The sequence below is a fragment of the Bufo gargarizans genome, chromosome 4 (genome assembly GCF_014858855.1).
Source record: "Bufo gargarizans isolate SCDJY-AF-19 chromosome 4, ASM1485885v1, whole genome shotgun sequence".
Taxonomy (NCBI): Eukaryota; Metazoa; Chordata; class Amphibia; order Anura; family Bufonidae; genus Bufo; species Bufo gargarizans.
In genome coordinates, this window is record NC_058083.1 from 95056017 (window position 1) to 95128105 (window position 72089).

General features: G+C 44.0%; 1 protein-coding gene across 1 annotated transcript; it reads left to right on the top strand.

Annotated features, from left to right (window-relative positions):
* The first annotated feature begins 17127 nt into the window (after nt 1–17127).
* Nucleotides 17128–28430, top strand: AMOTL2 (angiomotin like 2). The gene is made up of 10 exons (XM_044289426.1): nt 17128–17306; nt 18824–19611; nt 20588–20741; nt 21580–21724; nt 22204–22296; nt 24286–24581; nt 24681–24976; nt 25098–25276; nt 25385–25537; nt 27143–28430. Exons 2-10 carry the CDS (start codon nt 18923–18925, stop codon nt 27199–27201), a joined length of 2064 nt encoding a protein of 687 aa, XP_044145361.1. The 5' UTR covers nt 17128–17306; nt 18824–18922; the 3' UTR covers nt 27202–28430.
* The last annotated feature ends 43659 nt before the right edge of the window (nt 28431–72089 follow it).

A 72089-nucleotide genomic window follows, 5' to 3' on the forward strand; every position in this document is an offset into this window, starting at 1 on the left:
CCACATGTGGCATAAATGCAGATTATCTGCAGCGGAATGGTGTGTGGAAGATCTGCAGCATTTAAGAGTCCCGGTAAATTCGAAGACATTTCAAGAACCTCGTCTACGTGCTGCAGAAAGAACCTTCACAGCCTGTCAGTTTATGTTACAGATTTTGACTACAAATTCCCCCCTTCAAAGTGAAAAGGGTGAACTTAGGGGTGAATCCGCAGCAGAATCTGCTGTGGAATCGCAGAAAAAACATCCCCCCACGTGGCCGTATCCTAAGGGACCTCTTACCAACTGTCAGGCAGTAAACGAGTGCCAATCTATGTTACATAATTTGGTTGGTGCTCGCCTTTTACACAGTTCGATACAAAGTGAAAGAGGGACAAATGATCTTTATTAGGACCGTTCATCCCCCATTCGCTGTTCACATTGCCGGCAGCACATCCACTGTATACACAGAGCGGTATGTTGCCCGGAATTTGGGTTCCGCATCAAAGACTGAAAGAGCATAGGAAGGATTGTTCCCAATAACTAGCCCGATCCTCAACCGCTGTAAAAGGGCCTTTATACTTGGTGTGAACTTAGACCAAACAGAAGCGCCAGATTTACTACAGTGGCTCACGCTGTGTGATGGATTTGGCCCTTGCATAACGTTATAGACTTTTCTATTACTCATCCCAACTCTTGTATGACTTAGGCCGAATGCACGGCGTCATAGCAACCAATGACGCCGTGCGCTCCTGCTCTGAATAGGAATCCAGCCCGGTATACCACAGACCACTCTCGGCCGCGTAACACGGCTGTGTGCATTCGGCCTTAGGGTCATGAACACGCAAAAATCATGGCTGACGTCCGTGTGACATCCGTATTGTATAATTTTTTTTGTGGGTCCATTTTAACAGTCTTGAGAAAGGCTCTAGTGTTTGAGCCGAAACGTCGCGTCCACGTGGGTGAATAAACGTTTTTCATTTTTTCATATTTTGAGTGTGCTTCCTGTTTGCATTTTTTGATTATTATTTGGGCATTGGTCTTGTCCCATTGAGCTTGCACCTCCACTTGCTTTTTATCAACTAGTGCTGCCATATTTCTCTTATATCCATTGTAACATTGCCTTTCATTGTTCGCAAAACGGACAAGAATAGGACAGGTTCTATCTTTCTTGCGCAACGGCCATGTAGACATACGGAAACTGAATTACATTGGAGTCATTTGCTTTTTTTGCAAAAGTGAATGGTTCCGCTAGGGGCCGCAAAAAAAAAAAAAACATCATGGACACGTAAAGCAAATCGGTTCGTGTGCATGAGCCCTTACTTTAAACCATTAAATTGCACCTAAAAACTGCCACACACCAGTAATAAGTGCTACTAGTGCAAATTAGTACTCCACCTACCCACAACAACTGTCGAGTCACACACAGTTATTCTTTTGGGTTAAAAAAAATTATAAATGTTTGAAAAGCTCTGTGCGTAAAAAAACGGCACAAACAATGCCAAAAAACTTGTGCACCGACCTTAGTAAACGGTGGCCACAAATGTGACATTTTGTTTGGACTTGTAAAAAACAAAAATGCCATAAATGACTTTTTGGCAAGTTTTTTGGCCTCTTTATTTATTAATATTCAATTAATATATAAAAAGGAATAACTCAGGTAATGAGAGCAGGGCAGTGGCATAGTGATTACTGTCTATCCAACACATTGCAACACCCCACCGGCCGGTGGTACAGGTATGGAGGGGTGCGGAGGCTGGAGTTGTTGATGACCTTTATTCACACTCAGCAGGTTTCTTGCAAGAAATGTATTTCTGTGACTGCCCCGTTCATCTGAATAGGGATTGCAGAAAACCATGTGCTCCCATCATGGATCAAAGTAGTGCATGTCTCCACTGATTTGTGAGTAAACACATCAACGGATAGCGTGCAGTCCAGCAAACACGTACGTGATTCACAGATGTGTGAAAGGGGCCTAAGAGGTTGCGTTATGGCTGAGATGTTTGAAGCTATGGCTCCCAGTGATATAATAGGCAACTACAACAGTTTATACTGTGCATGCAACTACATTCACTGGCATTTAGTCCCTGCAATATGCAGATGTTGCAAAATGGGTTTGTGTGTAGACCCAATGTGACGCCTGATAATTGCCCCATGTGGCGCCAATCATCCAACAAATGAACCAGCCCTGGACATCTTTTATGTGGTGACAACAATCCTGTTTTGTCAGCAGCCCGTCGCTCTGCGCATTATCCCCAGCCATGATCGCTGCAATTAAATGCAGCAAATGAGCGGGCAATGATCGGGAATGACCCTCTGACTGCTGTCCGCTCTATCGGCCATTATAAAAGCCAAAAAAATCCTACACTGTCCAGGCCAATCAGACAAGGGCATGAAGAGACTCTACGGCACACTGAGCTTTCCTGTCAATATAACTAGAACCTGTGCCCGATACTGTTCGTAGGAGCTGTACGAGTGGCATGGTAACTGTGCCACCAGGTGTGTGGTATAGTCTCTCCATGCCCAATGTCAGATCAGGCAGGAGATTAGGAGCAGGGGCGTAACTACCATAGCGGCAGACCATGCGACTGCTATGGGGGCCAAGACAAGAGGGGGCCCAGTTGGGATTATCTCCTCTTCTACTGGGGGTGAAAACTTGGTCAGGACTCTACCCTCGGTAAAGGAACAATTTTAGCAAATGAGACGGTGGAAAAAATGGCCCAAGGGTCATTGAAAGGGGTTTAGGCAGAAACCCTTCAGTCCTGTGTGGGGGGGCCTGGTTAGATCCTTGCTATGGGGCCCTTACTTCTCTATGTACGCCACTGATAGGGAAGTAGACTTTAAAGGGCTTTTCCCACAAGCAACTCTTACGGTGAGCGTTCTTGGAGTGCAACAAATACCCGTGTCTACTGTATCATCTACTTTTCTTTCTTTTTATGCTTATAACGCCATATTTTAAATGTCACTGGACCCCGTAACTTACATGCACTGATGGAGCAAATCTGTCTGCTCGTCAGTGGAGTTTACATGCAGTGATCTCCTCCACAGTACGGAGACAAGCTTTGGCTCGTCTGCAGAGAGACGCACGGTTTCTGGGCCGCAGATCACTGTTCACACGGCACAATCTGCTGCCCCGAAATGATGATTTAATAATGTGCTGCATGAAGGATCATTTGACCCGATGAACGAGCATTGTGATCATTCATCGAGTGATCGGCAGCACATTCACACAGGCAGACAATCAGGAATGCGAGCCTGCAGTAACATCCGTTCCCGACATTGCGCAGTCTAAATCTGCCTTAAGTATTTATAATCAGCAGAAAAAATTCCAGCAACAGGAATCTGTAAGTGATTTAAAACTTCAACTTCATTCATCCATTAAAAGCCCTGGAGACAGGGATTAAGGAGACAAAAATATGGTCATATTGTCCGAAACGTGTCAGCCTGACCTGTCTGCATGTATGCTGGGCTCACTCGCTGTTTAATGGACGAATAACGGAGAAGTTTTAAATCACCCACACAACCCTGTCGCTGGAATCTGTCTGGTGAATGTACTTCAGGACTGCTCTGGACTGTTCCGTGCTGCAATGTGCTGCGAGACAGACGCTCTGCACAGTATATTCTTACTGAGTGTTTATAATGGTATGTAACAGTGTCGGACTGGGGTGCCTAGGGCCCACCAGTAAAGTTTATTTTGGGGGCCCACTGTACAGATATATTCAAATATAATAAATAATCTAACAAGTTTTTATATGAATAAAGGCTGGTGGAGGTGCTGTACAGTAAAGGGATTCTGTCACCTCTTTTTACCCTATAGAGATGCGGACATGTACGGCTAGATCGCCGCTAGCATGTCCGCAATATACCTGTCCCATAGCTCTGTGAGTGGTTTTATTGGGTGTAAAAAATGATTTTATATATATGTAAATCAGCCTGGTAAGGAGCCCAAGGGGCTGCACTAACCGTTCTGGAGCCCAGCCACGTCCCCCTGTGAAGGAGCCCAGAACCGCCTGTATCCACGAATCTCCTCCTTCCTCAGGGACGTGGCTGGGCTCCAGAAGGGTTAGTGCAGCCCCTTGGGCTCCTTACCAGGCTGATTTACATATATATAAAATAATTTTTTACACCACTCAGAGATATGGGACAGGTATATTGCGGACATGCTAGCGGCGATCTAGCCGTGCATGTCCGCATCTCTATAGGGTAAAAAGAGGTGACAGAATCCCTCTAAATATATGTATGTAGTGCAGTAAGTATACTGTGTTATGAGCCACTTGTGCAGGGGGTGGGAGACTAGGGGCCCACTGGGGGATTCACCTGTACCCCTGTGGGCCAGTCCAAGCCTGGTACGTAATGATGCATGAGGATCATGGACAGGCAGTCATTGTTCAAAGGGAATCTGTCACCCTGATTTTGGACTATAATCTACAGTAATAGATCAGCAATAGAGTCAAGATCGCTATTTTTTTATTTCCCTACCTTCCCATTCCCCCGCTGTCATCGCTCAGAGTTGCATTGAAATACATTGTCAGGACTGCCGTGCATGCGCACACGAGTCCTCTTCATTATGTTAGCACAGCAGTCCTGACAATGTATTTCTGTGCAGCTTTGAGTGATGACAGCGGGGGAATAGAGGGCAGTAGGAAAATAAAAAATTGTGATCTAGACTCCTATCTGCAGTACTACACATGTATTATTGTAGATTTTATATATATATATTCTATTTTTATACATACATTTTTTAAGCACATTCAAGGTATATTTGAGGTTTTAGTTTGTGTTTGAGGTTAGTTTTTGGACTGATGTTGCTATATGCTCCTAGTTCAGTAAAAGTACATCGGGAAGATATGTCCCAAAAGTGATCAGCTCTGAAACCCAGGCTAAATTTTCAGTCCAAATCTGTAGTCAAAAAGTCGCAAAATGTTTTCACAAGTGACACCAAAGAGATGCGAAGCTCTAACTTGTGACTTTTTGAAGCCAGAATTCTAGCATGAAGGGCTTGATAAATTTCCCCATTGTCTTTTTTTTCCAGCATACAGCACGTTCCAATGGATCTGTATTGGTACTGTTTTTAGTCCACAGAAGTGAATAAAACAGCAAAAAAAGTTAACCCTTTAACAAAAAATGGAACCAGTATAGATGAAAATAGGCAAAATAGGCAAATAGCAAAATATGGAACAAAAAAAGGGAACAAATTGTAAAAAAAAAAAAATGTTGAGTATCTGTATTTGTATATATAGCGAAAATTGAGGCACACAGATTTAAAGTGTTGCAATCAAACTTTTATATTTTTAAGTTTTGCAGTAGTTTCATCCAATAGCCTAATATTTATCCTTGATACAAACAGAGTATTTTGACCAGACGTTTCGGTCATTTTAGACCTTCATCCGTGGTCACATTTTTTATCTGTTCTGGTGGGGAGATTCGGTCATCCGAGCCCTGATGACCGAATCTCCCCACCAGAACAGATAAAAAATGTGATCACTGATGATGGTCTGAAATGACCGAAACGTCTGGTCAAAATACTCTGTTTGTACCAAGGATAAATATTGGGCTATTGGATGAAACTACTGCAAAACTTAAAAATATAAAAGTTTGATTGCAACACTTTAAATCTGTGTGCCTCAATTTTTGCTATATGTACATTGGCTGTTCCCAGCCCTTGATTGGCGCCAGAGTCTACTGAATTGATCCAGATGTCAGATGAAAATGGTATGGCCGCATTTACAGTTACTAAACCACTTAGCTCCTATCATTTAGTGTAATCTGGATTTCCTTTGTGCGCACTTTAACCCCAGACTGGTAGACAATAAGTCCCTCTTGCCTCCGAATAACAGGTGACAGATCTTCTTTAATTAGACCCTCCTTAAGCCGAACACACGTCTTGAGATGAGGTCACAAATAATGACAGCATCCAACACCCACCTTACTGTAAATGGGCACTATGGACACAGAAGGTCCCCAGCAGAATGAATGGGACACTGTTCAGGCTGACATCTGTTATCCCAGTTGAGGAGCATCTGTAAGACTCCTGTGAGGACAGTGTCAGGCTGCTAAAGCCATTACTGGAAACAAGAACATTACTGATACCATCTCAGACTGGTTAAAACTGAACAAGGCCATAAACTGGGCTTCTGAGGGGCTCGTGGGGCTTTAATGTCCATGTGTATGAATCCCTGTAAAACGATGTAGGCTACAAATATGTGATTAGTCAGCGCTATGCTCTCACCCAACGGTCCAGCTCATGCCCTGGCCCTGCACCTAAATACCCTGGTCATAGCAAAGTGGCTCATTGAAAGCCAGGGTCCCATAGTCCCCCAACTACACCCCTGAACTAAATCTAGGTGTACAAGACACAATGTGGTGAAGATTTGATCCGATGATGATGATGATGGTGATGATGGATGCTTTATGTGCATGCTAAATGTGAATAATACCTTTAATGCAGGCATGCTCAACCTGCGGCCCTCCAGCTGTTGCAAAACTACAACTCCCATCATTCCCAGACAGCCTACAGAAGGGCATGGTGGGAGTTGTAGTTTTACAACAGCTGGAGGGCCGCAGGTTGAGCATCCCTGCTTTAATGCATCCAGATATTGGGAGGTCATTTTTTAATGTGCTGCTGACAGAAAGAGACACCTGTTTAAAGGGGCTGTCAAAGCTACAGATATTGGTGACCTATCCTCAGGAGGGGTCATCAATATCAGATCAGTGAGGGCCCAACACCCAGCACTCTTGCATATCAACTGTTTTGGGCAGCCGTGGTGTCGGAAATTATACAGTATTAGGCTACTTTCACACTAGCGTTTTTACTGGATCCGGCAGGGTTCAGCAAAAACGCTTCCGTTACTGATAATATAACCGCCTGCATCCGTTATGAACGGATCCGGTTGTATTATCTTTAACATTGCCAAGACGGATCCGTCATGAACTCCGTTGAAAGTCAATGGAGGACGGATCTGTTTTCTATTGTGGCAGAGAAAATGGATCCGTCCCCACTGACTTGCATTGGGGTAATGCCGGATCCGTCTCGCATCCGCATCCCCGGACGGAAAGTAAAATACAATATGATGCGGTTTGCTCTCCGGTCTGGAAACGAAACTAAATGGAACGCAATGCATTTTGGAGCAATCTGTTCTGTTCAGTTCAGTTCAGTTTTGTCCCCATTGACAATGAATGGGGACAAAACTGAAGCATTTTTTTTCCGGTATTCCCCTATGACGGATCTCAATACCGGAAAACTTAAACGCTAGTGTGAAAGTAGCCTAAGGGGTGGAAGCAGACAGCTCCGTACAATGTAACAGTGTGATTTCCTCCAGGTCCAAAGACTATAGTTTCCAAAACACCTACAGATCTGTGGGGGTGTTGTGTGTCAGACCCCTACCTATCTGATATTGACGACCAATCCTCAGGATAGGTCATCAATATCTGTAGCCCAGACAACCCCTTTACTACAACGGTCACTGATGGGGCCTGACTAATGACAACAGTTTTTTAGGCATAGCCCATTATCAGGAAGGTTCACCATTACACCCTGAGACATGTCTGAAGATCTAATTGTTGGTCTCCCACATATGACTAGAACACAGGGGCCACAGCATTCTTCTTAGGGTACTTTCACACTTGCGTTTTTCTTTTCCGGCATACAGTTCCATCCTAGGGGCTCAATACCGGAAAAAAACTGATCAGTTTTATCCCCATGCATTCTGAATGGAGAGCAATCAGTTCAGGATGCATCAGTTCAGTTCCACTTACGTTTTTTGGACGGAGAAAATACCGCAGCATGCTGCATTTTTCTCTCCGGCCCAAAATCCTGAACACTTGCCGGAATGCCGGTTCCGGCATTAATTTCCTTTGAAATGTATTAGTGCCGGATCCAGCCTTAAAATTGCCGCATTGACGGATCCGTTCTTCCAGTCCGCAGACCTTTAAATCTGTGGATTTTTTTTTTTATACCGGATCCATTTTTCAGGATGACACCGGAGAGACGGATCCGGTATTTCAATGCATTTGTCAGACGGATCCGTGCCGGAATCCTCTGCCACAAGTGTGAAAGTACCCTTAAGCCGGCCATTCACATTAAATATATGTCGGCCAAACCCGCTGACCATCTAACTTGTATAGGGGCTTTCCGATTCTCAATGGCAGATGTCGGGGAGTTAAGGATCAAACACTCTGATTTGAAACTGTCTAATATTTTTTGGGGGGGGGATATGTTGTTGCCGAAGAAGTCTGGGAGTGGCCTCCTCCCTTTTCCACGTTCAAGACACATGCATGTTCGGCTCTGTGTATGGAGGGGTCAGAAGTGATATCTGTTAGCGTGACCAGTCAGCGTGACCAGTCAGCATTTTCATTTGACTGGTCATGCTGCAAGATTCAAGCTGCAAGAGGGCTTTGGACTGATGCACAGAAAATTCGCAAATGTGATACATTATGACCAAAAATGGCTGCTATGGCTTTGTTCACATCAGCGTTCAGCCTTTTTGTTCTCCTACTCCGTTATAGGGGCAGGAAAAACGGAAAGGACGGATTCGGCACATAACTGGGCCGAACGGAGCCTACGGAGGTCCGTTAGGTTTACGCTCAGACAGGGGTCAAGTCCTGGGAAAAAAAGTGTGGGAACTCACCCAAGATCCACTGCAACCCCCCCCCCCCCCTCCAAAAAATAAAAAAGCGCAGAAAATCTAGCATGCTGTAATTTGTGTCGCTGCGGACTAAAAAATAAATTAAAAAAATAGCACTTTTAGAAAAGTTTGTCCTGGGATTCGATCTCATGACCTCTACCTAGTGTACTGATACCTAGTGTACAACCATACACATGACAGCTGCCCCAACACACCCAGCCCTGCTACATCCATACACAGTGGGCAGCTGTCATGTGTATGGTTGTACACTAGGTATCAGTACACTAGGTATAAGTAGAAGTCTTAATATTTTTTTTTTTAAACAGCTACCTTCCCAGGACAAACTTTTCTAAAAGACATTCTAAATGATCTCGTAGTGAAGGAGATGATGTCATTAGGGGGCGGGGCGCCATGAGAGGAGTCGCAGGCAGCGGCACCGCACAGACAGCTTCCTCTCAACTGAAGCCGCCCCTCCTCCCTTAACCTGCCCTGCACAGTGCGCTCCGTCTCCCCCTGTGAATCTGATTCAGCCGTGTTCTCCTGGCTTGAGGCTGAAAGGGAACGGCGTTCCTGCCATGAAAAAAGTGCAAAAGTAGTGCATGCAGGATTTTTATCTCCGCTTCAAAAATCTTCCTCTGAGCGGAAACCTAACGGACCCCATTATGGTCTATGGGGTTCGTAGGCTCCGTTCGGCTCAGTTATGTGCCGAATCCGTCCTTTCCGTTTTTCCTGCCCCTATAACGGAGTAGGAGAACGGAAAGGCTGAACGCTGATGTGAACGAAGCCTATGCAACACTGAGATGGAACAGCCTGGGCAGAAAACTGGACATTGCTAAAAGTGGGAATGGTGCTCAGTTGGTTATCATTATGGAACCTTACCAAGACCTACCTTAGGTTGACTGGAGCCTTGTGCGCTACTTTCTCTTCATGCCCTTGGGTTTTTCCATACAGTTCCCAAATAAATCAGTCATACAGTACTGTAAAGTGACCAAACAACAAATGTAGTTGAAGCCAGTGCAGCTACCCTATCGTACCTTGCCCGTAGTGACGCCCCCTTCGGCAGTGGCAGGTATTGAGCCGTATATCAGGGCACAGATTGCACATCCCTAAGACCAGTTCTGCTCCTTAATTCAGTGCAATCGAAATACTAGAAAAAAGGGAGTACAAGACGTTTCAACAAATTTTCATGTTTAATCTATATTTTCCAATGTAACTGTAATAATTATTTGGGAGATTAAAGCATGCTGCATTGTGCTGGGCATCTAGACAATTGTATGGACATCTGTGAACTTTACGTTTTAGTCCAGTTTATTACTGTGCAACCAACTGTGGACTCACTCAGGAGAAGTCATGTATTCCCACCAAAATAACGTGGGCACCTGCTGAAGACCTTAGGAAGAGACAGTGGCCCAAGTGTATTATCTGGTGACAGGTGGAAGTGTTCGGAGCACTTGAAAGCACTGCTGTCACTGAATGGACAATAGGCAATAAATGTGGGAGCAGGAGAAGGCTACACGCCATATAACTGTCACCGGTGGGTTATGTCATGGGGATTTGTAGGAGAGGCTGGACAGATGAAGCAGGTTCAATACTATGTAGGGTCACAGACACTGATCTCTATATTAACACATGAAGGACAGAGGCAAATTTTCACCAATCGGCTTCTTACAAACTAAGGCCACTTGCACACAACCATGTCTATAGTTCGGTCAGGAAACCATAGATCTGCACAATGCAGATAATATAGATTCCTTCTGTGTGCACTCCCATCAATTGAAATGGCTAGTTTCATTCACGATATGGACCAGAATAGGACATGTTCTGTAATATGCACAACGGCCACATGGATCCACAAAAATATGAATGTGTGCATGGTCCCATAGAAGTGAATGGGTCAGTGTGCTATCCAAAATGCAGATAGCACACGGATTTAAATAAATGGTTGTGCGCATGAGGCCTTATGGTCCCAACATGACCCAGCAATGCTCCACAATAAGAGTGGTCATACACGAGATACCCATCAGCTGAACGCTAGGGCCAGCACCTATCTTTCTGCCCCCCTCTATACACATACATACTCAACTCAACCTAGCGTGTATGTGTCCTGAACAGGGAGTCAAGTTGTTGCCAAGCACCTCTGGCAGCATTTTTTCTCCTAAGAACCAAAGGATTAGGTATGTTGAAATCCTAGAGGGATGGTATGCAAACCAGATGTTCTGTGGATCCTACTGAAATTGGTGGGTTCAGCTGATATATATCTAATGTGCATGGCCACCATCTTCTCTACTTTCACCCACTGCTGAACATACAATATACATCCTGATGCAATCAGCTAATCACTGGTACCACAGTAGGGTGTAACTGGTGTAGTGGAATATGTAGAAGAGTGGTGGCCACAGAGCACCAGTAATGGAAGCGCATTGAGGGAGTAGCCAGACATTTGTGTTCATCTCTGTAGTGCAGGCTACAGCAGAAAATTAGCTTGTGTCATCCCTCTTCAGGAAAGTATTGAATGAGTTATTATTTGATCATGTGCCTGGTGGTTTATATCATGTAGTGGATAAAATTGAAAGGGTTTTCTAGGTGTTTGATATTGACCACCTATCCAATATCAGATCGGAGGGGGTCCTACTACTGGCATGCCCACGATCAGCTGTTTGAGGAGGCCCTGGCACTCTGTTGAGCACTGCAACCTCCTTGCAGCTTACCAAGCACAGAGCTGTTCATTGTATAGAGGCTGTGCTTGATATTGCTGCCCAGGCCTATGCACTGAGCCTAGGCCATGTGACGAATGAACGTGATGTCACCTGCCTATGAAGAGTCTACAACACCCACCAGAATGCTGTGGTCTTTTCAAACAGCTGACTGGGGGTGCTGGTAGTTGGACTCCTGCCCATCTGATATTGATGACCTATCCTGATGATAAGCCATCAATATGAAAATCTCTGACAATTCCTTTAACACCTTTCCATAGAGTTATGGTCTCCCTTTACAATATTCTCAACTTACAGTGGTGGCCATGGAGCAAATTATGGCTGTTGTCCCATATCTTAATAGAATGAAGTGACACTGGATATCAACTGTTATCATTGAGCAGACTGCATCTAGGCCTTATAATTGATGAACATGATGTCACTGGTCACCAGAGCATCACAGTTATACATCAAGAATGGAAACCACACTTTCTAGCTTCTCTCATTTATGCCCATAAAGGGGGTCATAAGAAAACAACATCGAGAATTACATGGTTTACATAAATTGCAACAAGAAGTTACTAAATGCAGTTCCAAAGCTGACCATACTCTTCAGATAGCTGGGTGAAGGCTCATTCAATTGACAGCAATTCCTCCTGACCCCCACCTTCCCTTGTCTCCTCTGAGAACAAAGAATCGGGCACAGCGAGAGCATCAGACCCTATGCTTCTTTCTCCCAACACCCTCATACATATTAGAGGATCCTGTGAAATACAGAGAGCTTGGTCGGCATAAATCTAATGTGTATGGCCAGCTTAGAAAGATAATTCTGTAATACATCTCTTCTGTAACAGAGCAGATATAGAATTCTATAGCTGGCCATAGACCTGAGATGACTGACAGGAAGCAGAGTTGTCCCCTCTCCAGTCCCCTATTAACATGGGGTTTCTGATTCTATCTTCCACTGCCCTGGTCATACGTATGGCACCTTATTCCAGAATATCTCTGCTGACATGAGCTGCCTCCTTGTTTAAGAACATCAAAAATCTTGCTAGGACAGCTGGTAGACATCTTTTATGTGAAATATGTGTAGAATGCTTGTGGTGTGTGTGTGTATATATATATATATATATATATATATATTATCTATTCTAGATGTATTATGTGTTATGTCTTTCCTGCAGGGCATGGTATGTCTACACAGACTGTGATATATATGTAATCTGCTCTTGCAGTACCCCGGCCGTCTTGTATGCGACTAAGGCATTCCATGAGTAACAATAGGAATAACGTAACAAATGTAATCCATTGTTGGATGTTGGATAGGAAACATTCTAAAGGATATTTAGGTTTGTTAGTTATTACTTTTATTCGTGTTTCTTTCTGGTTTGCTCTATTTCTGTACTTTTCTATATGTAGTAGAGATCACCTAGCCCTGCATTAAATATCCTTGCAAATGCAGAGGGACTTTTGGGACCCAGCACCCAGGGCACATGCCCCCTCAGCCCTGCCCTACTAAGGGTGAAAGGCCAGAGTAATGAACCAATGACTGGTCGCTACCCTCTGGACACACTTCACAGGTTAAGGCATCTTTTACACAACCGTGTGTCCCCCGGATACAGAGGGTCCGCAATACACGCAACACCGGCTGTGTGCATTCTGCATCATGGAGATGCGATGCAAATCCGGAGATGCGGTGCAGAACGGAACCCTACGGAAGCACTACGGAGTGCTTCCGTGGGGTTCCGTTCCGTGCTTCCATTGAATGGAGGAATGGCGGAACCCAATTAAGAGATCCGCATGCAGCTGGCCCACTCTCTTCCTAACCGCATGCAGCTGGCTGGTCGGTGCCTGCGCATTGCGAATCACAATTTGGGACACACATTCGTGTGAAAGAGGCCTAAGTGATATAATGGGACGAATACAATATTCTATCTTCCAGCCCCCAGAATTAAAGGGAACCTGTCACCTCAAAAACGCATATAAAACCGCCAGCATTCCCTCATAGTAGCCCCCAGTCTGTTTATAATCATATGTTTGATCCGTTAATCTGATGCTCCATAGGTTCAAAAACCGATGTTTTAAGCGCCATCACCGCTATCTTGCCGGTCAGCTTGAAGTCAAGGGGGCAGCGGCTTCCTTGCTTTAAGTCAAGGTAAGCACGTCCCCTAACCGTCCCCTCTTTTGTTAGATTGATAGCCTGCAGTGCGGCCGAGATAGCATAAGTCTAGCGCATGCGCAGTGCGCTCCTTGGTTAAGCGCAATCCTGTCTCCGGCTGCCACTGTTAGCCGGGTTTCAGCGGCGCACCGTGGGTGCGCAAGACTTGTGTGATCCCGGCCGCACTGCAGGCTGTCAATCTAACAAAAGAGAGGACGGTTAGGGGGCATGCTTACCTTGACTTGAAGCATGGAAGCCGCTGCCCCCTTGACTTCAAGCTGACCGGCAAGATAGCGGTGATGGCGCTTAAAACATCGTTTTTTGAACCTATGGAGCATCAGACTACCGGATCAAACACATGATTATTAACAGACTGGGGGCTACTATGAGGAAATGCTGGCGGTTTTATATGTGTTTTTGAGGTGACAAGTTCCCTTTAATGGCTAAAGGTTAATGGCCGCAGATTTGACAGTATGACTTCTACATCTATTGTAATCTATTCTAGATATAAGAGCATCACCAGAGAAACCACTCCTGTAATCTGACAAAATATAAAACTTTTAGTAAAATCTGTATCTTATCCAATTTAAATTCATACAGTATTTTTAGATATTGGGGCATTATGTGCACATTAAAGGGGTTTTCCAGGACGGATATTGATGACCGATCCTTATCAGATACGTGGGGTCCAGCATCCTGCATCCTCAGCTGGTACCTACAGCGGCGGCTTCAGGAGGTGCACATGGGGTCATTTATCATACTGGTGTAAAGTAGAACAGGCTTAGTTACCCATAGCAACCAATCAGATTCCACCTTTCATTTTCCAAAGGAGCTGTAAAAAATGAAACGTGGAATCTGATTGGCTGCCATGGGCAACTAAGCCAGTTCTACTTTACACCAGTTTGATAAATCACCCCAACAGTGTATGATGCCGGATCACCACAGCTCTGTACCCTCTGTATGATGCCAGTCGGCTCTGTACCCTCTGTATGATGCTGGACGGTTCTGTAAATTGTGTATGATGCCAGTCGGCTCTGTACAGTGTGTATGATGTCGGACAGCTCTGTACCCTCTGTATGATGCCGGACAGCTTTGTACACTGTGTATGATGCCAGTCCGCTCTGTACACTGTGTATGATGTCGGACAGCTCTGTACCCTCTGTATGATGTCGGATGGCTCTGTACAGTGTGTATGATGTCGGACAGCTCTATACCCTCTGTATGATGCCGGACAGCTTTGTACACTGTGTATGATGCCAGTCGGCTCTGTACACTGTGTATGATGTCGGACAGATCTTTACCCTCTGTATGATGTCGGATGGCTCTGTACCCTCTGTATGATGCCGGACAGCTTTGTACACTGTGTATGATGCTGGTCGGCTCTGTACCCTCAGTATGATGCCAGTCGACTCTGTACACTTACACTGTGTATGATGCTGGTCGGCTCTGTACCCTCAGTATGATGCCGGATCACTGCAGCTCTGTACACTGTATGATACCGGTCGGCTCTGTACACTCAGTATGATGCCAGTCGGCTCTGTACACTGTGCATGAGGCCGGATGGCTCTGTACACTCTGTATGAATGCCAGTCGGCTCTGTACACTGTGCATGAGGCCGGATGGCTCTGTACACTCTGTATGATGCCAGTCGGCTCTGTACACTTTGTATGATGCCAGTCGGCTCTGTACCCTCAGTATGATGCCAGTCGGCTCTGTACACTGTGTATGATGTCGGACAGCTCCGTACCCTCTGTATGATGCCGGACAGCTTTGTACACTGTATATGATACCGGACGGCTCTGTAGACTCTGTATGATGCCAGTCGGCTCTGTAGACTCTGTATGAAGCCAGTCGGCTCTGTAGACTCTGCATGATGCCAGTCGGCTCTGTGCACTCTGTATGATGCCAGTCGGCTCTGTGCACTCTGTATGATGCCAGTCGGCTCTGTGCACTCTGTAATGGCCAGTCGGCTCTGTACACTCTGTATGATGCCAGTCGGCTCTGTGCACTCTGTATGATGCCAGTCGGCTCTGTGCACTCTGTATGATGCCAGTCGGCTCTGTGCACTCTGTAATGGCCAGTCGGCTCTGTACACTCTGTATGATGCCAGTCAGCTCTGTACACTCTTAATGATGCCAGTCGGCTCTGTACACTCTGTATGATGCCAGTCGGCTCTGTACACTCTGTAGTGGCCAGTCGGCTCTGTACACTCTGTATGATGCCAGTTGGCTCTGTACACTCTGTATGATGCCAGTCGGCTCTGTGCACTCTGTATGATGCCAGTCGGCTCTGTGCACTCTGTATGATGCCAGTCGGCTCTGTGCACTCTGTATGATGCCAGTCGGCTCTGTGCACCCTGTATGATGCCAGTCTGCTCTGTACACTCTGTATGATGCCAGTCGGCTCTGTACACTCTGTATGAGGCCAGTCGGCTCTGTACACTCTGTATGATGCCAGTCGGCTCTGTACACTCTGTATGATGCCAGTCGGCTCTGTGCACTCTGTAGTGGCCAGTCGGCTCTGTACACTCTGTATGATGCCAGTCAGCTCTGTACACGCTGAATGATGCCAGTCGGCTCTGTGCACTCTGTATGATGCCAGTCAGCTCTGTACACGCTGAATGATGCCAGTCGGCTCTGTGCACTCTGTATGATGCCAGTCAGCTCTGTACACTCTGAATGATGCCAGTCGGCTCTGTGCACTCTGTATGATGCCAGTCAGCTCTGTGCACTCTGTAGTGGCCAGTCTCGGGCACTGCAGCGTTTTTTCTCCTACTCAAATACATGGTAGTTGAGCTGCAGTACTGGAGAACGGCCACTACACAGTGTATGGGGGTGGGTTTCAGACCCCTACTGATCAGATATTGATGACATCCTATGGATAAGTCATCAATATCTGAATCCTGAAAGCCCCTTTAAAGTGACCATAGATATATATTATTATAAATGTATAGCGGGTCACTTTTCCCCATAGGCAGAAATCAAGGGAAAGAAAATCAGGCACGTTGAACTTTATCATGCACTATTCTTAGTTCTCATAGGAAATAAGCCGCTACCAAAAGTGTCTGGCAATGGTTTATTCCCCTATCTTAAAGGGGGATTCCGGTTTTAACAAGTTATCACCTATCCAAAGGATAGGGGATAACTATCAGCTCTGTGGGGTCTTACTGCTGGGATCCCCACCGATCACAAGAATGAGGGCTCTGTACCCTGTAGAGTCCCCCTGAAATGGATGGTGCAGCTGACACTTGTTATAACAGGAATACCTCTATAATTGAAACGCATGGCTCAGCCCAGCTATTGAAGATGAGTGGGCAAGTTTACACCACAGCAACTACTTTTTATAAACTCTAAATGCATTATTATTAGCAGAGGGAGTAATGTTGTATTATTATCACACATGGCATATGGATAGGATGCATTTCTTGGTTGTGAAGTGTCCTACCAGTCATTCAAGACATCATCTTCCTCTTTGTTCTTCTCCCCTTCCAGCACTGTTCTATACACAATCCAGCAGGGGATTACACTGCCCCTAGTGGAACATATGGGCTAGTGCAGCTCCTGGAGAGAGTGAGGGCGGAGAGCACAGTCCCATGAGAGGGAGGGAGGGAGGAGGGGCAGGAGAAAGGTTATGTGTGGTTAGAGCTGTTATCCCAGGGGGAGCCTGAAACTCTCACATTCCTGGCATAGCACAGCTATTGAGGTAGTACAGTCAGTGTGTTAGGAAGAGAGTCAGTCTGCTCTGAGCTCTCAGGCTGTGAACAGCCTGCTCCCAGCACTGAAAGGATAGCCACTTACACCTAGGACATTGGCACATGCTGGCACCCACACTGCTGCACACCTTGGGGATGATCTGGTGAGAACCCACAGTTTTTTCTTTCATGGTATAGGGACTATCTAATGAACACTTTGAGTTTTAGAAATAATTTAGTTGCAATATAATCATTTTTGTCAATTTGCCTATTTTTTTTATTTTTTTATTACAAAGTTGATTTTAGTCAGTATTTGTTTCTATGTGTTTGTTTTCTTTGAGGTTTTTATCTAGCATGATTTAAGGAAACTACAAGTAAAAGATGGTTTCATTGAACATATGTTAACTTGTACTTATGTGGATAGGAGTTTGCAGTTGTATGTGTATTGAGATATAATGTATCTGTGTTAAGATTTATTCTGTATTATTTACAAAGCACCTACTTAATGTTATAAAGTGTCAGACATATGGCTCTGGTTGGCTTCTAGATGTGTGCCACCTTAGACAAAATATTAATAGGACCAGGCTTTTGTTGGTCCGCTCAACATGTTTGCTCGAGTTGAGCTGTAGAAATATGTTCTCCTTCTATCTTGTTAACTATTTTTATTCTTATGATAATACGGGTCTAGTGGCGTGGTATGCTTTGTTTGTAGTGAATCTGTTAGGTGTAAACAATGGCACATTCTTTCATGGGGTGAGAAGGAAAGAAATGCAGGTGTTTGGTCACCCCTAGCAATGCCTGAGGAATGCATGGGGTATTTTTTTTGTTATTGTTCTTATTTTGAGTACAAGCTTTTGTATGTCTGTGGCAGGGCTTCAATGCACGAAGAATGTCAATTGCAACACAAAGGGATTGGTGATGTCACGTTGCAGGTATTTGTGAGGTTGTTATATCTCCTACGCTGTGGACAGCTTTGGCCATTAAGATAGCAGGAAATCCACAGGTCTGTGGTCATTAAACTCATCATCTAAGCATGTTGTGGACAGCAATGTGCAGAATGTTGACTATAGTCTTTTTTTTAACCCATTGTCACGTATTAAAACAGTTCTAGCTAAATAGGTGACTACCTGGAACTTCTCGGACATTGAGTTAATTTAGAAAATGTGTCCTTTAGAGTCCGTAGATGTAATTATGGTTTGTTGTTCAACTTCAACTAGGATCTCTGGTATTTCAGAGGAAGGCTCCAAAACAGAAGCTGCAGGGGGGCATACCAGAGAAATACTGGACCTTATCTCCTTAGAAAAAAAAGGAGGAGGGAGAAATTCCAATCATTAATACGGCCCCTGCCTGAAACAAAAAAACAGGTCAAAAGTCTTACCTCTCTAGGTTACTGTGAAACAGCGGGTGTAAGGGACAAGAGCATGTAGAAAGGTATTTGCAATTAACCATAACAGGTACCATCAAGGTTAATCCTTTGCAGCTCAATGCTAATTAGGGTTTCTCAGCCTCCAGCAACTTCTATACTGTCCATTGACATGCACATATTTTGTAAATAGTTTCCACAGAAACAAATATTAGAAAATTGTAGACTCATATAAAGAGATGATACAGTAGAAGAACGCAAGATGATTGGATATTGTAAATAAGAATCTATTATAATATGTTGTTTTTCCATTCACAGGCTGCTATCACCAATACCTTAGATCAGCAGAGGATTCAGGGAAAGGATTATCCAGTATTTTTATTTCCTGTGGGATTTATTTTTATCCTTTGAGCAAGAATGAGAATGGCAGAGGATTCGTCTGGAACGGTTCTACACCGTCTAATTCAAGAGCAACTGAGATATGGCAATCTTAGTGAGAATCGCACATTGTTGGCCATCCAACAACAGGCTTTGAGGGGAGGTGGGGGCAATGGAAGCCCTAGGTCGTCCCTTGAAAGCCTTGAACAAGAAGAGATGCAGGGCAGCCCTTCCACAAGGCAGGAACCTCAAGGGCAGGAGTACCACTGTGACCATTTCTACTTGGAGAACCCTATGTATAAAGCTTACGAATTCCAACATAAAGGTGAGGAGCTCCCAACCTATGAACAAGCCAAAGCTGCCCTTTCTCAATATTATGCAGCTCAGAATGTCCAGAATGTTGAACATGTTCCTCAAAGGCAAGACCAGTCCCTCATGGAGCTGAAACATGGCCATGTAAGGTCTCTCAGCGAGAGGTTGCTGCAGATGTCTCTTGAACGCAATGGCGCCAAGTCTCAAAACTTCATGAGCTCCTCACACAGCTTCCCTCAACTTTCTAAACAGTATCAGCTTTCAGTAGCTCGTGGACAACAAGATGTAGGAGTGCACTACAGAAATGCTCCACCCGAGTATCCTACTTACAGCCAACCTGACCAGATCAGTGGGTATGCAACTGAACAAAGGCAATATTCTGGAAATCTCCCATTATACCATCAGCCTGATGTCAGGTAACCACATTTTCTTGAACCATATACTTTACAGCCTAACATGGTCCATGGTCTCTTCTATAAGAGGACCTATAAACCAGACTTCAAACAGTTGATAATCTCAATTGGGCCTGTGTATGTAGATGTATTGATCTGCACAGACAGACCAACATTGTATTAAAAGCTGCTTCAAAGGAGGATATAAAAATCTCTTTAAACTTTAGTCTTTGGCATTTAAAAGAGGTCCCTGACAATAAACACTGAGCTGGTGGGCTGCGACAATTCTGCATTGTTCACACAGGAAGAGATAAGCAAAGGCAGGAAGCGGCTCCATATGCCAGAGATGCAGATAATAGTGAAAGAATATTTTCAGCCTCATAGTAAAAGAATTTTCTCCCTTGTTAGTTCTTGTAACCCCTTTGGCAGCAGAAGTCATCAGTCCCATTACCGGAAATACCATCCCCATTGTGATAGCCATTATGAATCCCTAAAGTTCCAGTAAAAGAATAGTAAAAAGGAAGATGTATTATTCTGGCCCAAGGCACGGCTCCTACTTCTAATGCCTTCCTTCCAGACATTGGTATTCAGGCTAGTTCTGGAATGGCATTTTGATTATAGGTGGCAGAGGTAGGATAAGTAAGATGGATAATGTAGAAAATTCTCCAGGCCTCAGCTGGAATCTTCAGCCTAGTTAATTTTAGATATCGATGCATTCATGTTAGATAGGGACTGAGTCGCTGGGAAAGATGTTGCTTTGTGTAGGTTGTACAAGACCGTACAGGCCCCTTGTACAAGCTCATGCTAATCTCTCCATGATGTTATAAAAACTGATTCCAATATGAGGTGAAGTCATTTGGTTATTTTGGGACAGGAAGGAAGCGCTATCAATCGACATTAGCATTTGGAACTGATTTACATCGTAAAACAAGTAAAGATCTGTAGCTAATCTAATATGTACAGGTGTACATGACTTAATGCTCTTGTTTCTTCCTTGCAGGACCATGCCAGATCCCAACGTACAATATGGCCATATGGCATCCTTTAATGCAGCCGGTAGTCACATGGCTCGCATGGACGCTTTGCTGCGAGAAAACGAAAAGTTGCGCAGGGAACTTGAGACTTACAGCGAAAAAGCAGTCAGAATCCAGAAGGTATGCACATCAGACGTAGCGTCCTGTAACTGGTGTTATGATTGTAGGCACACGTTAGAAGCATGTTGTGTATCCACCTAGCAGCTGTCTTTCCTGTCTAGTGCACCAGCCCCTAGATTTTGGAAAACCCATTAGCATCCATATATAATTCCCATCAACAAACAGGTTATTGTAGAGGTTCTCCAGCTGGTCATGGAGGGTGGGGTGTTTATCCCTCTTGGTTTCATTTTGTCAGCCCTTTCACTTTTTCTGACCCATCCCCCCCTCCTCCATAGTCTCCCCTATAACAGCTGCGAGGACTCTTTGCACAATGAGGCAGCTATGAGCCATTTGTTAAAGGCACACGTAGAGCTGAAGGCCGCTGACAGTTGCCTGGGTTTTGTGTTCTGCTTGAGCTGACCTGATGTGGCATAAATGAGCCATTGTGTGCGGATGAAAAGGTGCCTGTGTTAGGAAGGCCTCAGCTGTAAGGAATAGGGAGGGGGGTGCCAGCCCCTTAGCAAATGTGTAATCCAGACAGGCAGGTGGCATAAAGTCTACAGACATAATCAGTGTTTAAATAAGGAGCGCTATGGTCTAGTCTGGGCCCTATTCAGTTTAGAAACAGATTGTAATGAGATCACTACTGGATAACGGGAGCCCTGTGCAGATTTGTAAAATTTAGGCTAAACCGCCAGACTTTTATTAAAAAAAACTATTCAAGTTAGGATTATTATTTAGATTGCATAATACTATACTATATTACTGGCTATCATATAATGATATAATAAATAATGTGTGTGTGATATGGCGTCTTCAATACGCATTACAGTCTATTAATCTCTCTCTTATTTCATAGCTGGAGACAGAAATTCAGAGAATCTCCGAAGCCTATGATAGCCTGATGAAAGCATCCTCTAAGAGGGAATCACTTGAGACCGCCATGAGGACCAAGATGGAAGGAGAGATGAGACGCATGCAAGACTTTAACCGTGACCTGAGAGGTGAGGGACAAAGAAAATAAAGAAAAGGCCTCCCTTTCCACATTAACATACTGTGCCATGTGCTATCAATCATCATTAGCTCCTCACAGTGGATATTAGTGTTAAGTGAGTGGACTCTCTTAAGACCATCCAGTCCTTGAAAAGCCATGTACGGAGACAAGTCTGGACAATAGAGGCGTAGGAAAGACAATGAGGTCTCCTGACAAAGCTCATTAACCTACATATCCTATCAACATTGTGCTCATTAGTATGTCTTGAAATGCATATTGTAAAAGAAAAGGTTGTGGAGCACCGCTGTCCTACATACAGATAGAAAACGGTTATTTTTGAGAAGAAGACCATGTCACTAGAGAGGGAGCCTAGAAATAGGTTGAGGAAGGGATGAGTTGAGGATACAGTAGAAAGAAGGGACATGTTTCATCAGTGCAGAATTACTCTAGTCTTTATTGCTGAACTAATTTTTGTGTTTTTTTAATTAGAACGGTTGGAATCTGCAAACAAACAACTGGCAGCCAGAAGCCTGGAGAACCGAGAGGACAACCAAGGGACAGTATCCAAGCTGCTTGCTCAGTGTAAGTTATACTCCTGCAAATCCACCACATAACTTCTTAGCACCAGAATGTTAATTTTACTGTAACCTGTAGCAAAAACTACAACCCCCATTAGATTGCAGGATATTGCTGTGGAAAATAGGAATGCAGTAGTTTATTTCACTCTCAGCTAAAGGGGTTAAAAATATTTTAAAAGTCAGGGAAGCCTTTAAATAATTTAAAATAATTATACTCACCATTCTAAACCTGTTCTGTGCCACTGATCCATTGCTGCAACCATATTTTTGGTTGATGTGCCCGTACACTGCATGTGACCACTGCTCAAGATCGTTGAGGCCAGGGCTTGGCTGCAGTGGTCACATGAGGTGTGCGTCACCACTGCAGATATGAAAACAAAGCCCATTCGGGAGGACAAAGTGGCGTTGCTCGGTCAAAAGGGGTTTTAGAATGGAGAGTATAACTTTTTTTAAATTATTTTAAAAGCTTCCCTGCCTTTTTACAAAAAATAAATGTACCCAGACAACCCCTTTAAGAAGAGTGTGTGGTCAGAAGTCATAAATGCATTCTTATTTAACCTTCATTACACACTCTGCAAATATTACAAGTGGATTTATAGCAGTTCATAAACAAATGAGTCTTAACCTGAACGCTGCCTACGTGGGATCTGGCCTGACGCACCTCTAAGGATACAGGGGAGGTGTGTCCATTCTCTGCTTTCTGAAGAAAAGGCTATTCTGCTTTAGCAAACAAACAGAGTTCAATGTGACCTGAATTCTTAGCATTCCAGTCCCTGAGCTTCCCCATCCCCCTTTCTTAGCTCTAGAAAAGTGGAGGGAAAAGGGAAGAAGCACAGTAGCCAGAACTGCAGGGGTTAACAGGATAAGCTCTTATGAGAGCACGTGTCTCTACAAATGGAAAAAAAATGAAAGCCATGAGGAAGTAGATATAGAGAAGTGATAGACCTGTAACCTCCTGTATGGAAAGTCCTGCATTCCTTTACAAAAGTAGGTGTTAAAGGGGTTGTTCACCATATGACCTTTATCCTGGGGTCCGACACACAGCACCCCAACAAACAGCTGTTTGTGGCAACCACTTGAATGGGAGCTGAGCGGCAGAGCTCCAGCATGGCCACTGCACAGTAGATGGATCTTTTTGCTGCTGGCTCAACCCACTTTTATGTTCCAGGCACCGGCGGCTGCCACAAACAGCTGGTCAATGGGTATGCTGGGTGTTGGACCCCTACAAACCTGATATTGATTACCTATACTGAGGACAAGTAATCAGTGTCTAAAGGGTGGACAACCCCTCAATATCTCAAGTCTTCTTGATGTCTAGTGTCTGATCCAAGTTCCTGTGAATTTCTATTACATGTACTTTATACATTCTAATTGCCCCAGATGTATTCATCCAGCCACATTGAACTTATAGCAATGCATATCCCAATGGGAACACCACCAGAGAAAACTGGTCTTACCAGGATATACATCCTTGAACTGCTATGTACCCGATGTCTTGCTTCTCCAAGCCTGGGAACCTTCATGTTTGCTTAACCTTTTCATGGAACAGTGAAGTAGCAGTCAAGTTTAACATATTCTTTAGGAATATTCTTGTTAGGTCATTCCACATACAGACAAAGCTCTTGTAAACATGTTCAGATCTCACAGGCCTCTTGGTTGTTTGCAGAGCTTATCATACTTCTCAGGTCTCTTTTTGTTTGCCAAGTGTTCTAAACCTAGGTGGGATCTCCAGCTCTGAGGGAACATTACTGGCTTGTAGACTGCTTGAAGGTGTTATATTCAAATCATTTCATCACTTCTTTGTTAAATCTGCCTTGTATTTGTCTCTGGACAGTTTTTCCCACCAGGGACAAGATTACATTTTAAATGGTTATATTTTTACCTGTTCCAAGCATCGGGTTTAGCATCAATCAACAACTTTAAATGTCCTGAATCTGATGTAGAGATCGCTGACCGTTTCAGGTTATTAACTATATACTCTTATTTCATACAGGTCGAGAACAGCAGCAAGAGAAAGAGAAGCTGGAGAGAGAGATCAGTCTCCTGCGTAGTGCTAACGAGGACCAGCGGAGGAGAGCAGAGCTGCTAGAAAAAGCCCTCAGTAATGCTCAGTCCACAGCAGCTCGCACAGAAGATGAGCTTCGCAAGAAAAGAGCATATGTGGAAAAGGTGGAGAGGCTACAACAAGCTTTAAGCCAGCTCCAAGCTGCCTGTGAAAAGAGAGAACAACTGGAATTGCGCCTGAGGACAAGGCTTGAACAGGAGTTGAAAAATTTAAGGGCTCAGCAGGTAGGGATGACTTTAGTGAAACTTTGACTGTATTAACTACAGTCTTTTTTTCCCCAAATATAATGGAAACCCACACTCACAATTTTGTTATTCCAACAGAGACAACCATTGTTGAAGAATGGAGCTCAATCACCTGAACTTTCTGTCCAAGTACTGTCCGAACAGCTGAGGGAAAAAGAGGAACGGATATTGGCACTGGAGGCCGACATGACCAAGTGGGAGCAGAAGTACTTAGAAGAACGTACTATGCGCCAGTTTGCAATGGACGCTGCTGCCACTGCTGCTGCTCAGCGAGATACCACCATCATCAATCACTCACCTCGCCACTCACCAAACAATAGCTTTAATGAGGATCTCCTAATGGTCAACCATAGGCACCAAGAAATGGAGAACAGGTAGGCTGACATTTTCATAGTTCTTATTTACAATTAAGAATTAGACTGATTAGATTTTTCTCTTTACATAATCCTTTTCTTCCTTTATTATAACAATTTTTATGTTTTTCTTTCTATGCAGAATCAAAGCTCTTCATGGCCAGATACTAGAGAAAGATGCAGTCATCAAGGTCTTGCAGCAGCGTAAACCCCACCAAGGCCCATTGCGACCGGCTAAGTCTGTGCCCTCAATTTTCACACTATCTGTATCAACTCCAAACTCGTCCGCTGGACGAGTCAACCAGTGCCAAGTGGAAGCAGGTGAATACTTGTATATATTACATCTCAAGACAGCCTTGATGTTTTAGCTTTCTGATGTTCCTTCAATGAGAACATTATGCTTATCATTGGCTTATGCTTCTTTTACAGTCTGCCAGTCAAACTCTTCGCCCCCTGCCAATGCTAGCATCTTACCTGTGCACTTAAAACATGGCAGTAAAGATGGCAGCACCCAGACAGATTGTTCAACTGAACTACCAGCTGTAACAGACTCCTTTCTGGACAAGAACACATCTTCATCGGGTAGGTTTCCTGTGTAGGACATATCACAATTTATGGCGATATGTTGGATGATTGAATTATATCACTTTTTTAGCGGATACTTTGTCATCTCTCTAAGCTTTTTACCTGTCAGTTCAGTTCCCACAAAATTCTATAGATTTACACAAAGGGTGTGTTCTTGGCACACACATCAACATTACCACAGTAAACGTTGTATGTCCACCCATCAACAAGGCTTTCATTGGCTCATCAGGAGTCTTCACTCCACCATACCATTAAAATGCAAGTGTGGACATTGCTTGCCAGAACGATCATCTATCTCTTCTATCAACGCTGATAGAAGATGTTTCGCAATGGCAGAATCTGCACTCGCTCCCCTCCCCCAGGCTGAGCCTGTGCCGAGCCTTGCATAGCTGAGAGCTTTCTCCTCTCACAATCCCTGCCAAGGCTTGGCCTCCCTTGGTGATGACTAATGCCAATGAATCTCAGCTATGCAGCTGGGAACAGAATGCAGGTGTTAGGCCAAAGACTGAGCGAAGAAAGAGGGAAGGGAGGAGGGAACATCTCTAATGTTCAAAAGAATACATTAGCGATATATCTTGCCTTGCATTCTACTACACAATCTCAAAGGTGATCAAAGCCTAGGAGAATGTATACAATATACTGGGGATAAGAATGTGAAATACTTAGAAAAAAAATAGAAAAAAAAAAAGTTGTCGGATCACTTGAAATAGTGCCCACACACCACCTTTCCTCCAGTTTGAGTGGCACTAAGAAGCTTTTGTTAGACATTATGTTCTTAAGAACAATTAGTCAATAGAATCTTAATGTTTTCTCATATTTATCACATTCCCATTACTCTGCCCCAGCAAAGTAACCTCACCATAATAATACAGTGTCTGCTCTCCACGTAAAGCCACAGACATGTCTGGAATGTCCCCCCCCCCCCTCCACTGCCACCACATTACGATGCAGCCATAGAAAATAGGCCATTGTGACCCAGTGCACTCATCTTGAGCAATAGAGCTGCATACATCATCCCAGACAAACCCTTTCACACAACAAGGAAGGCCCACTGTCCCGGCTTCACTCCTTGCAGTAGTTCATTGTATGGAATTCAGTCATCTTTTATGTGGCCACATTTTAACATGACTGATCACATGGTTGTCTCATCATCCCTGTATTCAATGGCCTTGGTCAGGGATGAATCAGAGAATAGAATCACTAGGCTGCATAGCAAGCGCTTAGATGGATAAAAAAACAGTCATGCATAGACAATCTGCTTTCATGCTGACAGGATATCCAGTGAATGTGTATGAATGTGTGTCACCCTGCTGCTTCTCATGTGCTGGTATCTGAAATATTGCAATTTAGTGTGCCCAATACATCTGAAATGTGTGAATGTTGCGTGTAATCATCATGTCAGCTTCATGCTTTACATTATGATAATGATTAGATCATGACAGGTTTGTTTTTGTGCTTAGCTCTTAGTATTGGACCACTCATTAATGGGTGAATTAGTATGACCCTATGATTTAGGGTTGACCGTCGAACCAATTGATTATAAGATTTCCTGAAGATTTACTATAAATTAATGAGTTGCTTTTTTTATTTTATTTTTTTCAGAAGCTGTGTCTACTGCAAAAAGTTCCAACATGATCGAAATGGTAGAAATCCTCATCTGAGCTACTACTCCCTGCGGATAACACCCAGGTGTTGAGAAAGTCTTACGTGACCAGGAACCAAAGCTGGTCGATCAACTGTAGTCTACTGGGAATGAATCTCATGTTCAGTCTACAAGGCTGTCTTAACCACCAGAACAAGGTGTGTTAAGCTTGGAAGCTTCGAACTAAAATCTAGATGGACCTTAGAGATGAGTGAGCACTGACTGCTGAGAAATCAAGAAGATTCGAGAAAAACCTCCCTGGAGTTGAAGACTTACCAGCTTCAATTAATGTGACATAATGTCTGATCTTTTGGAATTGCAACTCAACCACAAAGCTTTGATTCATGTGGAAATAGACTCTGGAAAGGGGAGATGAATAAAGTTAACTTTTGTTTTTATGTGGAAATAGACTCTGGGAAGGGGAGATGAATAAAGTCTACTTTTGGCTTTCGAGAGCCAAGGGCCAATCCCTGTTGCTGCTAGAAATACCTCCAAAAATGTAGGGGTTTGAAGTGGTTTAAAGTTGTCGGACTCTCGTCCCGAACATTTGTCATGTAAATACTTTTTTGTCTATTTTTATTTCCTTCTTCTGTTGATTCTCAGTATTTATACATCTACGTTCCTGTCTTTTTCAAAGACCTTCAATGATCTACTCTGATTGGTGTTCTACCAAGATGCAAGGGTCAATACGTGAGCTGTGGCTCATACGTTGATACTTGCTCACACAGGTAGAAGCCAAATACTATTCCTTGTACATCTCCACTAGATCATATATTTATTGTATATTTGAAACCCCCTCTCCCACTCCGAGCCTTCTCTTTCTTGCCGGACTGCTGTTGCTGGTCAGCAGTGGCCATTTTTAATTTCTATTCTTGTATATTGTTTACAGAATTAGATCATAAGAAAATTGCTCAAAACGCAATTTACTAAAGATTTTTCTAGAAATTGCCCCCTCCTACACCCCTCTGGCATCAGAATGGGTTACAAATGTAATATATTTTTTGTATTGGTATTTCTGCCTATCTGCGCTGTGAAAGTCTGTTTTATTCCAAAGATGTATGAATCTGATATATATTTTGTGAGTTTACTTAAGTTATCGAAAGTATTTAAAGATGTAAGCGTGCCTGTTGTTTCTTAATATTATTCGCTTAATGTATGCTGCCTGGATGCTGTCTGGTTCTGCTGTTGCAGACCAGAATTTTGTTATTTTAAATATGGAATTAAATACATTTTAAAAGTAAAATGAAATTCGTGTGATGACATATTTTGTTTGTTACTTCAAAATGGAGGTTGAAACCTAATTGGCCAACATCCTTAAAGGGGTTATCCAAGAATTGATATTGATTACAAATCACTAGTCAGACCACACTTGGAGTACTGTGTACAGTTCTGGTCTCCTGTGAACAAGGCAGACATAGCAGAGCTGGAGAGGGTTCAGAGGAGGGCAACTAATGTAATAACTGGAATGGGTGGACTACAGGACCCAGAAAGATTATCAAAATTAGGATTATTCACTTTAGAAAAAAGATGACTGAGGGGAGATCTAATTACTATGTATAACTATATCAGGGGTCAGTACAGAGATCTCTCCCATTATCTATTTATCCCCAGGACTGTGACTGACGAGGGGACATCCTCTGCGTCTGGAGGAAAGAAGGTCTGTACACAAACATAGAGGAGGATTCTTTACGGTAAGAGCAGTGAGACTATGGAACTCTCTGCCTGAGGAGGTGGTGATGGTGAATTCACTAAAAGAGTTCAAGAGGGGCCTGGATCTATTTCTGGAGTGTAATAATATTACAGGCTATAGCTACTATAGATAGGTCGTTGATCCAGGGAGTTATTCTGATTACCTGATTGGAGTCAGGAAGGAATTTATTTCCCCTAAAGTGGGGATAATTTGGCTTCAACCTCACAGGGTTTTTGCCTTCCACTGGATCAACTCGCAGGATAACAAGCTGAACTGGATGGACAGCCTTATAAACTATTTTACTATGACCTATCCTCTGCATAGGTCACCATATCAGATCAGTGGGGGTCCAACACCCAGGACCCCCGTCGATCAGCGGATGAGCGCGGCGGCTCCCTTAAAGAGCTGTCCAAGTCTCGGCCCCCCCCGCCAATGTGATAATGATGACCTATCCTGAAGATAGGTAATCATCAATTCCTGGATAACTTCTTTAAAGAAACATTGTTATTCTGAGTGCAAGGCCTAAGGGGGCAGGTGCGACTGCAAAGAGAGAGTTATGGGGATGAGAATAAAACTGGATCAGCTTTCCTCACCCCTCCTGATAATTGTATTCAACATGAAATGACAGCTCTGGAGCATTTATTATTAGGACTCTGTGTTTTGCCATTCTTCTAGTATTTTAGCTAGAAGTTATATATATAGATACATCTGGGCTTTACCAGTTTGTGAATGGGGGGGGGGGGGAAGGGAAGTCCCTGGAGACTGTGGAGCCCCCCCCTTCCAAACTAGTAACACTGATGGACCTTTCTTCATAAACTTCTAGCAGGAATAATACAGGAATGGCACAAGATAGAGTTATATGAATAGATTCCCCAGAATTGCTATTATATAGGGAAATACTAGAAATTACTAAACAGACGTGTCAGGAGAGGTGAGAGGTCCTCTTTAAAGTGTCTTGTCCTATTTAAAGGCTGATATAGGTGATATAGCATGACAGGAAGATGCGCATTAAGGAATTCAATGTATGGCTAGGTGAATGGTGTCTGAACCAATGGGTTTAGCTTTGTGTCTCATGTTAGCTCTCGGAATGGAAAAGAACTGTACAAGAAAAAAGGTTTGCATCTTTCTCTCAAGGGAACGAATGTCCTCAGTAAACAGTTCCAAGTATTTGCTAAGGAGCATTTAAACTAGGAAAGGGGGGCAATGAGTGATAATCCAGCAGTCCAAATGCCCCCCGGAACAATGCCAGAAGATGCTAGTAGCACAAAGGTTAAGAAATAACAAGCTCAGATTCTTGTCTATAAATGCTCGCAGTTTAGGGAATAAGATCAATAAACTTGAGGCTATAATGGCATCTGAGAATATAGATTTAGTGGCTGTTACTGAGACGTGGTTCAATGGGAGTAATGACTGGGATATAACAATACCAGGGTTCTCTCTATACAGGAAAGACAGAGAAGGCACGAAAGGGGAAAGGGTGGTCCTGTATGTGAAAGATAGCATAAAATCTAATTTGATACAAGTTAGCGAGAACAATTTAGAGTCAGTTTGGGTTACCTTGCAGCTTGATAATCATAAGGTAACTCGTTTAGGTGTGATATATAGACCACCTAGCCAAGTCAAAGAATTAGATCTACTAGTTGAGGAAATAGCTTTAATGACATTGAAGGGGGAAGTTATCATTATGGGAGACTTCAATCTTCCTGATGTAAACTGGAAAACCAAAATAGCTAGTTCTGCCAGGAGTACAGATATTCTAAATTCCCTACTGGGATTATCTCTACAGCAAGTAGTTGAGGAGCCAACCCGGAAGGAGGCCATTTTAGATTTAGTATTCACAAATGGGAATTTGGTATCTGATATTACTGTAGGGGAAAGCTTGGGATCTAGTGATCACCAGTCAGTGTGGTTTACTATAAGTACAGTGACTGAGTCACACCACACAAAAACTAAAGTTTTAGATTTTAGAAAAACTGACTTTTCAAAAATTAGATGAGTGGTATACGAGTCCCTATCAGATTGGAACAGTTTCAATTGAGTCCAGGAGAAATGGGACTATTTAAAAGTGGCGCTATTGAAGGCAACAGATAATTGCATTAGGCTTGTCAATAAAAGCAAAAAAGGGAAGAGACCACTGTGGTACTCAGCAGAAGTGGCCAAAATCATTAAAAACAAAAAGATAGCATTTAGTAATTATAAAATAAATAAAAAACAAGGATGACAGGCAAATTTATAAGATTAGACTAAAACAAACAAGTGGAAATAATGTATCAAAATATCAATTTATTATAAAATATATAGTATGGGGAAAAGACAGGATGGTATACAGTATACAGAAAAGCAAAGGGTCAGAGACACCCTAACATACACCTATCAACCCATGTATCAATCAGACACAGGACAGTGTAGCACTCAAGGAACGAGGGATATAAGCACAGGGACAACTGATACTGCATAGCATAAAAATATCCACCACAATAGGGTTGTATGCTGTCAAATGGAAAATATTATACCATGGTGTCCATGGGCTATCTCTCACATCCCACAAAACATATGCGGCACGACTAATAATGATAAAAGAAAAATCCCAGAATCTCATCAGTATCCTAAAAAAATAATAATCACAGTGGTAGGCCTGAGGGATCTAGGACCCACTATGGATGTAATAGAAGTGCCGGGGGGATGCCGAGCTAGGCTAAACACAGGACGTACCTGAAGACATGGTGACTGGAAGGATGTCGGACCCTAAGCGCGAGACCTCGACGCGCGTTTCACCTCAGCGGCTTCGTCAGGAGGTATCGAATGATATGCAGGCAGGGTATATATAGTCTAAGTAGGGGTGGGGAGATATTACCTGGATTCAAGCCACCTGTGGTCCATTTCATCGGGGGCGCGGAAGACTCCATGATCCACGACGTCATCTCTCAGTCTAAATTGTATAATATAGCGTGTTATTTATATGCACTATATTATTTGTATGTATTAATATTACTGTTCACAATTGCAATTTTATTAATAAACTATGTGGTCTTATAGACAGTGAGAGTGCCCAGTATCTTTTGCATCTATCTTTTATCAACCCTAGAGGAAGGGTGATTCCTCTTTACTGTGAGCTCCTCCACCACAGATTCTGTCAGTCCTGTGCGCCACATATTACATAATTCCGTTCTTAGAAGAGAAATTAGCTCAGTCAGTTAAAAAAGGCGATAAGACATTAATCAGATACATTAATGAAAAAAGGAAACTAAAACAAGGAATTACCAAATTAAAAACAAAAGAAGGATGGTATATGGAAGAAGATAAAGAACTAGCTGACTGCCTCAATGAATACTCCTGTTCAGTTTTTACAAAGGAAAATGAAGGAAAAGGATCTCAGTTAGGTAAGAAGACTAATGAATCTTTTGATGCATGTGTCTTTACAGAGGAAGAGGTTCTAAGTCAGCTGTCTAAAATTAATACAAATAAGTCACAGGGGCCTGATGGGATACACCCAAAGCTATTAAAAGAGCTCAGCGGTGAACTAGCAAAACCATTAACAGATTTATTTAACCAATAACTGGCAACAGGAGTCGAACCAGAAGATTGGAAAGTAGCAAATGTTGTGCCCATTCACAAGAAAGGTAGTAGGGAGGAATCGGGCAACTATAGGCCAGTAAGCCTGACATCAATAGTGGGGAAATTAATGGAAACCATACTTAAGGAGAGGATTGTGGAACATCTAAAATCCCATGGATTGAAAGATGAAAAACAGCTTGGGTTTACTTTAGGGAGATCATGTCAAACTAATCTTATTGATTTTTTTGATTGGGTGACTAAAATAATAGATGGTGGAGGTGCAGTAGACATTGCTTATCTAGACTTTAGTAAGGCTTTTGATACTGTCCCACATAGAAGGCTTATCAATAAATTGCAGTCTTTGTGCGTGGACTCCCATATTGTTCAATGGATTAGGCAGTGGCTGAGGGACAGACAACAGAGGGTTGTAGTCAATGGAGTATATTCAGACCATGGTCTTGTTACAGGTGACTTGGTACCTCAGGGATCTGTTCTGGGACCCATATTGTTTAATATCTTTATCAGCGAAATTGCAGAAGGCCTCGACCATAAGGTGTGTCTTTTTACTGATGACACAAAGATTTGTAATACGGTTGATGTTCCTGGAGGTATACACCAAATGGAAAAGGATTTAGGAAAACTAGAGGAATGGTCAAAAATCTGGCAACTAAAATTTAATGTTGATAAGTGCAAGATAATGCACCTGGGGCGTAAAAACCCAAGAGCAGAATATAAAATCAGTGATACAGTCCTAACCTCAGTATCTGAGGAAAGGGATTTAGGGGTCATTATTTCAGAAGACTTAAAGGTAGGCAGACAATGTCATAGAGCAGCAGGAAATGCTAGCAGAATGCTTGGGTGTATAGGGATAGGCATTACCAGTAGAAAGAGGGAGGTGCTCATGCCGCTCTACAGAGCACTAGTGAGACCTCATTTGGAGTATTGTGCTCAGTACTGGAGACCATATCTCCAGAAGGATACTGATACTTTGGAGAGAGTTCAGAGAAGAGCTACTAAACTAAAGTGGTAGCTGCAAATACAGTGAAGGAGTTTAAGCATGCATGGAATAGGCATAAGGCCATCCTTCATATAAGATAGGGCCAGGAGCTATTTATAGTATTCAATATATTGGGCAGACTAGATGGGCCAAATGGTTCTTATCTGCCGACACATTCTATGTTTCTATGAGGTATAAATTACACATATGGAGCACAATCGGATAAAGAGTAATGATAATGAAGCAAACTGTTCTGGTGGAGAGTAGTGAGATAGCATTATAAAATAAAATGTGTACCGTATTTTTTATTTATGTTGCATGTAGTTTTCTATTCTAACAGGACAAGGCTAGGCAAGGCAAGGCAAGTGACATATCCAGTATGTTATCCAGTTATATAAAGGACACTTTACACTTTTAATCTGGCAATTATCGAGAATGAACATTTGTACAAACACCCATACCTGATAATTGCCCTGTGCAATCACTTGTTCATCGGACACCAAAATCATTGTTTCTGGGCAGCAGATGGTCTTCTGTAGACAGGGATCTGCTGCCCAAAACAAATGAATCTGTATAGGAATGAGTGATCACAGTAGCCATCTCTCGTCCTTATACAGAGAAGGTGGTTGCTGCAGCTCTTACAGAACCTATCAAGCAGGCAATTATCGGGAACAAACTGCATGAAAAGTTGGACGGTGTAAAGGGGCCTGAACCAGAATGGCTCACATATCTGATATAGACTACACCTAAGCTCAAGTTACTATTGGAATGATGCATTGATCATGTGGATAAGTTGTATGAGATTGGTCATCTAGTAAAGAGATTAGGCTGTTCACTTTCAGCAGCTAGTGACTGAATGCATACCTGGCTGATAGCTATTTCTCCGCATACAAGTACATGCTTAGCATGGCCAAGTGTGTATGTATTCTGAATGGGGTGGGGAGAGAAAACCACTGACAGGGAACCTCTGGTACTGGCTTATTTCACTGCAAATAAGAGGATATGTTAAAATTTAGCGGACTGATCCATTTCCCCCCTGACATCTACCATTGAGAGAGAGTCAGGAGGCCCCATACACAATAGATGGTCAGCTGGTCCAAATTCAGATTTGGGTTTAAAGTGTAACTGTCATATTTTGGAATTTTATAAGACCTAGGCATGTATACCTGAGTTAATCTGTCAATAATTGCCAAAAGATCTGTAGTTACCTTATAATAACAGCTTTCATTAATGCACCCTGTTCTTTTCCACTGGTCCCTTAAAAGACCAACTAGGGCTTTCCTGTCTTCCCTTTAGTGTAAACAGAAGATGGAGAGGTGATCCTCCACACTGCATGCCTGCATTAGGCTTCAGAGTGAGGAGGCGTGTCTCTCAGTAATCCAATCTGATTGGCTGGCAGGAAGCTGCTGGCTACAGTAAGTGTGTATGGGAAGTAAGGAAAAGCAATTTTGGCCTCAGAGAACTGGCAGAGGATCCATCTTGAGAAGATCCTCATATTGTAAGGTTCAAAACAGCCGTAACTAAGGGAAAAGCTCAAGGAAAACAGTGGTATGTGAAGAAAGTAAAGATTGCTTTATGCATAATGCTGCAGCAGCCCATTATGCATAGATTTTTTTATGAAAACATGACAGATACACTTTAAATCTAATGCTGCATTTACATGCAGTGATTGAGATCACAATTGTCGGGAAGCAAGTGTTCCTTCCTGACAATTGCCTGCTCATTAGTGGAGGTGAAGCACTGCATTTACAAGCAGCGATCCCCTCCACAGTGTGGAGACAAGCGTTGGCTGCTGCTATCGATCGTCCTCATACATGTGCATTGTTTCTAGGCAGCAGATCACTGTTCAAACAGTATGATCCGCTACTCAGAAATGATGATTGAGGTGTCATGATGAACAAGCGTTTTACTCGATCATCGGTTGATCTGCAGCACCTTCGTAAAAATGTTTGTTCCCAATAATCGGCCAGAGTGTCAGGCCATGTAAATCCGCCAAGAACAGGTCAGGGCGGGGATGAAGAACAAACCATTAAACAGCCATTCTGATGAATTTATGACAAAACTTTTTCTGCCGCTGCTGTGTACTGTGAAACAGAGAAGCTGCAGAAGTCACACAGTGCAACATTTTTAATAATAAAAAAACTTTTACAAAAATGTTCCAAATACATGAAATTAATCATGAAAAAAATTTGCTCCAAAAGCATCCATAGTCTTTAAGGGATTGTAGTAGATAAAGTGGATTAGATTAGAAGGGAATGGGGCTGAGCAACCATGAAGATGAATGGCACTATTTTTAGGAAAAAAGCAGAATGATGCATAATCCAATTTTAATTTTTTGTTTGGTCTTGGCTGACATGCCGTGCAAAAGTAGCTCACTTCTCAAATAATGAAGTCATGCTGTCTTCGTCCTCAAAATGGCACATGCAGCATGTGTGCAGGCAACAGATGGATCTCCAAAAATATTCTTACAAAAATAATAAATATTTCTTATATGTGACATTCAAAAATAGGAGGCTTCAACTTTTATGTTTTGAAAGTTAACATCTTGAAAAGATTCTTAACACGCTATTTACGGAGAAAAAAAAAAAACGTGACGCGACATCTCCACTCCTAGTTTTAACAGCTGAATGGAAGAAACGATGCAAAAATTCCAACCTTTCATAATCAGAGAAGCTATTAGTGAACAAATATGCTGAGAAGTGTTTACACATTCCTGTGCTAGCGCCCTTCCCCGTCTGCCAAGGCTTTATTCACCCCCTTGTCTGTCTCTCTTCCTCCCTACTACAGCTCCTACACTATTTCTGTCTCACCTTCTCTGCTCTGAATCAGTGCCTTCACCACAAAGTGACCTATGTTCTCCCTATGAAGTCATGCTCACCTGACCTGATAACGCCAACTTTGAATAATTCCTTGAATGATCACAAAATTTGGTTAGGAGTTGTAGAAGGCAATGAGGAGAAAGCGAATTTATGAAATACTTTTTCTCCACTGTATTCACTGAGGAAAATTAAATGCAGAGTGTAAAAGTAATTTCCCCATTAAAGGGGTTGTCTCACTTCAGCAAATGGCATTTATCATGTAGAGAAAGTTAATACAAGCCACTTACTAATGTGTTGTGATTGTCCATGTTGCTTCCTTTGCTGGCTGGATTAATTTCTCCATCACATTATTCACTGCTCATTTCCATGGTTAGGACCACCCTGTAATCCAGCAGCAGTGGCCATGCTTGCACACTATAGGGAAAGACACCGGCCTTTCTGGTGGCCGGGACTCTGGGAGCACACATACAGTATTCCAGCACTTTTTCCTACAGTGTGCAAGCGTGACCACCACTGATGGGTGATGGAGAAATGAACCCAGGCAGCAAAGAAGGCAATATGGACAATCACAATACATTAGTAAGCGCCTTGTATTAACTTTCTCTACAGGATAAATGCCTTTTGCTGAAGGAAGACAACCCCTTTAAATGTGGCCTGTCTGACCCAGAAAGAAGTGCAGCAGCATTTTAAAAATATCAATACCCTGTTCTTTAAGAGAATTAAGTAATGTCATAGCCATACCATTTTCTTTGATATTTGCAGACTCTATACTGACAGGGAATGTCCCACAGGATTAGCGCATAGCAAATGTGGTGCCAATATTCAAAAAGGGTTCAAAAACAGAGCCTGAAAACTATAGGCCGGTAAGTTTAACATCTGTTGTGGGTAAACTGTTTGAAGGTTTTCTGAGAGATGCTATGTTAGAGCATCTTAACGGGAATAAGCAAATAACATCATATCAGCATGCAGTGTCGGACTGGGGTAAATAGGGCCCACCAGTAAAATTTATTATGGGGTCCCACCGTATGGATACATTAAAATATAATCTAATAATCTATCTAAGTTTTTTATATAAACATAGGCTGGTTGAGGTGTTGTACACTGAATATATGTATGTTGTGCAGTAAATCTAATGTGTTATGTGTCACCTGTGCAGGGGGTGGGAGACTAGGGACCCACCTTGCTCAGGGGCCCACCGGGGGATTCCCCAGTACCCCTGTGGGCCAGTCCGAGCCTGTCAGTATGGCTTCATGAGGGATCGGTCATGTTAAACTAATTTAATCAGTTTTTATGAGGAGGTAAGTTCTAGACTTGACAGCGGCGAATCAATGGATGTCGTATATCTGGACTTCTCCAAAGCATTTGACACTGTACGGCATAAAAGGTTAGTATATAAAATGAGAATGCTCGGACTGGGAGAAAACGTCTTTAAGTGGGTAAGTAACTGGTGATAGAAAACAAAGGGTGGTTATTAACGGTACACATTCAGATTGGGTCACTGTCACTAGTGGAGTACCTCAGGGGTCAGCACTGGGCCCTAGCCTCTTCAATATATTTATTAGGTCTCATGCACACGACCGTTGTTGAGTTCCGTTCCGCAAAATGGGGTTCCGTTGTTCTGCGATCCGTTTCCATTTTGTTTCCGTGTGTCTTCCTTTATTTTTGGAGGATCACCAGACATGACCAGTAAAAGAAAGTCTAAGTCAAGTTTGCCGTGCAAATGATAGGAAAAAACGGACATGGACGCGCGGACGCGGATGACAATCTTGTGTGCCTCCACATTTTTTCACGGTCCCATTGACTTAAATGGGTCTGCGAACCGTTTTCCATGAAAAAAATAGGACAGGTTATATTTTTTTGACGGACTGGAACCACAGATCACGGACGCGGATGACAAACGGTGCATTAGCAGAGTTTTCAACAGAAAATCACGAAAATCACAAAAAATGAAACGGTCGTGTGCATGAGGCCTTTAATGATAGAAAAACATAGAAACATAGAATGTGTCGGCAGATAAGAACCATTTGGCCCATCTAGTCTGCCCAATATACTGAATATTATGAATAGCCCCTGGCCCTATCTGATATCAAGGATGACCTTATGCCTATCCCATTGTAGAAGGCTTGCACAGTAAAATATACATTTTTGCAGATGACACTAAACTGTGTAAAGTAATTTACACTGAAAAGGACAGTATACTGCTACAGAGGGTTCTGGATAGATTGGAGGCTTGGGCAGAGAAGTGGCAGATGAGGTTTAACACTGACAAATGTAAGGTTATTTCTCCCAATGATTGCTCCCCAGACAAATTGAGCCATTATAACTAATTAAAGGAATTTAGGAATATATTTATAATAAAGTCATATTTAAGTATTTTTATTTTCTTAATCCCGGAGAACCCCTTTAACATCTTAAGGACACAGGGCGTACAGGTACTCCCTGATGTCATGGTACGTAAGGACACAGGAGGTACCGGTACGTCATGTGCATTTCCGATCACCGCCGCGCAGGCACCTTGGCTAAATCCGAGGGGGGGTCCCGTGACCCCCCTGTGTCGGCGATCGCCGCAAACCGCAGGTCCATTCAGACCTGCGGTTTGCGGCTTTTACCTTATGCGGCGGCGGCGATCGGCAGTGCCATCGAGTCCCCATGCGGCTGTAGGGGGGACTCGATGGCATGGAGGGCAGCGTGATGCCTTGATTAGGCATCTGCGCTGCCTTCCAGTGATGAGCCTGTGAGATCCAGCCCCCTGCATCGGCCCTTACACACTGTGGAACAGGAAACCATACAGAGCGCTCTGAATATAGCGCGTCCTTAGTTACGCTGCAAACCAAAATCGCAGCAAGGTAGTATTCGTTAATTTCTAACGATAATTTGTTTTCCCTTAGTCCTAACAGCAGCACAGATGGGGTTAACTGCCCCCCGTGGACTGGTAGGACCGGCGGAATTTTTAATGAGCCCAAGAGTAACCAATGAAAGAACTAAAGCTCCCTTAAAGGGAGGGGTTCACCCCCCAGCCCAGTACTTTTATAACAAGAAAGTACTTTAGGGCGGGAAATTTGTGTGCTGCTGTTAGGACTAAGGGAAAACAAATTATCGTTGAGATCTGGAGACATCTCGATATGTTCAGAGGATATCTGACTGGAACATCAGAAGAGGAGGAGGGGAATAATACAGGTGGAGAAATTACCTGATTGATATTTTGAAAGGTTGGAACCTTAGATTTAAAATTAAGGTAGATATCTTAGAAGGACTCTGTCCTGTAGAAAAAATAATATATGAGTGCAAAGCGGAAAAGCCCTGCGGCTTAGAAATTCTTTTGGCTAAAGTAATAGCCAGGAGAAAAGCCACCTTAAGAGTTAAAACTTAAAGCTTGCCTCCTCCAAAGGTTCAAAGGGGGGGGGGGGGATGCTAACCCCCTGAGAACAACTGACAAATCCCATTGAGGAACGGGTTTCAGTATTGTAGGCTTCAATCTTTCCGCTCCCTTAAGGAAGCGTTTGATGAGCAGGTCCCGAGAATATGGTCTGTTGAGACAGGCCGAGATGGCAAAAACTTGGATCTTCAGGGTAGAGGGGGAGAGACCTCTGTCTATCCCATCCTGAAGGAATTGTAAGATCGCTGCGAGGGGCGGATCTGCAGACGCCACCTGGTTGGGGCTACACCAGAAGGTGAAGATCCTCATGATCCGGGAGTAGGCCTTCTTGGTAGACTCTGCTCTGGAATGCGATAAAGTTCTCAGGACCGACTCAGAGAGCCCATCCACTCTGGGAAGGGACTGATCAACCTTCAGGCTGTCAGGTTGAATCTGTGCAGATCTGGGCAGAGATGAGTGTCCCACGACACCAGGGTCTGCTCTGGGGGGAGTCTCCAATATTGTCCCTGACTCATCTGAATGAGCTGGGTAAACCAGGATCTCCTGGGCCAAATGGTATGATGGCTGTTACCGAGGCCTGATCCTGACAGATTTTCATCAAAACCCTCGGAATCATGGAAAAAGGAGGGAAGATGTACGCCAGCCTGAACCTCCACGGTATTGTCAGAGCACCTATAGCCAGGGGGTTGTCCTCCCTATATAGGGAACAGAACCTCTGTACCTTGGCGTTGAACCTGGTTGCCATGAGAATTACCTCTGGCATCCCCCATCTGAGGAATAACTGTTTGAAGATCTTCGGATGCAGTGACCATCCCATGGTCGGTAAGCCGCGACTTAGGCGGTCCGCGATGACGTTGAGGGAGCCTCGGATGTGAGTGGCGGATAGATGGGATAGGTTCAGCTCTGCCCACATCAGAATTACCCCAATCTGACAGAAGGGGTAAGGATCTTGTGCTTCCCTGCTTGTTTATATAAGCACAGCAGACATGTTGACTGAACTTTCACTGCTTTGCCCCGAATCTGAGGGGCGAAGTGAAGGAGGGCTAGCCAGATAGCACGCATCTCGCGGAGATTTGGAGAAAGATGCCGCTCCTGAGGAGACCAAGATCCCCGAACTGGGGATCCGTCTAAATGGGCGCCCCAGCCTACAAGGGACGTGTCCGTAGTCAATATGAGCCAAACTGGTTGGGTCATAGACTTCCCTGCTGGTAGATGGAACCACCATCTGAGGGAATTCCAGGGTTTGGTTGGATAGGGAGCACAGGGAAAGTAGCCCTGCCGGGCTGCCGTTCCATTTGTTTTAAGACCTCTGACTGAAGGGGTCGGAGGTGCCATAAAGCCCAAGGGACTGCATCCGCAGCCGCTGACATGAGCCCCACCATCCTCATGAGGGTCCGAATAGAGACTCGTCGTGGTACATAAAGGAACCCTGCCAGGTCCTGAATCCGCGTACTTCCTTCTGGCGTCAACTGGAGGGACATCTCCAGAGAGTCGATTATGAATCCTAGATAATGGATAGAAGTTGAAGGGCTCACGTTCGACTTCTGCCAGTTGATAATCCAGCCTAGACGGAGCAGAAAGGAAATTGCGACATGAAGATGATGGGAAAATAGAGGGACTAAAGGGGCTAGAAAAAACCAGTCGTCCAGGTAATGGACAATGGCCAGCCCTGGAGTCTCAAAGCTGCCACTACCGATACTACCACCTTGGTGAAGATCAGGGGGGCAGATGAGATTCCGAAGGGAGGGGCGGCAAACTGAAAATGCCTGCACACTCCCGACATCTGGACCGCGATCCTGAGAAATTTCCGGGAGGAAGTATGGATCGGATGTGGAGGTAAGCATCCTTGAGGTCCAGAGTAGCCAACACATCCCCAGGATTGAGGAGGTGGCTGACTGACCTTATGGTTTCCATGCGGAACCTGGTTCTCCTTACGAAACGATTGAGGAATCTCAATCTATGATCATCCGAAGATCTCCCGTCTTTATGGGTACCAGAAATACTGGAGAATAAATCCCTAGACCCTTCTCCCCTGCCGGTACCTCCTCCAGGGCTCCCTTGGAAAGGCAGTCCTGGATATAGGACTCTGAGATTTATTTTTCCTTTTTGTCTAGCCGGCCAAAAAACTGCGCATGGCAATGAATCTTTCTAGGGGGAGAGAAACGAGGTCTATTAGATAGCCCGAAGCTACTATGCTTTGGACCCAGGGGTCTACTGGGCCCATAGGTTTACACCAGAAAGACGACCTCCTCGTTCAGGAAGGTGAGGAGGTTTATGGGAAAACCCAGAGGCGTAATGACAGGGGTAGCAGGCTTAATCCAAGAGCCTCAGAGAGGCCCAAAGTTAGGAGGGTTTTGACTCCTTGGTGGGTTTTCAGGGGGGGTCTAGAAAATTTCCTAGACTGCCCCCCCCCCCCCAATCTCTACGTTTAGCCTGCTGTCTGGATCTGCCCCCACGATCTTGCCTGCCTCGGGTCCGAAAGGGCTGTTGAGGGAGACTCTTTCCCTTTTTATCGGAGAGTCCCTCCATGATGGTGTCTAGTTCCGAACCGAATAAACGGTCTGGCTCGAAAGGGGAGCCCACAGAGATTATATTTGGAAGCGTTATCCACATTCCAGGGCTTTAGCCATAGAGGTCTCCTGGCAGCTGACACTAGAGCCATTGTCTTGGCTGCCAATTTCAGCTGTAATTGGGATGTATCACATAGGAAATCCATGGCCAGATTTATGGATTTAAACGCGGCCAGGATGTCGTCCCGTGAGACACTTTGGTCAACATCGGTCTGAATCTGGTTCAGCCTGGACCGTAGAAAGGAAGTAACCTCTGTGGCTGCGATAGAAGTTGAGGCCGAAGCTGCGGCTGCCGTGTAGCTCCTTCTCAGGGTGCACTCTGTCCTCCTATCTAGAGGGTCCTGCAGGCTAGACCCATCGTCTGCTGGAACTAGGGTGCGCCTGGACAACTTGGCTATAGCCATGTCCACCTTAGGAATGGAACCCCATGATTCCACTAAGGATTTAGCCATCGGAAACATCTGTTTGAAATCTCCGGGTGAGGACTGGGCCTTTCTCTGTTTTTTTCCATTCTGTGTGCATCACAGAAAGGAGGGTCTCATCCGCCTTAAAGACTCGCTGGGTCCGACAGGCGGGATCGGAGGACTCCCCTATGTCAACATCGCGGTCCCCCGACCTGATGGACTTCAATAGCTTCTGTGTTTTTTCTGGAGGGAAAAAACATGAAGTAGATTCTTCCTCCTCAGAGGAAGATGACCCCACAGAAAGGGGGGTGGGTCTGACGGTAGGGTCGGCAACATCCATGGGCGTCTGGGAAGAGCCAGGTAGTCTCTCATTCAGCAGGGTTACGACCCCCTTGATGGAATCATCCACATACGTCTTGGCCCACTGGTACATGTCCTGCATCGTGGGTTCCTTAGCAGAACCGGAACGGCAACTGTCGCACCTGGAATAGGGGCAAGAATCGTCTAAAGGCGTATTGCAATCATAGCAGGCCAGGTGTTTCCTCTTGGTCGCCGATTTTCGCTGCTGGTCTGGATCTCTAGGAGAAGCCATAGCTGAAACGAAGAAAAAGGATTAAAACATCCCTGAAAACTCAAAGGGAGTTTAACACCTATGTAATGGCACGAACCAGAGCAGTAAGACAGGCAAAATAGAAAATATTAGAAACGGAAAATTCAGTAAATAGCAGAAATTCTCAGTCGGCACAGGAGACTCTGGAGCTAGCTTATCAAGCAGCGCAGCCAGAGACCGACTGAAGGGACTCAGGGAGCTTAAATAGCGAAGCTCCGCCTAGGGGAGTGGTTTCCTATGACAACCCTCCTCCTAAACGACACTGCTGAATGAAACCCTTAATAAGATCTTTTCCTTTTTTTTTTTTTCCCCAAAAAACTTATGCCTAAGTGAGGAGAGCCCTCACATCACATCCCCCCCTGTGGAACAGAACCCGGCCGGCATACTCAGTAAGTTTGACCGAGGACGCCGATGGCCGGGCCGAGAGACCGGAAGTGACGCTGCGGCAGGCTGCGCGTCACTTCCGGTCATGGCGGCGCCCATGCCACGCCGGCGGCGGAACGCTGCAGAGTCTACACCGCAGGAGGGGAGGCGCAGATGAGGCAAGCATGCCCCCAGGTACCGCAGCGCGATCAAAAGGGGGAAAAATTATAAAAAATAAAGCGCAAATATAAGCGCTCCTCTGTTTAAAGAAAAAAGGAGACAACTCAGATAGAGTCAGAAGCGTTTCCTCAGATTTCTATCATCATCCCCCAACCTGGAGTCCCCACAGTGTTCTCCTGCTGCTCGCTGTGCTCCCCAATACCCCCAAATACTATCCTGAAGAAAAATAAATGCTGTACAGATAGCCCCCCCACCATAGTAATAGTGCTTTTCATAGGGCCTTTCATAGTCCCACCAATAGTAGTTCCTTCTAGAGTGTCCATTAGTAATACTGCCACCTACAGTGCCCCCAACAGTGATAATGCTCCCCAAAAGTGCCTCTATTAGTAGAAGAGACCTCCTTTATTAATAATACCCTCACAGACCCCCTCAGTAGTAATAAGGCCCCCATAGTGCTCTTTTTAGAAATAAGGCGGATCTATAAGTCCCTCCTATAGAGCCCCCTGCAGTGATCCCTGTAGTTATATTCCTCCTCTTAGTGTCCTCACAAATTATAATTCCTCAGCCCCTCCACCACACAGTCCAATGTAAATAACACTATTTTCCTCCCTCTGCCATAGAGTCCAATGTAAATAACACCACCCCTCTCCAGCCACCATCAATATACAGTCCCATGTAAATAAGATCACACCATGTCTCCAGCCCCCTCCAATATACAGTCCCATGTAAATAACTTCCCTCTCTGTCTGCAACCCCGTCCAATATACAGTCCCATGTAAATACCACCCCTCTCTGTCTACAGCCCCCTCCAATATACAGTCCCATATAAATAACATCACCCCCTCCCGAGCCACCTTCAACATACAGTCTCATGTAAATAACACCACCCCCTCTCCAGCCTACTCCAACATACAGCCTCATGTAAATAGAATCACTCCCTCCCCCAGTCTCCTCCAACATACAGTACCATGTAAATAACATCACTCCCTCCCAAAGCTGCCATCAACATACAGTCCCGTGTAAATAACATCACTCCCTCCCACAACCACCATCAGCATACAGTCCCATGTAAACATCACTCCCTCACACAGCCGCCATCAACATACAGTCCCATGTAAACATCACTCCCTCCCACAGCCGCCATCAACATACAGCCCCATGTAAATAACATCACTCCCTCCCCCAGCCACCATTCATATACACTCCCATGTAAATAACATCACCCCCTCCCCAGACTTATCCAACATACAGTCCCATGTAAATCACTCCCTCCCCCAGCCACCATCAATATACAGCCCCATGTAAATAACATCACTCCTGAACATTTAGTCCCATGATAACATCCCTCCCTTCAGCCCTAACATACAGTCTCAGTTAAATAACCACAACTCCCAGCATTGCTCTGCCTCTCCCTTCACTTACCTCTCCTCATGTAGCAGACATCTCCACAACTTCTTCCCCAGGAATTGTCCTCTTCACTGCAGGCCTCTCCTGCACTGGGCACATGATGGTGACATCATCGCATCATCGGTCCTTCAGACCTTTAGTGCATTATATTCATTGTATTGCTGTCCTGGCAGGCAGTACATTCGGGGCCTGGGACAAAACATCAGGGGCCCAGGCCCCGAATGTTTTAGCCTAGCAACGCCCCTGATTCTGGGCCATCTCCCTACCAGAAGCTTAAGAACTTATTGACAACTGGGTGTTACCAGTTTGAGGTGTGTTTTGACACACTCCCATACTGTCCAATCAATGGTGAAAGTGTCAAACTGAGTAGGGGCACACCCTCTGACATGAGGAATGGTAACACCCAGTTGTCAATTGATTAAAAAATTCCTAGGAGGAATAACAGAGGAAAAACACTAAATAGAGGTACAAGACAAGATGATCCAAAAAGTGTTATTTCATAGCAAATGCAAGTATTTAGCATTTAGTGGAGACCATGGACAAGAATCACTGCAGTGTGAATAAGCCCTTATAGGGCATCCGATAGAACTTGGCACAATTTTTTGAATGGACTCTGAACAGAAAAAAAAAATGACACCGAAGAAATATGAATGCCTAGAAGGGTTCAATAGACTACGATATATTCTGTATAACTCTCAACTGTAACAGCCATGTTCATTAGCATTAATGGAGAAATCCATCCAGTTCTGACGATTGCAAGGATTATCCAGTAGGGACCATATGTGCAGTAGCATAGTGAGGTTTTATGTTATAAACCCTATGGATGGAAATAAAGGGGTTGTCTGACATTCCATAATTCTGGGCATGCTCTCTATCAGATTCAAGCATGTCTCCACTGAAATCTGTTCCCAGGTCTCTTCTATGCGTTCCCAATATTGGTGCATACTGGTCGACTCACTTGGGTATGAATACAGCTTTTTCTTCAACTCTACCCACACGTGTTCAATTGGGTTGAGGTCTGGGGACTGTGGGGGCCAATCCAGCAACTCTACTTCATTGTCATTTAACCATTTCTTTGCCAATCTCAATGCTTCCGGAAGTTGTCTTGCTGGAACATTATGTTGTCCTTTTCATACCCATAATACTCGAGTGTACAAAGTAACTCGTCTTGTACGATACTCACATATAGCTCAGCACTGAGACCACCATCAATCCTGGTCAAGTATCCAATGCCTTTGGCTGTAAAACAACCCCATATCATCAGGCTTCCTCCACCGAACTTGACAGTCCTTTCAATTTCTCGACCGGTTAGCCCCCTTTTCCCTTGTTTCTTCCAGACCCATTTGCACCCATCAGAGCCCAGTCTATTGACTTTAAGCTCATCGCTCCAAATCACCCATTTCCTATCTTCTACTGTCCACTGTTATAACTTTTCTGCAAACTGGAGCCAACTCTTATGGCGATATTAAAGTCAAGGCTTCTTCGCCTTTTTTTCGGGTAACCATTCCAGACTTGTGTGATGCGTGTCGCACGATGCTTGCATGAACATCTGGGATCTCACTATTATGGAGCATACTAGCCTCTTCCATTGCCGTGTTTGTTGCGCCACAACTGAAATACCCTGTGATGAGACGACTTGCTGACTCCGATATTTTGCCTGGACGTCCACCTCTTGACTTTGGAATAGGTAGAAGGACTTCACTGTCATGGCACTCACATGATGCAGTTTGGCCATTTTCTTGGCCGAGATACCACTATCGATGAGCTAGATGATTCTGTTCCTCTTTTCTTGGGAGGTCTGAGCTATTAGGAAATGTGAGAACAGGTTGTGATTTGTAGTATACAAGGTAGTATACACCACCTGGAGCAAAATGGTAACAATGCAGGTACATGACAAGAATCTGCATAACTAATCATATGCTAAATAGTTACAATTCCAATTTATGTGTGAGATCGCCAAGATGAATGTCTATAAAATGATGGGAGTCTCACGGTGAAAGCTGTAGTGGATGGTGAGATATGAAAGTCAAAAGTTCAAAATATTGTTACCCTTTTGCTCGTCAGTGTAAAAGAAGAAAAATAGAAGCACTCATCTTCTCACAGGTCCCGTTCCCAGTGCCATCGCTCCACCTCTACTATTTCTGGTCCCTGTCAGAGGTGATAATGTTCTGTATATATGTACGTGCTCACTGCCGGCCAATCACTGTGCTCAGTGGTGATGTGTGCATGAAAGCCACACGACTACTGAGGCTAAAACACCATTCATGATTCATGCACACATCACTACTGAGGTCACTGATTGGCTGGCACTGGTCACGTGTGTGTACGGAACATCATCACTTCTGGTCTGGTGGGGGGCAGGAAATGGTGGAGGTAGGATCTGCGGCGCTGAACTAGGGGTGCTTTTTCTTTTGATTTTTTTTCTTCTTGTAAAAACTGGCCAGCCGCCCTGTAAATTATAAGGAATGTCTGGCAACCCTTTTAAAGGGAACCTCTCACATTGAACATGGTGTCTGAGCTGCAGGCAGCATGTTACAGAGCAGGAGGAGCTGAGCAGATTGATATATGGTTTTATGGGGAGACATTCAGTAAAACTTGTAATTTTTCCTTTTAAATTCCTGCCCATTTTGGTCTTTGAAGTCCAGGAGGCGGTCCTATCAGTGATTGACAGCTCTCTCTGTATGCACAGTCATAGAGGGAAGGCTGTCAATCACTGATAGGACCGCCTCCTGGACCTCAAAAACCAAAATGAACAGGAATGTAAATGAATAAATTACAGGTTTTATTGAATCCTACCCCATAAATTGATATATCAATCTGCTCAGCTCCTCCTGCTCTATAACATGCTGCCTGCAGATTGCCCTGCATTTTCATGGTGACAGGTTCCCTTTAAGTAACATGTATTGGAGACCGTTCAGAGGTGGTTTATCGGAGTGCTGCTGGTGCACAATGTAGAGAGGACAGTCGGCTGCATTCTTCCTGCTCTGCTCACACCTTTATATGATAATAAAAGGAGAACAGGGATTTTGTCACGGTAGTAAACGCTGTAGAGAGTGCAGAGGCCGAGCAGGTGGTGGAAGAAGGAAGGCTTTATCTTTATAGCTGCGCAGGTATTTATTCCTCTTGTTTGTCTGCATTCCACAGTTAACACAATTCAAACACCAAACCCCTAACTAGCTAAACATTCCTGGGATTTCATCCACAATCGCACCACCAGGTAGAGGGTATAGAAAACAAACACAACCATTGAACCTGATGAGGTTAAGATGCCATAATATGTCATGTCCACCTAACCACTGAAACCCAGGCCTACTTGCTTCAGGAACCTAACTGTCAGTGCATTATTCTGGGACCCAAGGATTAAGTGTTTGATTATTCTTGGTAACCAAATTTAAGGGTGTTGCCGCGCTGGTTGTGCTCTGGTCCACTGCATCATCCTTAAACTGCTGGGGACTGTATTTTGTTAATAAGGCCCAGGCTACACAACAACTTTGGACATGGACAGGACAATAAGACACAAAGAAGCTTCAAAAGTTCCAGCTGACTACATCTTATTTGTGGTATGAAACTTTAGGCTACTTTCACATCTGCTTTTTCCTCTCCAGTATTGAGATCCGTCATAGGATGTCAAAACCGGAGGAAAACCTTCAGGTTTGTCCCCATTCATTGTCAATGGGGACAAAACTGAACTGAAGGGAATGGAGTGCTCCAGAATGCATTATGTTCCCTTCGTTGTGTTCCCATGACACACACAAAAGCACTGCAAACAGCGTAATCCGGCATTAAACACAATTTAAGTCAATGGTGCCAGATCAGTTTTCTCGGACACAAAAGAAAGCGGATCCGGTACCCGTTGACTTACAGTGTTTTTTGTGCCGTATCCGTCATGGTAATTTTAGAAATACAACCAGATCCATTCAGAACGGATGCAGCCGGTTGTGTTATCCTAATGGAAGCATTTTTGGTGATCCATGACGGTTCCAGCAAAAACGCAGATGTGAAAGTAGCCTTAGTATGGCAGCAACAGTCTAATAGAAGCCTATGTGAATTTTTATATTTGTGAAGTGAGTGCGCCATATACATGGCAGAGCTGCGTGCACAGGGCCTAAGCATAACTTGTGCTGCCCTAGGCATGTTTAGTGTGAATACCTCCTATCAGTTCAGCTACAGTCGCCTATTGACTTGAGAGTATACAGTAGCTACGTAAAATGATTTTGACCATGGGGTAAAAAATGCTGTTAAAAACCCACTTGGTTTTACCGTGATTGCTGTGGTTATTGGCCATGCAGTTTATTTTTAAAAATTATATTTATGTTACATTTTTAATCTGTAAAAATGCATGGCAAATAACTACATCACACAACTGCTGCAAACCTGGTAAAACTGTAAATTTTGTAATTTTGACCATGTGGTAAAAAAAAATTCATCTAATGCACAAGTCCAAAGGCACCTCCATCAATGGAAGGTGCATGCTTTGATTAGAAAAGCCATAGCATGCACCATCCAGCTCTGATTTTCTCTCAAGATTTATTCACTCAAGTGAATGGGTCTACAAGAAAAACTGACCGGGTGCGGACATCATCTGCCAGTGTGGTCCGTATCAAAATTCCTCCATCTTCACAGGCCAAAGCATAAACGAGTTAACATCACTTATCTGAATGAGCCCTAACTCTTGATATGTGTATGGCCATCTTTACTATGTGGCTGCTCTCATGTCTGCGTGTAGCTTATGGAAATGTCTGCTATGTGACAGGCAGAGAAATCCTCTCTGCTAGTTGGCAATGTACTTAAGGGACATATACTTCTCCTTTCTCCTCATCTGACTACTCTGATGTCTCCTTATCACTTACTTTTGTTAATTGCAGCACTAATTCAAGGAATTTCACCCTTACACTGCTTTCCTGAAGAGATTACTGTTACATTACCTGTAGGTAAGCAGTGTGAGGGTCGAATCTTCTGACTTCTAGCTAAAATGAATACAAGTTAGTGATAAGGATTCATGAGATGCAGCACTAAGGTGAAAAAATCAACATAAATCATTTGTTTTTTCAGTTGTGTGGGGCCCCCCCCCCCCCCCCCCCCCCCCCGGACACACATCCTCATGTGCCTTGTTGTAAATACGGCCCTGATTGTGCCTTCATATAGAACCAAGAACTTTATTATGACGTTTTTTTTTCCCCATGTAGCATGGCTTGTGGAACATATCATCATTTATTCTGCACAAATCAATCAGTAAAAGACAATGGCTTTGTACTATTTTGAAGGCATATGGAGGTACAATATGGACCTATAGATTTCTCTTTAATTATGTATTAGAAATATGTACAACCAATAGGCCATACACAAGAAAGTTGCATCACATTAGGTGGCATTAGGCATTGCCAAGGGCAGATTGGGACCTATGGTTGAGCAAGAAGCCATCTGAGGACACCTGCCTCCACCAGCCAAGTACCTGACGCTCCCAACATTAACTAACGCTAGGATCATCAGGTTGTTATGTACATGGCTGGCTGCTGTAAGAAAGTCTCAGGTGACCTCCTGGACATCGGTCCACTAGGAAGTTTCCCTGTAGGTCCTATGGTGAGTCCAACCTTGGGCACTGTTTCATATGGCAAAACCACATAAATACCACATACATTTATTTTCACAGCAGGTAGCGCTCACTACAGGCAGCTAATTAAATTTAGGGAGGTTAAAATGTAAGTTCTGATTTCCTTTTCTCTTTGCCCACTTTCACACCAGAACGGTAGTATGTGGGGAAGTGTGGAGAACAGCTACAAAACGTCTCTCAATCTGGAGGACCTGGCATGCCCGCACATTGCACAAACAGCCCATTAATTTTGATGGGCACCATGTAAGGCTTTATATCTTCTGCAGTGGTGCTGCAGGGGAATTGAACACTTCCCGGTTCCCTTCAGATTACAGCTGCTTGTTGAGGAGGTTGTCCAATGTAAGCCACCCCTTAAAGGGCATCTATTGAAGGGGTTCTAAGAATACCACAAAAGTTTTATATATAACTAATTGTAGGACTGTGCTATTATCCATACCCATGCATGCTCTCTATATCAACATATCTATACAAGACAAATGTTACAGCGTGCGGCTTATTTTGACTTTACTGGTTACTTTAGTTTGTGGAGGACAAATGCTTCCCTAACAAAAGGCATTGCTGTAGAATTCCTTGAAGGTAATTTGACAACATTGTTAGCTGTGACACAGCGGAGGCCGCAAGCTATACAACACCAGTAACTCATGAACATTCCTTCGCAAGGTAATGAATAGAAGCAATTCATACGAGGGAAAGAGGACTGCTCAAGCGGGAGATCAATAGTTTTTAAAACATTGCTGAAAAATAACCCGCCACCTACCGTGCCCACCCAGCTCTTGAGCATGTTCCATCTTTAAAGACTGTACAGTGGATGTCAGGAAGGGGTTAATATTTTTTTTATTTCTGGCCCAGGCAGCTTTATCCAATAGAGCTGGCCCAGATCTATTATTATTGAATGATGAGGACATGTGGCCAATATATGGAGAGAGTTGTGAGCACTGAGTGAGCTGCTGAATTATGTGACAAAAATATGGGGGTATTCTTCTCTAGAAGCTATGCTTCTATGGGTGAATATAGTATGGCATCAGATAGAACATGGCACGATTTTTCATATAGACTCCATATGAAATGCAAGACATACGAAGGTACAGCTGGTCCTATAGACTTTTACAAGCATTCAGAAGGTCTTCAGACTCTTTCACTTTTTTAACATTTTATTATATTGCGGTCTTGTGCTAAAATAAATAAAAATGCAACTTAATATTATAAATCTTGACTAATTTATTGAAAAGAAAAAACTAAAATCTTGCATTGACATAAGTATTTAGACCATTTTGGCTAGTTACTAATCTGGATCTGTGCCATTTAATACATTTTGATGCATCCGTTTCAGCCGGATCCGGTTGAATTACTGTAGATCGAAACTGAACAAACCGGGTCCGGTATGAAAATTATTGTAAGTCAATCAGCGGCCGGATCCGTTTTTTACTCTAACAATGCATATTTTCCGTTTTGTTTCGTTTTGGAAACTGGACACAAAGCCACAGCTCGCACTGGCTTTGTGTCCGGCACCAAAAGGCAACAAAACGGAACTGATGCATACTTATGCATGCTGATCAGTTTTGCCCCTATTGAAAATGAATAGGGACAAAATTGAACAGTTTAATTCCGGTTTTGAGATCCTTTGCAGAATCTCGAAACCGGAATTGAAAACGCAGACGTGAAAGGGGCCTTACTCAGTACTTAGTTGAAGCACCTTTGGCAGTGATTACAGCTTTCAGTCTTCTTGGGTATGATGCCACAGGGTTTTTACATCTGGATTTTGGGGATATTCTGCTCTGCAGATCCTCTCAAGCTCTGTCAGGTTGGAAGGGGACCATCAGTAAACAGCTATTTTCAGGTCTCTCCAGAGGTGTTGGATTGGGGTCAAGTAAGGTCTCTTGGTCTGCCACTCAGTGAGATTGCCAGAGTTCCTCCTAAGCCACTCCTGTGTTGTCTTGCCTGTGTGCTTAGGGTCATTGTCTTGTTGGAAGGTTAACCTTCAGCCCAGTCTGAGGTCCAGAGCACTGTGGCTAAGGTTTTCTTGGAAACTTTTAGTGCAGAAGTATTTTTTTGTTACCCTTCTGTAGATCTGTGCCTCCATAAAATTCCATCTCTGAGCTCTACAGGCAGTTCTTTCCTCCTCATGGCCAGGTTTTTGGTTGTCAGCTGTGAAACCTCATATAGACAGGGCTGTGTTCTTCTAAATAATGTCCAATCAAATCAAGGCGCAGAAGCATCTCAAAGATCATCAAAAGAAATGGGAGGACCTCAGAGCTAAATTTCATAGTAAAGGGTCTGACTTATGTCCATGCAAAATGTTAGTTTTCCCTTTTAAATACATTTGCCAAAATATTTTTTCTCTATTACCCGTTCTTATTCGTGTTCAATCTCCATATCAGCAAATATACAAGAAAAATCGTACGACGTGCAGGTTATTTTTACTTTACTGGTCACTTCAATTTGTGGAGGACAAATGCTTTTCTAACAAAAGGCATTTCTGTAGAATTCCTTGAAGGTAATTTGACAACATTGTTAGCTGTAACACAGCAAAGGCCGCAAGCTATACAACACCAGTAACTCATGAACATTTCTTCACAAGGTAATGAATAGAAGAAATTCATACGCGGGAAAGAGGATTGTTTGAGCGGGAGAACAATGGCTTTTCAGAACATGGCTGAAAAAATGGTCCAAAGGTATGTTGTCAACACAGTCCTCTTTTTAAAAAATGGGAATGCTGGGCGTTGTAGTTGCAACTGCTGGAGAGCCACAAATTGGAAACCTCAGTCCTATTCCATTATAGCTTGGACTTGGCTTGACAAAGTGTAATAGCAGATTACCAGGTCGTTATGTACAGTAACCAGCCTTGGCACACGGATCATTTCTGCGAAATACAGTTATATAACCAGGGAGATCAAAGTCTATCAAGGTTAGCTTATTATATCTGCTTATAGTAGTGGCCTCTTTTAAATTAATTTACAGAATGGCATCACAATATCCACTGGGAGTGAAGTGTAGCTTGAGTGCACTAGCATTTAAAATCCCCATTCAAACTGTAACGATCGAGATGTCTCGCACCTGAGGTTGACGCCTTATTGTCATTGAAGGGCCTGCAACTCCCTTTATGCCACCAAAAAAAAGGGTAATCCTTCTTCCTTGTGTTGAGATTCAATGAAAGGAAATATAGGGGTTTTCCGAGCGTTTAATACTGATGGCCTATCCTCAGGATAGGTCATCAATATCTGATCGGTGAGAGTCCAACACCAAGGACCCTTGCCGAATAGTTGTTTGCAGATGCTGTGGCTGTTCTGTGAGCCTCCTGTCACAGACGTACCAAGACATACGGATGTCCCGGCAACAGTGAGTGGCAGGAGATCTGTGAGACTGGCAACACGTGGTTTGATCTGACAGGTTTTCCTTGTGGATCAATAGGCGTCTGTGTTGTTTCTGGTAATGGCCACACCCCTTGCCTCCAGGTGTTACTAATGTGGTCATTTAACCTTCCTTATTTATAGTGGCTTCTCCCACAATGCTGTGCGGTTTATAGCTTCTGTGCCTGTGGATAGTTTGTGGTTGGATTTTGGCTGAGTTTCTGGTGCTTCCATAGCCCCTTTGAAGTTAAGTCTTTCCCTTCTCTTTTGTATTTTGTTTGGGTTCTGTGTGTTGCATTTCCCTATTGTTTGTATTAGGCCTAAAGAAGACTCCTGTTCCTCCTTCCTTTTGGAGGAACAGGTAGTCTTGTCCCTGACATTAGTACCAGGGTCATATAGGGCTAGATAGGACTCTAGGTATTCCTGCGTATGAACTCATCTATCTTTAGGGTCTGTTCATACTGGTAGTCAGTCAGGATTTTGGTTAGGGTTTTCACTAGGAGGTGTCCATCTTCCTTCCCTAGTTCTCAGGCCTGATTCCCTGAGAACTAGGGAACTAGGTACGTCGGTTAACCACTGAGGAAGAGGTCAGCAAGACCTCAAAACGCATCTGGTGCTGTATACCGATGCTCTGAAAGATTCTACAACTAATCTAAGCATGGCCATACGATTTTAAACTCTACGAATGAATCTAGTGACCTGTGAGACGATCCTTCAGCAATACAATAAGTTAATGCAAGAAGAGATTTGAACCCGTGACCTCGCATTCAAACTCTCGCGAGAACTACCCACGGAGCAAGACACAGAAGCAGTCCAAACAACTTCATGAAAGTTTGACCTCGCTACAGGTACCGATCTGCTCCAAATGCGTACACCTGAGCGCACACCAGCCAGTGTGATTACCGTATACCATCAGGTGGGGTGAGTGCTCAGTGAGCAACCATTTATCCGCATACTGACACTATACTGCGGTTACAAAATCTTTTAGCTTGCAGTTTGGATATAACGCCAGATCGAAGCTTGCACAAGTAATAGGCTGCCACCAATTCAGCGGTAACATCAGATGCATTAATAAGGACATATATTGGTATATCTATTCCGACAGGAACTTGCCTGCACCTTATTCCTTAACGATTTTATGCCTCATTTTCCTGTTGATCAACTGTTTTATCACTGCATATTTTATTGTCATGTTTTTGATGTCTATTTCATGTTATTCGAATATTTTTCCTGTCCCATGATGTGCTTGCCTTTGGATGAGATATGCTGGTGGTTGTCCAAACATTGGCACCAGTGATGATCCCGTCCTTCTGTTTCCAGTAGAGGTGGTCGTTCTGCAGGCATGGTCACTCTCCACTCTGTGCATCAGCGCTTTACTAAGCGAGCGTGCTTGGATTTGTGCTTGGACCTTCAGTAGCTAAGACATTTATGTAACCAATATGACTTCAACATTTGTAGCAGGAAACAGGCTTTTCATTCCCAATATCATTTGTACAATGTCTCGGCACATTAGAGTTGGTGCTAGATAAGGCACTCACAAAGGCCCCATTTTGTCTAAAACTGGCACAGCTAATTCTTACAACTCAGAGCACAAAAAATACCAGTGAAGCGAGAATGAAGGGGACATGTGATCCCAACAACGTGATTCATTAAGCATTGAATTCCATAAATAATTCTCCACCTCCCCCATCTCCTTCTTTACACTGTCTGGAGAGGTTGAACTTTAACCACCTCCCGGCCACAGCCAAGACTATTAAAATGTCTTTGGATAGCTGCTGGAAATAGTGTGTGATGTGCAACGGGCGCCTCCCCTTAGGGCCCTCTATATAATGCGACCCAGGTATAGGTATGCCGAGTGGTATAGTGCGGCCTAAAATGTCGCTTTATATGTGTCACAGTGCTCCTACCTGGATATGGCTTGACCCCAGGCTTTGGCTCCAAAGCAATAAATATGGAAGATAATTGAGGGACTTGAAGGAAATATTTTGAGTCCAGACCTTGTATTAAGTTGAACAGCAGCTTTACTTGAATAAACGTTCATCAGCAACAGTCTTCAAGCTTTATCTTGGTCCCAGCAGGCTTTAGCATGAAACTGGCATGCAAATTCATCACAGCTACATCAGTTTCTATCTTGCTCTGCTGTACTTACAGGCTGACTGTATAACTATGCTTCTTTTTGTATGCTGCACTTCTCTTTGTATGGTCTGTCTCTAGATTAGGCCAGGGAACTTTCCTCCTGGCTCCTGAAGGCTCTAAGCTTTGGCCTCCATGGCCAGCAGAGCTGAGGGTGCTCTGGCTGGCATGGCCACGTCCAGCAGAGACGTGCCCTGTGCACCTTTCCCTAGGAGGGGTAAGCTAGACTAGACTCTCACCGGTCTCCACCCTTCCTGAAGGAGGTAGGACTCGCTCACTCCTCCACAGAGGGGGTATTAGAATGGAATTGAAAGCTCCATTCTACCCAACTATAGCTCTGCCGTGTTTGCTGCCACCTGCTGGTGAACCAGGCACATTACATTTAAACATAACAGTTACAAACATTAGAAATGCACAGTGTATATGACCTGGAATAAAATGCATAAGATTACATTATATTAGCCCATTAAAGACAGTAATGGGGTGAAGAAGTGGTAAGGCCACTCTGGGGCATTACAGATGTATGAAGAATTTGGAGCTGGCATTACTGCTGCTCACAAATAGGACTCACGATGATGGGATGTATAGGTACATGCAAATAAGCAGGGGTGGACTGGGAACTTAAAGTGGCACTGGAAAAATGCTAAATGTGGCCCCGTTTTGTAGTTGGGTCCAAGTTGATGGAAGACAGAGCCAACACAAGTAGGTGGGGCCAACAATACCATATTGTGGCACATTATACCACCTAAACAGAGCCAAATAACACAGTGCATCAAAAAATACTGCTTCCAGCAGCGCAAAATAGTTTCCCCAAGAATGTCTACTGGCCGGCCGTGAGGAGGGCTCAGATGGCCCCCTGGGCATCGGCCCACTTGGTAATTTCCCTGTAAGGTCTATGGCCAACCTGCCCCTGCAAATACTACCTGCTCACACAGAAGCAGCAGCAGGAATCTCAAGATTATTGAATATATGGGGGTATTTGCAGCAATTTCGAGACAAAGGATACTGGCTGGCCTATTTCTCCATTACCCAATGCATTTATAAAAATAAGCTGGTTAGTCTCTTAATCTACCCAGTGTTTTATAAAGACACATAGGTGGGTTCAGATTCTGTAAGCTGCTTATTCATATGTAATGCAGTCAATCTACTGTGCCATGTGCCACTTGTGCAAGTGGTCGGGCACTGGGAGCCCATACATGATCAGGGGCCCATCCAAGCCTGGGCACTAGAACCCCCATGATCTAATAGTTACTTGATATAACCAGAATACTCCTTTAATGGACAACTTGTATAACAGTCTTAAAGGTAACTCCACAGACAAATGTGGTTTCATCTTTGGGGGGAGTAATCCTTTTAAACTATTGTAAAAGTTGTCTATTACATCTGTAGCATACAATTATTGCTTTCAGATTTCAGTCTTCCATGTACCTCACTCTTCATCATGGTTCGTATGTAGGCCCTGGCTCTTTTGCCTTTAGACTTCCTTTGCATCTGACCCTTCACAGGGATATAGCTATAGGGGGTGCAAACATAGCAATGACATCCAAGCCCTTTTGCCTGATGGTCCCAAAGACTCCTCTGTCACATAAAAAGATGCCAGTGTCACAAATAGTACAAGATACTATTTGGGTGCAGTTACAGGGTTTGCATTGAAGCCCATGGAGCTTCAATTTATGCTTCCGACTGCTGAACTATCTGCAGGACTCCTATATAATTTAAAGCTTTGTATAAGGGAATAGGTGCATTTTAACATTAATTCAACGGGAAACAACCAGATTCTAGCCTTCTGTTATAGGTAAATGGAGGACCAACAGGTCCAACAACCGGATTAAGGTGATTTTTTTGTAATTCTTAAGTGTAATTGCTTTCCAATCATTTTACCTTTCCAACTAAGAACAAAAATACAAGTCATTTTAGTGCAGTCATTTATGTCACTAATTATGTCTATTAGTGTCCTCAAAGGTGTTGTCCAACCCTTATCAAGTGAAGGCCTATCCTAGGATAGGCCACTACTATCTGATCGACAGAAGTCCAACATTCCGCACACCACCGAACGGCTGTTTGGCAGTAGATCCAGATCCCATCTATTTCAATGTAAAGTTCTAGCGCTAAGCACCAGAACTACTACAGAACAGCTGATCAGCTGGGTGCCAGACCTTAGGATAGGCCGTCACTTGTAAAGAGTTGGACAGTCACTTTGATATAACATATAGTGGTTATTATAGGCAGCTGAACTAACCCTGGACCAGGGGACACCCGGGTGTTGTGAGATAAGTGCCGCTCTTTATAAACAAATATGCCCTCTCCAGAAAGGGTTGTAAAGCTCTACTGAGAAAGGACTTGTGTCAGAGAAGAGGTTAATATTTTTACCTCCTCGCCTTGCTGTCTGGCTTTTGCATTCTCTGGAGTTCTGTCTTTCAGCCTCAAATTCCTCCTGAATCCTCATGTCTCAAACAGATATGGGGCAGGATTTATTTGCTTCTGTGTCCTTATCCTAAAGATATCCCTAGACTCATAAATTGGGAAGGGCTGAAGGGAAGGTTGGTGCATGTCCAAGTGTAAATTCCTTCTTGTTTTTTTTTTTTACTACACATTACAATGATAAGAAGAAAAGCAGTGAGAAAATCAGGTTGTGAAAGAGTTAAAGAGTCGATTGGAAAATAATAAACTGGAGAAAGATTTTCATTTTTAAGATTTGTAAATAGGATTTTGAAGTTAGTATAGACAGACTGTAGATGGCATAAATGTTTGTAGGGTTATTCTGGTTGAGTTTCTTTTATACATACAGTCAGGTCCATAAATATTGGGACATCGACACAATTCTAACATTTTTGGCTCTATACACCACCACAATGGATTTGAAATGAAACAAACAATATGTGCGTTAACTGCAGACTGTCAGCTCTAATTTGAGGGTATTTACATCCAAATCAGGTGAACAGTGTAGGAATTACAACAGTTTGCATATGTGCCTCTCACTTGTTAAGGGACCAAAAGTAATGGGACGGAATAATAATCATAAATCAAACTTTCACTTTTTAATACTTGGTTGCAAATCCTTTGCAGTCAATTACAGCCTGAAGTCTAGAACGCATAGACATCTCCAGGCGCTGGGTTTCATCCCTGGTGATGCTCTGCCAGGCCTCTACTGCAACTGTCTTCAGTTCCTGCTTGTTCTTGGGGCATTTTCCCTTCAGTTTTGTCTTCAGCAAGTGAAATGCATGCTCAATCGGATTCAGGTCAGGTGATTGACTTGGCCATTGCATAACATTCCACTTCTTTCCCTTAAAAAACTCGTTGGTTGCTTTTGCAGTATGCTTTGGGTCATTGTCCATCTGTACTGTGAAGCGCCGTCCAATGAGTTCTGAATCATTTGGCTGAATATGAGCAGATAATATTGCCCAAAACACTTCAGAATTCATCCTGCTGCTTTTGTCAGCAGTCACATCATCAATAAATACAAAAGAACCAGTTCTATTGGCAGCCATACATGCCCACGCCATGACACTACCACCACCATGCTTCACTGATGAGGTGGTATGCTTAGGATCATGAGCAGTTCCTTTCCTTTTCCATACTCTTCTCTTCCCATCACTCTGGTACAAGTTAATCTTGGTCTCATCTGTCCATAGGATGTTGTTCCAGAACTGTGAAGGCATTTTTAGATGTCGTTTGGCAAACTCGAATCTGGCCTTCCTGTTTTTGAGGCTCACCAATGGTTTAGATCTTGTGGGGAACCCTCTGTATTCACTCTGGTGAAGTCTTCTCTTGATTGTTGACTTTGACACACATACACCTACATCCCGGAGAGTGTTCTTGATCTGGCCAACTGTTGTGAAGGGTGTTTTCTTCACCAGGGAAATAATTCTTCGGTCTTTTGGTGTTGCTGAGCTCACCGGTGCGTTCCTTCTTTTTAAGAATGTTCCAAACAGTTGTTTGGGCCATGCCTAATGTTTTTGCTATCTATCTGATGGGTTTGTTTTGTTTTTTCAGCCTAATGATGGCTTGCTTCACTGATAGTGACAGCTCTTTGGATCTCATCTTGAGAGTTGACAGCAACAGATTCAAAATGCAAATAGCACACTTGAAATCAACTCTGGAATTTTTATCTGCTCATTGTAATTGGGATAATGAGGGAATAACACACACCTGGCCATGGAACAGCTGAGAAGCCAATTGTCCCATTACTTTTAGTTCCTTAACAAGTGGGAGGCACCTATGAAAACTGTTGTAATTCCTACACCGTTCACCTGATTTGGATGTAAATACCCTCAAATTAAAGCTGACAGTCTGCAGTTAAAGCACATCTTGTTCGTTTCATTTCAAATCCATTGTGGTGGTGTATAGCAGTGTTTCCCAACCAGTGTGCCTCCAGCTGTTCCAAAACTACGCCTAGGCTGTCCGGGCATGCTGGTAGGTGTAGTTTTGCAACAGCTGGAGGCACGCTGGTTGGGAAACACTGGTGTATAGAGCCAAAAATTTTACAATTGTGTCGATGTCCCAATATTTATGGACCTGACTGTATGTTCCAAAATAATTCTGGAATGTGTCTTCTCCTTCACATACCCCATTATTATTGTATGGCCTTGGCAGATACACTACATTTTAGCAATCAGATGCTGGGATTTTTGCCAAACATGGGTATTTATTTTAAAGTCTTTGAGTCGTCTCTTAAACAGAATATAACTGAAATGGCTGAAAAAATAAAATTTTTATTGTAAAAATGTATTTTTTATTTTTAGTGGTGTTTATCCATAAATAAAATCCAGAAATTTTCCAATTTTTAAAATGGAGTCACAATCAACTGACATTTCCTGTTTTCCGCAGCTCACTTGTCGGCTTTGCTGTGTAGACTGGGACAGTATCAGCAGACTCATATCAATAACAAGGGGGGGGGAGGGATTTAATTGCACAGCTGATGGCCTAGACCAGGTAAGAAAACAACATTATACACACAGTTAAGGCTCCGTATACAGCTCCACTGTTATTCATTGCTGCAGTATCTTGAGGAGTAGTTATATTCCATCACTTTCTGTAGACTGTGCCAGTCTATTGACACATTTCTGTCCACCATTTCCCATTGATTGTAGCTGCAATACAGCACATACACCCTCTTGTGCTGTTTATACTGACAATGAAAGAATGATATGCGTACATTCACTATAAGAGCATCAGGAAAGTTTTTAAGAATTAAAAACGAAATAGCTACAACATGTCTCTGTATCTTCTAGAGGAGCAAAGTTAATGGTTTTCCAGAAGTGCCTCAGGAAAGGTCATCAATATCTGATTGTTGAGGTCCAACACCCGGCACCCCCTCCAATCAACTGTTTCCAAAGGTAGTGATGTTCCAGTGAGTGCTTCGGCCGCCTCACAGCTGCTATACAATGTACGGCGCTGTGCTTGGTATTGCAGCCCAGGTCCATTCACTTGAATGGGACTAAGCTGTGCAAAATTCATGTAACTGATGAATATGACATCACTGGCCTAAGAAGAGGCTGCAACACTCGGTGGAGCTCCACAGCCTCCTCAGACAGCTGATTGGCAAGGAATGCCGAGAGTTGGACCCCCACCGATCAGATATGGATGACCTATCCGGTGGTTAGGCCATCAATATTGAACTCTCATATACCCCTTTAATGGAGCTAAAATAAAGTACATGACATAGTAGAAATAATTTGTGCTCATAGAATGCATTGAGCTCTAAAACAGTCTGAAATTATTCTTGAGAGAACAATGTGTATTTCTGATTGACCTTCTTGAGCATGTTCACATTTCTTCTAGCAATTGGTTTATCAGCTTACAGTATGTCACATACTGTTTTTTCCTTAGGCTACTTTTACACTTGCGGCAGAGTGATCCGGCAAGCAGTTCCGTTGCCGGAACTGCCTGCCGGATCCAGCAACCTGCATGCAAACGGACAGCATTTGTAGACGGATTCGGATGTGGATCCATCTTACAAATGCATTGCAAGAACAGATCCGTCTCTCCGGATGTCATCCGGAGAAACGGATCAGTTATATATTTTTTTCACATTTGTACCGGTCTGCGCATGCTCAGACCGGAATGACGGATCCGGCATTGCAGTATTTTTAATTCCGGATCCGGCACTAATACTTTTCAATGTAAATTAATGCCGTATCCGGCATTACGGCAACTGATCCGGAATTTGGGACAGGGATAATACCGCAGCAAAAAACTCCGTCCAAAACACAGTTCAGAGACTTAACTGAAGACATCCTGATGCATCCTGAACGGATTTCTCTCCATTCAGAATGCATTAGGATAAAACTGATCAGTTATTTTCCGGTATTGAGCCTCTGGAACGGAACTCAGTGCCGGAAAAGAAAAACGCTAGTGTGAAAGTACCCTTATTTGTTTGTAGAAGTATATCACATTGGATATAAGGAATGTTCTCTGAATGTCGGATGTAACAAGACTAATCTAACGTTGTTTTCACCCAGTTCTCCTTCATTTGTAATCCTGTCAAGCCATGTTGTTCCAAATTAAGGTCAGTCATGGACTAAAGTGAACTTGTATCAGTTTCATCTGTCTTCAGATCTTCAGATACGTATGCATCAAGAAGGGCTGTTTGTAAGCCAAGTGTTTATATGAATGTCTGAATATCATACCTAATTTATTACTCATATATTTCAGTGCTATATTTGGCAGATGAGGACAATGCTTTGGGCATATTTCGTATAGACTTGTTGAACTTTTATATTACAAATAGTAATGAATGATGCCTCGTTCTCTAATGGACCTTATATGAGGGCGATTATCCCTAAGTGCAGTGTCGGACTCGGGTACCTAGGGACCACCAGTAAAATGTATTTTGGGGGCCCACCGTACGGATACATTTAAATATAATAAATAATCTAACAAGTTTTTTATATGAACATAAGCTGATTGAGGTGCTGTACATTGAATATATGTATGTAGTGTACTAAATCTAATGTGTTATGTGCCACTTGTGCAGGGGGTGGGAGACTAGGGGCCCACCTTGCTCAGGGGCCCACCGGGGGATTCCCCTGTACCCATATGGGCCAGTCCGAGCACCTTAACTTGTTTTATCATAGTTTGGAACTGCCTGTATTAAAAGACCTTTAATGTTCCTTATAGTGCATGATCTGCAGCCACATGACAAACACATCTTACGTTTCATGTAAAATTTCCTTTCCTTTCACAGAAAGAAGACTGTTCAGGATATGCTTCACCTTTCTTTTCATGTATATGACCCAGGTTCAGAGAAGTAACTTGAAGCTCCTGGCCCCAATCTGTAACAGGGTCAGGGGTCAGTATTGGGCCCTATTCTCTTCAATATATTTATTAATGATCTTGTAGAAGGCATGCACACAAAATATCAATTTTTGCAGATGGACCTAAACTGTATAAAGTAATTAACACAGAAGAGGACAGTATACTACTACAGAGGGATCTGGATAGATTGGAGGCTTTGCATAATAAAAGTCACCCATGTATACCCATACATACTAAATGGTAAAACACTGGTCATAGGAGCCCACAGCATTACAATGGTAAAACACTCAGTAACACTGACATGGAAAAGGACCTAGGAATTTTAGTGAACAGCAAACTAAACTTTAGAAACCAGTGTCAGGCAGCTGCTGCCATGGCCAATAAGATAATGGGTTGCATCTAAAGGGGCATAGATGCCCGTGATGAGAACATAGTCCTACCACTTTACACATCACTAGTCACACCACACATGGAGTACTGTGTACAGTTCTGGGCTCCTGTGAACAAGGCAGACATAGCAGAGCTGGAGAGGGTGCAAAGGAGGGAAACTAAAGTAATAACTGGAATGGGGGGACTACAGTACCCTGAAAGATTATCAACATAAGTGTTATTCACTTTAGAAAAAAGACGACTGAGGGGAGATCTAATTACTATGTATAAATATATCAGGGGTCAGTACAGAGATCTCTCCCATCATCTATTTATCCCCAGGACTGTGACAAGGGGACATCCCCTGTGCCTGGAGGAAAGAAGGTTTGTACACAAACATAGAAGAGGATTCTTTACGGTAAGAGCAGTGAGACTATGGAACTCTCTGCCTGAGGAGGTGGTGATGGTGAGTACAATAAAGGAATTCAAGAGGGGCCTGGATGTATTTCTGGAGCGTAATAATATTACAGGCTATAGCCACTAGAGAGGGGTCGTTGATCCAGGGAGTTATTCTGATTGCCTGATTGGAGTCGGGAAGGAATTTGTTTCCACTAAAATGGGGAAAATTGGCTTCTACCTCAGTTTTTTTTTTTTTTTGCCTTCCTCTGGATCAACTTGCAGGTTAACAGGCCAAACTGCATGGGCAGATGTCCTCTAAACCATGTTACCATGTATTGTGGGGGTTTTCTCTGGTAGAGGGGGTAAAAGGCAAAATACAACTTCTTAACTCAAAACGTCAGTGTTTATTCACACTTGAGGCAATTGCACAAAACAGCATGTAACTTTGCAGTCTTGGTGTTAATTCACACACAATGGAAAGTTAATATAACACAAGTCACCTTACTGGCAGTTCTGCCTCTAGTAGTCCACAGCAGGCTTTAGGGAGCCTGTTTCCCTAGCATGTGTCTCTCAGCCCTCCAGCACAGCACAAAGCCTCAGATCCCAAAAACAGACATATCTCTGCTGAGCCCAGCTGCCTATTTAAGGACAGCCAGGTGCTGCCAAAACTCTTACCGGCACTAAAACTCTGGTCCGGTATTTGACCTCACCTTGCTGGAAACCAGCCCAGCCGCTCATGCTGGGAGGCAAATACCTGTCTTGCCAGACACAACCCCTCATTGTGTCACAGTATCTACCATGTACTAGTTATACTACAGATGTCTTCCCATGTGGCAGTGGGATCTTTGGACTCCCTATGGAACCACCACCGAGTGTGAGTGCTACCTCTGCACCACGTAGAGCTTCATCCCTGCCCAGACTTGTCATATTCTGTTCTATTGGAATCTAGACAATAGTTGAAGTTAGTTACATTCTCTCTCAGAGAGGTGGGACTCTTTACATGACCAGTGATGGAATGAGCAATCCCATGAGCCCCGTTAGGCAGCTTCTTCCTGTCCCAGAAAGTGATGTCCGCAAGGTAAACACCAAATTTACAAAAACAACTTACCAACATAGCAGTTGGTAAATTAGGCCCAAGTAGACCCTGCCCCCAAACTATGTTAGGAAATGCCCATTTATATAAACAAATTAAGTAAAAAAGCAATAATCCACTGAACCTTGTCTGCCGAGAGGGCATGGCTTCATATTGGCAAGGCTTACAGTAAGCCAACCAAAAGGTGGTGTAAAGTTAGACTAAACAGTCTATAGGTGTGCCAGATTTATCATCCAGCCTTGGCCACTGTGATAATCTAGTGCATTTTTAGATTGTCTAGTCTAAGTTTACACTGTCTAAGAGCATTTTCAAATGGGCCAAGGATCATCCGGGTAATTATTGGGGATGAGCATTTGTGCAGTAATTTTTTCACACCTCTTTTGATGATCAAGCAATTAATTATTGGGAACAAACTGTTTGTTCCTGATAGTTGCCTACTGTGTCAGCCTCTATTAGGCCTCTTTCAGACGGGCGTTGTGGGAAAATGTGCGGGTGCGTTGCGGGAACACCCGTGATTTTTCCTCGCGGGTGCAAAACATTGTAATGCGTTTTGCACTCGCGCGAGAAAAATCGCGCATGTTTGGTACCCAAACCCGAACTTCTTCACAGAAGTTCGGGTTTGGGATCGGTGTTCTGTAGATTGTATTATTTTCCCTTATAACATGGTTATAAGGGAAAATAATAGCATTCTGAATACAGAATGCATAGTACAATAGCGCTGGAGGGGTTAAAAAAATAAATAAAAATGTAACTCACCTTAGTCCACTTGATCGCGTAGCCCGGCATCTCTTCTGTCTCCTTTGCTGAACAGGACCTGTGGCGAGCATTCATTACACTTGCTTGCGGATGCTTGCGATTTTCACGCAACCCCATTCATTTCTATGGGGCCTGCGTTACGTGAAAAACGCACAAAATAGAGCATGCTGCGATTTTCACACAAGGCACAAGTGATGCGTGAAAATCACCGCTCATGTGAACAGCCCCATAGAAATGAATGGGTCGGTATTCAGTGCGGGTGCAATGCGTTCAACTCACGCATTGCATCTGCGCGGAATACTCGCCCGTGTGAAAGGGGCCTAATGGGGCCTTTTGGGGTGCCTTCACACTCAGATGAATGGAATTGATTTTAATTCACTGAAATTTCTGCAACAAAATCTGCGAAATGCATATCAGGGAAACTGCTTCTCATGTGGGGGACCCGGCACATGGGGGGGACACGTTATACTCTTGGATAACCCCTTTAATGGACAGCAGCAGAGAGAAAGGGGGTGTATTCTTATTAGGTTACAGAAAACTGGGTTTACATGTGGAATAAGGTTTGAACAAATTGATACAATAATTTTTTTTTTTCTCTCTGGATGCTTGCATGGTGGCATTTGACATTCTTTAAATCTGGACTCCTCCTTCCTCTAATCCATGTAATCTACAAATTTTATTTTTAATGCCCTCAAAAGCTTAATTTCTACATTAATGTGTGATTTTCATAGGTAAATGATTGTATTTGTATATATGTAAATATGGTTCTGATTTGCACTATACATATTAGGTCTTGTTGATTTGGGGTAGTTAGTAGTGTTGAGCGAATCGAAGCATCCGAAGTGGAATTCGAAACGAAGTTAAGGAAAAATTCAATTTGCAACAAATCTGAATTTCCTCGCACGTTTTCCCCCCTAAAATGGCAGATACACGTGTTACAAAGTGAAAGTAAGAAGCCTGGCTGTCACAGCCCTTTAAAAGCCTCATCCCAGGCAGTCTCCGCCATTTCAGTGTGAGCTTAACATAGGGAGAGACGTGGAAGTGCTGTTGCGCTAGGCACAGTACTGCTGACGATCTGTAGAAAAAGAGAATACTGTTTGCCAGTGTGAAAGGGACAGTGCAGGTACTGTAATCTGAAGCTGAAGGTATCCATAGGAGACAGCGCAGTTTGAATCAATCGCAGTGTAGGGCAAGGAGCAATCTAACTGAACGGTGTCCACAGTGAATTATAGAACAAAATTCTATTGGGCCCTAATTCACAAATTGGGGTGAATAACTAGACTAATTCTACTGTTATTGGGGTATCTACCTTGTTTAATAGATAAACCATTCTATTAGGCCTTGATTCTCAAATTGGGGTGAATAATCTGTCTCCTTCAACTGTTATTGGGGTGTCCACGTTGACTTTGAATAACTTATTTTACATATACATTTAGTGATACTGTAGAGTATGTCCAACAGACAGTTGCCAGGGGCCTCTGAAGTAGCAGCAGAAGAAGGGGATGGCACTGTAGTAGCCGCTACTGCAATAGGCCAGAGCTGCCACTGTCATCCAGCGGTCGTGTTTTCACAACTAGAGATGGCCTTGCGGTTCGCCCGACGGTCGGTTCGCGGTGAACTTTGCACGTTCGCGATTCGCCGAACATGCGAACATATGGCGATATTCGCGCCCGCCATATTCTTTTACATTGTGAAGAACTTTGACCAATGACACATCCATCAGGTGGTACAGGACAGCCAATTGAGATGTTTCAGCACATGGACATACCCCCTACCTATTAAATAAACCTGATCTGTCCGCCATTTTACATTCAGTGTTTTGCCAGTGTAGGGAGAGGTTGCTGTGTGGAGCAGGGACAGGCTGTTAGGGACACCAAACGCTAGCTAATAGGGCCACAAAATTCCTTTTAACCCCTTAAGGACACATGACGTACCGGTACGGCATGTTTCCCGAGTCCTTAAGGACACATGACGTACCGGTACGTCATGGCTTTAAATAGCGATGCCGGCGCCGCGGGGGTTAATCGGAACGGGATGCCGGCTGAAATCATTCAGCCGGCATCCTGTAACAATGCAGGGGGGGGGTCATTTGACCCCCCCGCATCGACGATCGCAGAAAACCGCAGGTCAATTCAGACCTGCGGTTTTCTGCGTTTCCGGTCCATTCGGGTGTCCTGTGACCCGATGAACCGGAAAAAGACTGCGATCGGTGGCGTAATTTTACACCACCAATCGCAGTCCGAGGATTTGCAGAGGCGGAGCTGGCCCTGGTGCTGAACGCCGCTGTCCAGGGTGCTGATTGGTGCAGGGGAGAGAGGCGCGAGATTCAAACTTCCTGCGCTCCTCTCTCCCCTCCTCTTCCTGTCCAGCACCCTGACCGTGCAGCATCGTCCAGCACCAGCTCCTGTGTCCCCCTAATCGGCATCCATCACCCTCCTGCACCCATCGCCACCCAGGTAGGTTAGGGTCAGTGAGGGAGAGGCACCTTTAGGCAGGGATAGAAGGGAAAAGTTAGAAAAAAAAAAAAAAAAAAAAGCACATTTATTCCAAACTTTTTTGTTTCAGCTACCAGACCCCAGACCCCCCCTGCCACTTGCCCCCCCCCGCATCCCCCCCACCACCAGCCCCCCCCCCACCCACCAACCCCCCCCCCCACCAGACCCTCCCCCCCCACCAGACCCTTCCCCCCCACCAGACCCTTCCCCCCCACCAGACCCTTCCCCCACCACCACTTTTTTTTTTCTGCGTGCGCTGACTGGCCGGCACTTTTTAGCGTCCGTCCACTGTTAGCGCATCGCCCGCCCCACCACCCCACCGACCGCTGATCAGCGTTGAACCGCTGATCAGCAAGTTTGAACTTTTTTTTTTTTTTTTTTCTAACACTTGCCCATTTTTTTTGCCTGGACTTTTTAGTACGTGAACACCCGTGCCCCCACACACACGCACATAGAATAAAGGTTTACACGCACGCACATACACACGCACACACACACACCCATGGCCCGCCGGGTGTTCTCGGCCGAGGAGGCATATGCCCAGATTGCCTCCGACTCTGAGAGCCCCAGTGAGGATGAGGATGACCCCACGTTCCTTTTGTCATCCGCATCCTCCTCATCATCATCGGATGACGATGAGCCACCAAGGCAGCGGAGACGCCGCCAGGCGGAGCCAGGGGCCACACATGCTAGGGATCCTGTGGCCCACCCTAGTACGAGCCGCCCTGGGGTTCGTACTGGTTTCCCGGCCCACCAAATAAGTTCACCGGAGCCCCCTGCCGATGAACTTAGCTGGTGTCCCCCAGTGGACTTTGAGCCTGAGATTCCGGATTTCGCTGGCAATCCTGGAATCCAGATTCCCACAGTGGGGTTTACTGAAATAGACTTTTTTAGTTTTTTTTTCAGTAACCCACTGGTGAATCTGATGGTGGAGCAGACGAATCTGTACGCCCAACAGTTCGTCGCTCAAAACCCGGGCTCATTTTTGGCTAGACCCGGTGGCTGGACGCCGGTCAGTGCAGCCGAGATGAGGACATTTTGGGGCCTCGTGCTGCATATGGGTCTAGTGCAAAAACCCAGTGTCAGGCAATACTGGAGTGGGGACGTCCTATACCAGACCCCACTGTACAGTATGGTCATGACACGCTCCCGGTTTGAGGCCATCCGGAAATGTCTGCATTATTCCGATAATGCAGCATGTCCCCCCCGAAGTGATCCTGCCTATGACCGGCTGTACAAGATACGGCCGGTCATCGATCACTTTGGGGCCACATTTCAGCAGGCCTACGTACCTGGAAGGGAGGTCGCGGTTGATGAGTCTCTCGTTGCGTTCAAGGGGAGACTCAGTTTCCGCCAATACATTCCCACAAAGCGGGCGAGGTATGGCGTGAAGCTATACAAAATTTGTGAGAGTACCTCAGGGTACACTTACAAATTTCGTGTGTACGAGGGGCGAGATTCCCGGATTCAACCACCAGAATGTCCCCCCACTCTGGGTGTTACCGGGAAACTCGTGTGGGACCTTATGTACCCACTGCTGGATAAGGGTTACCACTTGTACGTGGACAACTTTTATACCAGCATTCCCTTGTTCAGGTCCCTTGCCGCCAGATCCACGTTCGCTTGTGGGACCGTGCGGAAAAATCAACGCGGCCTCCCTGCCCACCCCCTCCAGGTACCTATCCCCAGGGGTGAGACCCGTGCCCTTACCAGTGGAAGCCTGTTGCTGGTCAGGTATAAGGACAAGAGGGATGTCCTTATGCTGTCCACAATCCACGGTAACAGCACCACCCCAGTCTCTGTGCGAGGTACCACGGCAACGGTCCTCAAGCCCGATTGTATCGTCGACTACAATCGGTATATGGGAGGAGTTGATCTCTCTGATCAAGTCCTCAAGCCATATAATGCCATGCGCAAAACCCGGGCATGGTACAAAAAAGTTGCGGTCTACATGGTGCAGGTTGCCATGTACAACTCTTTTGTACTATCCCGAAGCGCTGGCAGCACAGGGACATTCCTCCAATTCTATGAGGCAGTCCTCAAAGACCTGATCTTTTCGGACCGGGAAAGAGCAGGCCGGAGTACCTCGGGAACTGGAGGCGCCCGGATCGTCCCTGGCCAACACTTTCCAGGTGTGGTCCCCCATACTGGAAAGAAGGGACGAACCCAAAAAAGATGCAGAGTGTGTCACAAGAGGGGGATACGGAAGGACACCACTACTCAGTGTGACACTTGCCCCGATCATCCGGGCCTCTGCGTTATCGATTGCTTCAGGGAGTATCACACTTCCATGGAGTACTAAATTTTTATAATCTCCAACAGTCCCCTAGAGAACATAAAACACTATGTCTCTCAGACTTTGGAGACACAGAAACAATTTTTTTTCCCCCAAAAAATATTAGTTTTAGTGCAGGCTTCCTCAAACTGCGGCCCTCCAGATGTTGTAAAACTATAACTCCCAGCATGCCCAGACAACCTACAGCCATCATCAGGGCATGGTGGGAATTGTAGTTTTACAACATCTGGAGGGCCGCAGTTTTAGGATGCCTGCTTAGTGTCTCCAAAGTCTGAGAGCCATACATATTGGGCATCGTCGCGTGCGTAAAAGTCGTCGCTATAAAAATAACATTTGACCAAACCCCTCGGATGAACGGTGTTAAAAATATAAAATAAAAACGGTGCCAAAACACCCATTTTTGGGCAAAATTTCCATTTGAATCCTTTTTTTCCAGTAATAAAGCAAGGGTTAACAGCCAAAAAAAACTCAATATTTATGGCCCTGATTCTGTAGTTTGCAGAAACACCCCATATGTGGTCGTAAATGGCTATATAGCCGCGCGGCAGGGCATAGAACGAAGGGAACTCCATATGGTTTCTGGAAGGCAGATTTTGATGGACAGTTTTTTTTTTTGACACCATGTCCCATTAGAAGCCCCCCCTGATGTAGCCTAGACTAGAAACTCCAAAAAAGTGACCCCATCTAAGAAACTACACCCCTCAAGGTATTCAAAGTTACTTTATAAACTTTGTTAACCCTTTAGGTGTTCCACAAAACTAAATAGCAAATGTAGAAAAACTTTAGAATTTTATTTTTTTGTTACCTTGACTCAAAAAAGTGTAATATAGAGCAACCAAAAATCATATTTACCCCTAAAATAGTACCAAAACAACAACCACCTTATCCCATAGTTTCCTAGATGGGGTCACTTTTATGGAGTTTCTACTCTAGGGGTGCATCAGGGGGCTTGAAAAGGGTACATGGTGTAAATAAACCAGTCCAGCAAAATCTGCCTTCCAAAAACCGTATGGCGTTCCCCTTCTTCTATGTCCTGCCGTTTAGCCAAATAGTAGTTTACGACCACATTTGGGGTGTTTCTGCAAACTACAGAATCAGGGCAACCCATTTTGAGTTTTGTTTGGCTGTTAACCCATTTTTTTCAGTAATAAAGTAAGGGTTAAAATGGAAAATTTTCCAA

Excerpts from the sequence above, each read along its gene's own strand:
- AMOTL2 (XM_044289426.1), top strand. The coding sequence starts at position 18,923 with ATGAGAATGGCAGAGGATTCGTCTGGAACGGTTCTACACCGTCTAATT. Across the intron at positions 19,612-20,587 it reads TACCATCAGCCTGATGTCAG|GACCATGCCAGATCCCAACG; the intron begins GTAACCACATTT and ends TCTTCCTTGCAG. Across the intron at positions 25,277-25,384 it reads CCAGTGCCAAGTGGAAGCAG|TCTGCCAGTCAAACTCTTCG; the intron begins GTGAATACTTGT and ends CTTCTTTTACAG.